Raw genomic sequence first — 72,089 nt, 5'->3', positions numbered from 1 at the left:
GTGTAGCCCATAAATCATTAGAAGACTTACCCATATGCGATGGTACAGACGACACCGAAAATGAATCCAAAGAAGAAGTAGACGGCAGTAGCTATATCAAACATGAAGTGTTCTATTTGAAGAAAAGATCAAAAATATGTCAGATATTTAGAGCTACTAATGTATACATTATATTTTGCTCCTCATTTACTTAACCAGACCTAGGACCATTCCTATGAGTAAGGGGACACATGCACAATAGCTGTCGGCCCATGGTTCAGCTGATCTGTTCAGCCGGCAGATATTTCTCCTGACTCCTCCATACACAGGAGCGCTACCTCTGCTGATCGCACCTGTGTTCTCTGTAAGTAAGCCACTGGTAGATTCCTTTGGTAGAGGCTTTTTCAACACTTAGAAATTGTACATTGAACAGTCAGCAGAGCTGCTCATATCGGCAAATTTGACTGTCGTTAGTCTCATGTATATGGGGCCTGAAGTGTAGGACTGAACATTTCAGGAACATAGTAAATCCCAACAAGTTGGAGAAATTCCCCAATTATTATTATTATTATTATTATTATTTATTGTTATAGCACCATTTATTCCATGGCGCTTTACATGTGAGGAGGGGTAGACATAAAAACAAGTACAATAATCTTAAACAATACAAGTCATAACTGGTACAGGAGGAATGAGGACCCTGCCCGCGAAGGCTCACAATCTACAAGGCATGGGTGAGAATACAGTAGGTTACCATACATTTGTAATTATTTCCCACAAAAGTATTGATGAAGTCACACATATGAAGATCAGACACATATGTAACTTATATTCCGCTTACAGGGGATCTCCATTCAAGCTTACAATTTGTTTGAGCCTGGAATAGTGAACACATGATGGGAGAAGGCTCCTGGAATTACAAGTAACACATGAAGAATCCTCCATGAAATGTATCATGTGATTATTAACACTAACCCCATATTGGATGAATATCTGGTAAAGCACTTACCTGCAGGGGTCAAAGCCCTGGAATCATGGCGGCGGATGTTGATAGGAGCGCCTTGTACAGATGTAAGTAGCACAGTCACGATTAGAAGAAATCGAAACAGCATTTTAGCCAGGAGGAAAATCGCTTATTGTGTGATACACAGTGAGCCTCTCCAGACAAAGCCTCTTTCTGCAGGGCCATTCCATATAACCACACAGTCCGTGATGTCACAATGCTGAGCTCAGTGTGACATCATGAGGAGCGGAACATGAGTGATGTCACAATGGGTCAGATAGCGAACCACTAGAGATGAAGCAGCTTCAACCATTTTTATGTGTTTCTTACAATTCCTAGTTTTGTCTGTAGATCACTGATCAGAATACAACATTACACAGGATTCAGGCTGGAATATGACCATCCTAAGGGTTAAGTAGTAAATGCAATAAGCAGGGAGTAACTGGAGAACTGAAGGATCAGAGGATTTTCTGATCAGTGCTGATTACACAGATAGTGTGGCCTTTATATCTGTAGGTCCCATGGTGCTGACATCCCCTTTAAGTCCATTGCCATATTTCAGCAGTCGCATTCTGTTTCACATATAAGTTCACTGGAGTAATCCAGATAAATCCTGCAGTATCCAGATGTCTTGATATAATTACTTCACACAGCCATTGGTCTACTCACCCCAGGGGCAGACACTAATAGCTTGGGGCCCCTGTGCAAGAAATATGTCTGGTACCCCCTCCCTGCCCGGTACACTGCTTATGAGGAGGGCAATCTGGCAATGGGAACCAAGGCAGATTGCCCTCATTATTTTCAACCTGCAAGCAGGGGTGTACATAGGAATCACAGGGCCCCGTAGCAAAAGTTCTATTTGGCCCCCACATCTCAAAAAAATATATATATTTATATTTTTTCACTGAGATGGAGATATATATACTGTATGTGTGTGTAATTCATTTATATATATCCGTTTGCATTCAGTTCTGTTGGTCCCAGCGCAGTCATACATGCAGTCAGGTGATAACTACCGTGTTTCCCCGAAAGTAAGACAGTGTCTTACATTATTTTACCACTCAAAAGTCCCACTATGTCTTACTTTTGGGGTATATCTTACATTGGAAAAAAAAACGCTGCGTTTTTTTTCCCAACGTACAGTTTACTACCGTGCTAGTGTTGAGCGATACCGTCCGATACTTGAAAGTATCGGTATCGGATAGTATCGGCCAATACCCGAAAAATATCGGATATCGCCGATACCGATACCAATACAAGTCAATGGGACACAAGTATCGAAAGGTATCCCTGGATGGTTCCCAGGATCTGAAGGAGAGGAAACTCTCCTTCAGGCCCTGCGATCCATATTTAAGTGTAAAATAAAGAATTAAAATAAAAAATATCGCTATACTTACCCTCTGACGCGCCCTGGTACTAACCGGGAACCTTCCTTCCTTCGAATCAGCGCTTCCAGGACCTGTGGTGACGTCGCGGTGACGTCGCGGCTTGTGATTGGTCGCGCGACCGCCCATGTGACCGCTCGCGCGACCAATCAGAAGCCGCGACGTCACCGCAGGTCCTGGAAGTGCTGATTCGAAGGAAGGAAGGTTCCCGGTTAGTACCAGGGCGCGTCAGAGGGTAAGTATAGCGATATTTTTTATTTTAATTCTTTATTTTACACTTAAATAAGGATCGCAGAGCCTGAAGGAGAGTTTCCTCTCCTTCAGACCCTGGGAACCATCGAGTTTCGGCCGACCCCGACACTACTCAGCACTACGGTATTTACTACGTCTTACTTTCGGGGTACGTCTTACATTAGCCGACCCCGCTAAAACCCCCACTACGTCTTACTTTCGGGGGTGTCTTACTATCGGGGAAACACGGTAGTGATAGCTGTCAGTGAATAGAACAATGCAGACATGGCTGACACTGTAGTCGGCACATGACAGCAAGTGTGCAGAGCGCCACCTCGTGGTCATGTGATAACTGCTGGAACGGGTAGAGCCCAACCATGTATATATTATATTACATTATATGTCTGGTATCTGTATCATCTGGTATATGCTTTATTGATTGTCTATGGAACCGATGGAATTGGCCAAGCGCAGCGCTCAGCAGCTCTATAGGTAATGGATAGAGCAGAGACCGAGCATGCACAACTCTGCTCCATCCAGGACGAGACTGCAAGGTCCTGTTTTCAGAATCTCTGGGGGGGTGGCCCAGTGGTCGAATCCCCAGTGATCAACAAGTTAACCACAATCCGATGGCTCACACATACATCGTACGTTTAGCGTACATACATACACACTTACACCGTACATACATATACCGTACATACATACACCTTACATACATATACCGTACATACACATACAGATACACATACATATACCATACATACATTCACATAAACCGTACATACAAACATATACCGTACGTACATACACACTTACACCGTACATACCTATACCGTACATACATATACCGTACATACACACACAGATACACAAACATATACCGTACATACATTTACATCAACCATACATACACACATATACCGTACATACACATATACCATACATGAACCATACAACCACATAGATGTGCATACATACTGTATACCGTACATACATACACACAGTTACAAAAACGGTACATATATACTCACATATACCCTAATTACACACACTGTTATATACACATATTATATATTCTTGTCCATTCTTCTTGGCTAAAAGCTTGAGCTCAGTGAGGTTTGATGGAGATCGTTTGTGAACAGCAGTTTTCAGCTCTTTCCACAGATTCTCGATTGGATTGAGGTCTGGACTTTGACTTGGTCCTGTATTTGGCTCTATCCATCTTCCATTCCTTTTTTACCATCTTCCTTGTCCCTGCTGAAGAAAAGCAGGCCCAAACCGTGATGCTGCCACCATCATGTTTGACAGTGGGGATGGTGTGTTCAGGGTGATGAGCTGTGTTGCCATTACGCCAAACATATCATTTGGCACTGTTGCCAAAAAGTTCGATTTTGGTTTCATCTGACCAGAGCACCTTCTTCCCCATGTTTGGTGTGTCTCCCAGGTGGCTTGTTGCAAACTTTAAACAACACTTTTTATCAATATCTTTGAGAAATGGCTTTCTACATTCCACTCTTCCACAAAAGCCAGATTTTTGCAGTGTACGACTGATAATTGTCCTATGGACAGACTGTCCCACCTCAGCTGTAGATCTCTGCAATTTCATCCATAGTGATCATGGGCCTCTTGGCTGCATCTCTGATCAGTCTTCTCCTTTTTTGAGATGAAAGTTTAGAGGGACGGCCGGGTCTTGGTAGATTTGCAGTGGTATGATACTCCTTCCATTTCAGTATGATCACTTGCACAGTGCTCCTTGGGATGTTTAAAGTTTTGGAAATCATTTTGTATCCAAATCCGGCTTTAAGCATCTCCACAACAGTATCACGGACCTGCCTTTTGTGTTCCTTGGTCTTCATGATGCTTTATGTGCTTCAAACAGAACCCTGAGACTATCACAGAGCAGCTGCATTTATAAGGAGACTTGATTACACACAGGTGGATTATATTTATCATCATTAGGCATTTAGGACAACATTGGATCATTCAGAGATCCACAATGAACTTCTGGAGTGAGTTTGCTGCACTGAAAGTAAAGGGGCCGAATAATAATGAACTCCCCACTTGTTATGATCAGGTGACCATGGAGCAGCATGAAAACTTTCACTGGAGTAGGTGGTAACTTTACTGACCGCAAACCCTGATCTTAACACCGCAACTAGAAGTAGCCGTGGGGTGTGCCTAACAAAACCTAGACACCTCGACACAGCCGGAGGACTAAATACCCCTATAGATGGAAATAGGAATATCTACCTTGCCTCAGAACAGAACCCCAAAGGATAGGCAGCCCCCCACAAATATTGACTGTGAGTAGTAGAGGAAAAGACACACGCAGGCAGGAAACAGGATTTAGCAAATAAGGCACACACTAGCTAAATAGGAAAGGATAGTACAGGATACTAAGCGGTCAGTATTAAAAATCCTTCCAAAAATATCCACAGCAGAAAATACAAAAACTCCACCATCTAACTAAAGATGTGGAGCGTATATCTGCAACTCCAGAGAATCCAACAAGACTGAGAAAACACTGACACAGTCTAAGCTGGACAAGAGAAAAACAAATGAATAGCACAGAAGATAAGCACACATGTGTGCCACAGAAAAAGAAACAGACACTTATGTTTGCTGAATTGGCAGCTAAGCAGGAGAAGCCAGAAAGTGATCCAACACTTCACAAGAAACATTGACAACTGGCAAGGACTAATGAATCCTGCACACCTAAATATCCCAGTCAGAACTGCAATCAGCAGATACACCTGGCCAGGACTGCGACTCAGAGACAACTGCATTCCCACCTACAACCACTGGAGGGAACCCAAGAGCAGAATTCACAACACCACTTTTCAGTTTTTGAATTTCCACAAAAATTTAAAGTAACCAATAAATTTCATTCAACTTCACAATTGTGTTCCACTTACATTTACATTTGGTATCTTTATGCTTGAAGCATGATATGTGGGAACAGGTTGAAAAGTTCAAGGGCGCCAAGTAATTTCACTAGGCAGTGTGTCTTTTGCATGGTTTTGAGCAACAATGGAGTAATTACAGAATATGTCCCAGAGAGTATCGACGTCTGTGGAGTGTATTACTCAGGTGACAGGCAGTGCTACACAGCTCAGGTAAAGGCCTTAATGTGGCAATGACCATGTTCCAATATATGTAAGGCTGCGGCCTGAATAGGTCTGTGCAGCGCAGTAATGCAGTCTTTTAGACGTGCTTAAAATGTACAGACACTGGTCAATATCCCACCACCATTTTTTGTAAGGATCCAAATTTATAAAATGTAAGGAAAGTGACAGTTTAATAAGAGACAGAAGTCTCATTTAGGATCCTGGAAAAGTCAGCAATGGTCTGTTCCGCACCAGACTATGTAAATCGCTAACAACGCAGATCTCGGCATTAGGCCAGCGTCACACTACAGTAGAATACGGACAAGTGCTTTGCGAGAAAACATAGCTTCCAGACCAGTGTTAATCTATGGTGCAGCTCACATCACCGTATTTGTTCCCGTATTCGATGTGTGTGTAAAATTGCAGCATGCAGTGATTGTACGCGTATATTGTCCGAGACTCACCAATGCAAGCCTATGTGTGCGAGAAATGCTCGGACACCAGAAGGACCATTTGTCTAGCTTGCGAAAAATACACACACATTTTCCTCATTTCAGTCCATTGCGCCATTAAATTCAATGGGCAAAAGCAGTGAGAAAATCGCATCATGGCATTGCAATCGCATTACACATGGATTACCATATGGAGAACCCTCGTGCGACTCTTGGCAGTGAGACTTAGAGCGATTTTTCATACGTTAAGTGTGACCCCAGCCTCAGACACTGGCTGCCTTGATACCGGAAGCTCCACTGATTACTTCCGCTCGGGGAACATAAGAATGCGCGCACGCCCCGAGCAATACCAGAGCAGACGTGGATATTACATTTCGTCACCTGGGACCCCAAATCTGACAGGTAAAGCACTTAGTCTGTTTTCTTACAAAACGCCAACTACTGTATATTGCTGAATCATAACCATTTTTAATCTTTGAGTCTATTCTTCCCTGCCTCCAACCACTATGTCTCCATCATGTAATGTTATGCCCATTGTGTTTTCTTATATTCATCTACCTACATGCCACAGTGGTACATATACTCTTAAACAAGAACCTCTAACTTTTATTGGAACTGGCGCAGTTCCTCAGCACTTCCTATTTAAAATGTGTTCTGCCTCCAGACGCATGTGATGCTATATACCGTATATACTCGAGTATAAGCCGAGATTTTCAGCCCAAATTTTTGGGCTGAAAGTGCCCCTCTTGGCTTATACTCGAGTCACGGTAGCGGTGGGGTCGGCGGTTGAGGGGGAGAGGGCGCTGAGGCATACTTACCTAGTCCCAGCGATCCTGGCGCTCCCCGCCTGTTCCACGGTCTTCTGTGCTGCAGCTTCTTCCCCTCTTCAGCGGTCACGTGGGACCGCTCATTAGAGAAATGAATAGGCGGCTCCACCTCCCATAGGGGTGGAGCCGCCTATTCATTTCTCTAATCAGCGGTAACGGTGACCGCTGATAGAGAAAGAAGCTGCGGCACCGAAGACAGCTGTCCGGGAGAAGGAGCCGGACGCCAGGACCAGGTAAGTATCGCATAGTCTCCTGTCCACGTTCCAGCCGCCGGGCGCCGCTCCATCTTCCCAGCGCCGCTCCATGTTCCCGGCGTCTTTGCGCTCTGACTGTTCAGGTCAGAGGGCGCGATGACGCATATAGTGTGTGCGGCGCCCTCTGCCTGATCAGTCAGAGCGGAGACGCCGGGACGAGACGGCGGAACGAGACGCCGGGAGCTGCAAGCAAGAGAGGTGAGTATGTGTTTTTTTTACTGCAGCAGCAGCAGCAGCGACAATGGCACAGCTTTCTATGGGGCAATATGAACGGTGCAAGAGCACTATATGGGGCAGAGCTTTCTATGGGGCAATATGAACGGTGCAGAGCACTATATGGGGCAGAGTTTTCTATGGGGCAATATGAACGGTGCAGAGCACTATATGGGGCAGAGTTTTCTATGGGGCAATATGAACGGTGCAAGAGCACTATATGGGGCACAGCTATAGGGCAATAATGAACGGTGCAGAGCACTAAATGGGGCACAGCTATAGGGCAATAATGAACGGTGCAGAGCACTATATGGGGCACAGCTATAGGGCAATAATGAACGGTGCAGAGCACTATATGGGGCACAGCTATAGGGCAATAATGAACGGTGCAGAGCACTATATGGCACAGCTATAGGGCAATAATGAACGGCGCAGAGCACTATATGGGGCAGAGCTATAGGGCAATAATGAACGGCGCAGAGCACTATATGGCACAGCTGGGGAAATAATGATCTATTTTTATTATTGAAATTCACCGGTAGCTGCTGCATTTCCACCCTAGGCTTATACTCGAGTCAATAAGTTTTCCCAGTTTTTTGTGGCAAAATTAGGGGGTCGGCTTATACTCGGGTCGGCTTATACTCGAGTATATACGGTAGCTCCATCTTATTTTTCATCTCATTTTGTATGCCTATGAGTTAAAATAGTGAATTGTCATGTGACATCATTGATCTTTGTTTTTTTACCCATCTTTTTACTTCTTTACTTTATGGGTATGTGCACACGTTGCTGATTTCCTGCAGATCCGCAGCATTTTTTGAGCTGCAGAAACGCTGCAGATCCGCAAGTTATTTACAGTACAATGAAAATCAATGGTAAAAAAAAAAATGCTGTGCTAATGGTGCAGAAAATTCTGTGCGAAAACGCTGCGGATTAAAAGAAGGAGCATGTAACTTCTTTTTTGCGGATCTGCAGCGTTTTTGGACCCATTCTGGAGCGCCCCCAGACACAGGGCCACGGGATACTCGGTACCGGTCCTCTCTATCTCGGTTCTAGGGTTGTCACAGTGGCTGTACCCGGTCCGTGACCCTGCTAAGGGGCGTCCAATGAAAGGGTGATGAAAGTTGGATAAGGTTTCGTGACGCCACCTGTGGTATTCAGTCAGGGTGACCGACGCTGCTTGGGGCCCACTGGGGTGGTGTTATGGCAGCTAGATGGTATACCTTCCCACAGGTGAAGTATATCCCCAGGGCTTCCCAGTAGTGTAGGTGGTGATGATGTGAGGTGCAGTTAATAACGTAGACACAGGGTTGCAGTCTCTTTACCTTTTCCTGAAGACTTCAGGATCCTCAATCCAGAGCAATGCTAACAGGGCTGGCTGAGTCCGGCCGGTCTGAAGGCACATCCAGAGTTCCCTTTGCAGCTGGAAAACAGTGCCTACCACTAGCGCCTGTGTGTTGTAGTTCTTCCCTGCTGAGCATTTGGGATAGTCCTCACAACTTTCGTGTTCGTTCTTTCTCTCTCTCTCCCCGTCCCCCAAGTTTATCTGGATAGGACACACCCGTTTGACGGGAAGGCTAGGAGCAATTCTGGGACCCTAGAGACGCCCCTCTCCACGCTTGCCCCCTATGTCTTCTTAGGTGATGTATGGTAGACAGCCAACCTATAATCAACTGTCCTGCCGTTATTTGAAGTAATGCTTGGAGTCAGTTACTTCCTCGGTGTTCCCGCCACTGGCTACGCACCTCAGTACGATGTTGCCGTTCTCGGGGCACGACTCCTACTGGCTCTCCTTTGTGCTTTGATCTCGTTTCTCACTTCTCCACAATATCCTTCTCTTCGTGTTCTTTCTTAGGATGCCGCTGCAAGGTAGTGCAGGCGCGGCTCCGTCACTTTCTACTCTTTCTGCTAGGTACCTGCCAGGAACCCACCCCTGACAGGTCCTCCCTGGAGCTCTCCCAGGTTGCGTTCTGTTCTAACTTCCTATCCGACCCCCAGTTTTACCAGTGTGAGGAGTGGCCTAATACATAGTGCCTTTTGCTCCCCCTAGTGGCCGGAGTGTGAAGTGAAATGTGTGACTGTGATACCTGGTCAGGTGAACTCCTTTAGTGCAATCAGACATAATATCACTCCTCTTAGTGGCAGAGCGACATTACTGCAACGACCAGGACTCTGGGGCGCTGCAATTCCACTCTAGAAATCCGCAGGGGTAGAAAACGCAGCAAATCCGCAAAAAAATCCACAGCAAATCCGCAACAAAAAGGCACAAAATCCGCACAAAAACACAACAAATCTGCACCTGCGTTTTCTGCCAAGAGATGCAGAATCCGCCCCAGAAATTCCTAAGCCTAATCTGCAACGTGTGCACATAGCCTATTACTTTAGACAAATATTGTTATATTTTTGCAGATATATCTTGAAAAAGGCAATATAATGCTGAAACGTCGATGAATTATACAGTACATGTCTATATTCACTTGGGTCTATTATTTGACATTTTGGATTTTCATTTTGCATTAAGAAAACTTCAATTTTGAGTGCCAGAGTTTGCCATATGATTGACTATTTTATACTCTAGCGCACCAACTCTCTACAGTGAGCACCCCAGTATTCATTCCTTACTAGAACATTTTTCAGGAGACTGAGATGAGGGGAGGGAAAGCCAGAGAGCGCTACCTAAGCGCAATAAATGACAAATAGAAAACAATTGTGATTCATATACAGTATATGTATATACAGCTCTGGCAAAAATTAAGAGACCACTGCAAAATGTTCAGTTTGTCTGATTTTTCTCCTTATAGGTATATTTTTGAGTAAAATGTAAATTGTTCTTTTCTATATACATAATTGCCTAAGGGGTACTTCCGTCTGTTTCTAACTTCCGTCTGTCTGTTGCGGACATCACAGGCACAGTTCGGTCGTGAATTGGCCCCTTCCTACTCAAATCCCAAGAATTCATTTCGGCAATGACCGGAGGTCTTGTCGCGGTCTCGCGAGATGATGACGTAGCGGTCTCGCGAGACCGCTACATCATCACGTGTTATTGCCGCAATGCATTCTTGGGACCGGGGGCTGACGGAAGGTGAGTATATAACTATTTTTTATTTTAAGACTTTTTTAAAAGGGATATGGTGCCCACATTGCTATACACTATGTGGGCTGTGTTATATACTGTGTGGGCTGTGTTATATACTGCGTGGCCTGTCATTACTATGTGGGCTGTGTTATATACTACGTGTCTGCGCTATATACTACGTGAGCTGTGGTATATATTACGTGGCTGTGTAATATACTGCGAGGCTGGGCAATATACTACTTGGCTGTGCTATATACTACGTGGCTATGCTATATACTACGTGGCTGTGTTATATACTATGTGGCCTGTGTTATATACTACGGGGGCTGTGTTATGCGCTATGTGGGCTGTGTTATATACTGTGTGGCCTGCGCTATATACTACGTGGGCTGTGCTATATACTATGTGGGCTGTGCTACATACTACTATACATATTCTAGAACAGGGGTCCCCAACTCCAGTCCTCAAGGCCCACCAACATGTCATGTTTTCAGGATTTCCTTAGTCTTGCCCAGGTAATAATTGCATCACCTGTGCAATGCAAAGGAAATCCTGAAAACATGACCTGTTGGTGGGCCTTGAGGACTGGAGTTGGGGACCCCTGTTCTAGAATACCCAATGTGTCAGAATCAGGCGACCATCTAGTATTCTATAAACTTCTGACAACATGTCTTTGAATTTCAAAGCAATAAATTTTGTATTTTTCTGACAAAGAAAAATGGTCGAAATAAAAAAAACTCAATGTCTTCAGACCTCAGATAATGCAAACAAAACAAGTTCATAATCATTTAGAAACAAAGATACTAATGTATTAACTCAGGAAGAGTCCAGAAATCAATATTTTGTGGAATAACCATGATTTTAATCACAGCTTTCATGCGTCTTGGTATGCTTTCCACCAGTCTTTCAAACTGCTTCTGGCGCAAAAATTTAAGCTGTTCTTTGTTTGATGGCTTGTGACTATCCTTCATCCGCTTCTTCAGAAAGAACATCAGCTGTAAGTTACTATATACAGTGCAGGAATTAAGTATTTGATCCCTTGCTGATTTAGTAAGTTTTCCCACTGACAAAGACATAAACAGTCTATAATTTTAAGGGTAGGTTAATTTTAACATTGAGAGACTATAAAAAGTGGTCCGGGGTTGGTAGTTCCAGCCGAGTCAACTAAGCCACAGTCAGTAGACATCCTGGTACCTTATACATAAATAGGCAGGACAAACACATCATACTTCATGATTGTGGTAAAATTTCTTCGATATGATTTCCGTTTACTTATGAAAAAAGCAGAAATATGGCAAAAATTTTGAAATTTTCAAACTTTGAATTTTTATGCCCTTAAAACAGAGAAATATGTCACACAAAATAGGTAATAAATAACATTTCCCACGTGTCTACTTTACATCAGCACAATTTTGGAAGCAATTTTTTTTTAGGAAGTTATAAGGGTTAAATATAACCAGAGATTTCTCATTTTTAAAACAAAATTTACAGAACCATTTTTCTTAGTGACGACCTCACATCTGAAGACACTTTGATGGGACTGTATAGCAGAAAATACCTAAAAGTGACACCATTCTGAAAAGTGCACCCCTCAAGCTGATCAAAACCATATTCAAGAGGTTTATTAACCCTTCAAGTGTTTCACAGGAGCAGAAGCAATGTTGAAAGAAAATATGAACATTTAACTTTTTATTCACATAAAATGATCTTCTAGAAACAATTTTTTTTATTTTCATAAGGGTAAAAGGAGAAAATGGACCCCAAAAGTTGCTGTACAGTTTCTTCTGAGTACGCAGATAGTGCATACATGGGGGAAAACCACTGTTTGGGCACACGGCAGTGCTCGGAAGGGAAGGAGCACCGTTTGACTTTTACAAACCAAAATTGGCTGCAATTGAGATCGGACGCCATGTCGTATTTGGAGAGCCCCTGATGTGCCTAAACAGCGGAAACCTCCCACAAGTGGCCACATTTAATGAAAATAGACCCCCCAAGGAACTTATCTAGATGTGTGGTGAGCATTTTGACCCCCCAAGTGTTTCACTAAACTTTATAACTCCCAGGCGTGAAAATATAAAATCATATTTTTTTCATAAACATGGACTGTCTCCAAGTGTGGCAGTGAGTAAAGAATCCCTGCCCGGTCATCCCGTTACCTCATACGCTGCACTCCTGCTTCCCACTGTCATCACCAGAGGTGTCCTGTCTTCCCACTCTGCCGTCATCCCCGGCAGCACCACCGCAGATGCCTGATGCGACATACAGATAGCCCCTAACGGGACTCCTGCACCTTTCTGGGATTATGCCCTCTTCTCACTTCCTCTACCATAAGTAAGGTTTGAAAAAGACCCAGATGGTCGAAACGTTACCTTACAACACTGCGGTGAATTATTCTATATACTTTGCTGGTGTTTTTCAAAATAAAAAAACACTTGTTTGGCAAAAACTCTGAAGATACTTTTTGAGTGCGACTGTTTATGCTTGAGACTATCCCCGGCAGCAAGAGCACCTGCTTTCTCACATGCCGATCACGCTCTGTCAGGCCTTCGTGGCATGCAGACGGAGGAGCCCCATGGCTACAGAGGCCCGATGGATCCAAGGAGTTATACAGGAGAAGAAGCGGTTGGAGAGCCGCATCGTCGAGGAGTTACAGCTGCGGATGGCCGGATAACTCGCGGAGTGGTCCAGTACCTTAACAGAAACAGTGGCTATGGCTTCTTCCAAAGCTGAAGACAAGGACGAAAGTCTATGTTAATGCCAGATCGCTTACATTCCGTGGTCCCTAACTGGAGGAGGACCAAGTAGCTTCGTCAAGGAACAGGGGCCCTAAGGGCCATACGTGTTGGCTGTAAGAATGACCTCTGATTGGGAGGCAATCTCACCGTAGGAAGCTCAGCGTGTTTAAGTGGATGGTTGCTACGGCCGCAGTTTCTGAAGACATGCAGGAGAGAGCATTGCCTAGACACAGTAAGTCAGCTACAAGTATGACAGTAAAGCTGGAAGCTCTGGGAGCTGTGGGACTCCAGGCACAGGGGATGAAGCGCCGAAGGAGCAGTGGGGACTCCTCCTCTAGCGGGTCCTCATCCCACACTTATACAGTGTTGAAGGGTCCGTATGCAGCCCATTATGGAAATCAAAGGCCATATGTGGACTGAAGTGGCCTACTTTGAGTTATGTTTGGTGCCGGTTGCTCCCAGACAAAATACCTGGACCTGTTCGGCGTCTGGTGTGCCTACGAACATAATACATGTACTGTGAAGCATATTAAATTTGTATTGCACTGTATGTATTATTGTGCTGTGTCTGCAATGTTACTATATGTGTTAGAGGCAGGGCCAGCACAGGTTAACTGGGTGGGCTGGACTTGCAGCCTCTTGGGAGCAGGAAGCTCCTTCTTTCAGCTCAGAGCAAGGGCACGTTTGCCCAGGGCAAAATTTCAGCTGCGGGCGGGAGCCTTGCCAGACCTCAGGAGGGGAAAGGGTGCTGACTCGGACCTTTGGAATTGAAATGGGCACCAGGATTATGAAAGTGCCTCGTCGAAGGGACTTAAAGTGTCCAGATTCCGGCATATGGACTACCTCCTCATTCGGCCGCCGTTACATTTTTCTTCCCTTTTCTACTTATTACTGCTTGCACCTGGGACAGGTGGTTATTCCAGTCAGCACTAAAGATGACTATGTCATCTAAATATGATGATGTGTATTTCCGATGAGGCTCGAAAACGATGTCCATCAGCCTCTGGAATATGGTCAGAGCCCCATGTAATCCAAAAGGCATAGTGATAGAGACCCTCTGGCATTATAAAGCGGTCTTTTCTTTTGCAGATTCTGTCAATGGGACCTGTCTGTAACCTTTGGTGAGATCAAGCATGGTGAAGTACTGGGCCTCCTCCAGTCTCTCAATTAGCTCGTTGTCCCCCGAGGCATTGGATAGAGGTCAAATTTTGACACCTCATTTAATTTTCTGAAGTCATTACAGAATCGTAATGACCTGTCTGGCTTTCGAATTAGCACAATGAGGCTAGCCCACTCACTCTGGGACTCCGCGATTACTCCCAACTGAAGTATTTGCTTCACTTCAGCCTCGATGGCTTGTCTCCAGGCTTTTGGCACTTGATATGGTTTCATTCGGGCTTGGTGAAAATGTAATGCAGGATCACCGAGGTCTGCCCCGGCAGCTCTGAGAATACATCAGTATTCTATTGGACCAGAATCTGAGCATCCCATCACTGCTGTTTGGTGAGAGTGTCATTTATTTTAACCTGACCACCGGCCGCATCCTTTGCTGGTGCCAGAGGGTTCCCTTTGGTACAACTGGAGTCGCCTCCATGACCAAACATTCTCGGTCCTTCCAGGCATTTAGCAGGTTTATATGGTATATGTTTTTGTGCACTTTATATATTTTTTCAGGGTGCAGCTGGGCCCAAATGGTTCTGTAAATTGTGGCCTCTGTTCACACAGGATGCATTATAGTTAGCACTGGACAGCCCGCCATAGGGCGTCATTAATAGGCTGAGAACCAGATGCTCTGCATTCCTTGTGTGAACTTTGCCACATACAGATTATATTTTTTTTGCACTGGTGTGCCACACAGCCAATCCCTGATTGAAGGCTGGCTGTCTCATTTGGTATTATTGCACCTGTGCAGTTGCCATTTTACTTGGGTCCGTTGCACCCTGTTAGTGCATTTGTATTGAGGCCTAGTTAGACAGGTAAGCATCTCTGCCTGTTTTTGTTTTTTCTTTGTTTTTCTTATATGGTACAGTTGCTCAGGTTTCATCTTTCTGGGTTGGTACACTCTATAATTTACTCTTTACTATTTATCTCATATGGCCCTTGCCACTTCGCCATGAGTTTACTCGCCGTCGTACTGGATCTGAATGTGCTTGCTGCTGGGGCCACCTCTCACATACCATGATCTACAGCATCAACAGGTTATTTGCCTGCTGCTGTTGCTGATTATATAGCTCCTGCTGCCGTTGCTGATGTTCATGCTACTGCCGCTGATACTGCAGCTGCTGCTCCTGTTGCTGCTGCTGATGCTGCTCCTGTTGCCACTGCTGAGTGAGGGCCAACTGCTTCAAAAGCTCCTCCATCTTGTCAGCAGACTTGAGCTGCAGCATTGCAGGCCTAATAACTGACATGCAGCATGCTTTGCGGTATGCCTCAGTTCATACTGCCCGCATACTCCAACCACATGTAGTGCAGCAGGGTTGGTACAGTGTGACAAATAGGCAGGGACCAAAGGAAAGTTCACAGCAAACGTGTTTAATATCCAAACTCACACAATAAAAGGCACACAGTATGCTCCGGATCGCAGTTGGGGCATCTCAACAGAATAAATGCCCATGCTGGGTTGTCTTAAATCTGCCTTGGGCAAATAGCTTGCCCAAAATAAAACCTTTATTTTGCTCTGCAATTACAGCTATATCTGCGACTGCAATGTACTCCAGCGGTCCTAATATGCTTCTACGTGCATCCTGGGGGACACATAGTGACACTCGCATATAACACCCGTCACTGCCTCACAGTAACTACATTTTTAGTTTTGTGATAATTATTAATTAATCATTTTTTTATGTCAGAGAGCGACATTTACAACACTTACCACAAATACTAAATCCCCAGGCTATAAGAGATTCAGGCGTCCATCTCTACCTCTATGTTGATGACTATCTCTGCTGCAAACAGTGCACGTCTCCTGAGCTGCCCAGCACACTACTGTAGGTGGAACTGAGCACCATCTTATTGCAGCCCAGCACTATGAGCTGAGCTTCCTCCTGTCACCGGTGCTTGAAGTGCTCAGCAATGAGCGGCGACAGGAGGTCCGGACATCAGAGCTGTGGCAGTGAGAACAAGTAAGACAACCTGACATTGTACTACTAATGCCAGGCTACCATCCTCTTCTCACTACTGGAAGAAGTCACATCTGCAACCTGACTCTGAGTAATCATGAGGCAGTGAGCTGCCAGCCGCAGCCCTGACTTTCTCTTCATTACTTCTTCCTCTGAAGGCTTGGACAGTGAAGTTGGTGCTGACTGGGGAAGGGCTTGTGTAACTTATCAAACTCACATTAGCTCCGGGAACGAAAGTGCCAACACTGATGGATTAACACTGGCACCGAAGGTGATTGTAAGTGGCATATAACAGGGGCAAACATTAGGATTAAGAAGGGACTGTCCTAGCAGTGAACAACCCTTTAATAATCACTATGGTGGTATTATCAATACTGTATATGCTGGTAATATTTGGGTATATTATTATTGTGGTATTACTATTATTATATCTTATATAGCAGTATTATTGAAAATATTGATCGTTTAGTACATCTTGATTTCCTCCAGACAGGGTAATATTAGTAATAGATATTCCCCATCAGGACTTTGGTGGTGAGGACAGCGTGGGTTTGTGTGCTTTCAAATGCCAAGGCTGACTTTCAGTCCCATTCTGTCCCTACCTGGATGTTGAAACTCTGCATAAAATGTTTCTGTCTTGTAAAAATGGTACAGAGACCAAGATAAATAATTGTAAGCTATAATTTGTGTCGAGTTATCTCCAGACATAAGTTGAAATATACCTGCCATTTATATTACCAGCTCTTAAGTAAAAAACTTACAGGATCTACAAAATTAGCTAAAAATAGCATACAAACTTTTACAAGTAGACACAAAAGAGAATAGTAAAACCAAAAACACTCAGTTTGAAAAAATGTTGCAGTAATCCGCAAGTGCTAGTAAAAGATGTAAAAAACAGGGTATTTGGTTGATACGTTTTTTGCAAAAAATGTATACTAAGCTGCTCTACCAATCTTCACGGTATACCCTTATCAGAGCAGTCCTAACTAATGTATGCAATCCCTATCTGATGTATTTAAAAACCTGATCATCTGTATATAACCTGTGTGAACAGGGTTCAGAGAGGAAAAATCCATGTGTGCATACAGGGTAGAACAGCTTTTGTGCAGATAGCCCAAGAGGAGTGGTGGAACTCCCCAGTCTTGTAGACACAAGAGAACAATTATGGAAACAGGAACACATGGGCTACTTGCACAGTGAACAAGTCTGTATGATCATGTTCACACACCACCAAGAAACCTGAAGACACAAAAGAGAATAGTAAAACCAAAAACACTCAGTTTGAAAAAATGTTGCAGTAATCCGCAAGTGCTAGTAAAAGATGTAAAAAAAAGGGTATTTGGTTGATACGTTTTTTGCAAAAAATGTATACTAAGCTGCTCTACCAATCTTCACGGTATACCCTTATCAGAGCAGTCCTAACTAATGTATGCAATCTCTATCTGATGTATTTAAAAACCTGATCATCTGTATATAACCTGTGTGAACAGGGTTCAGAGAGGAAAAATCCATGTGTGCATACAGGGTAGAACAGCTTTTGTGCAGATAGCCCAAGAGGAGTGGTGGAACTCCCCAGTCTTGTAGACACAAGAGAACAATTATGGAAACAGGAACACATGGGCTACTTGCACAGTGAACAAGTCTGTATGATCATGTTCACACACCACCAAGAAACCTGAAGACACAAGAGAGAATAGTAAAACCAAAAACACTCAGTTTGAAAAAATGATGCAGTAATCCGCAAGTGCTAGTAAAAGATGTAAAAAACAGGGTATTTGGTTGATACGTTTTTTGCAAAAAATGTATACTAAGCTGCTCTACCAATCTTCACGGTATACCCTTATCAGAGCAGTCCTAACTAATGTATGCAATCCCTATCTGATGTATTTAAAAACCTGATCATCTGTATATAACCTGTGTGAACAGGGTTCAGAGAGGAAAAATCCATGTGTGCATACAGGGTAGAACAGCTTTTGTGCAGATAGCCCAAGAGGAGTGGTGGAACTCCCCAGTCTTGTAGACACAAGAGAACAATTATGGAAACAGGAACACATGGGCTACTTGCACAGTGAACAAGTCTGTATGATCATGTTCACACACCACCAAGAAACCTGAAGACACAAAAGAGAATAGTAAAACCAAAAACACTCAGTTTGAAAAAATGTTGCAGTAATCCGCAAGTGCTAGTAAAAGATGTAAAAAACAGGGTATTTGGTTGATACGTTTTTTGCAAAAAATGTATACTAAGCTGCTCTACCAATCTTCACGGTATACCCTTATCAGAGCAGTCCTAACTAATGTATGCAATCCCTATCTGATGTATTTAAAAACCTGATCATCTGTATATAACCTGTGTGAACAGGGTTCAGAGAGGAAAAATCCATGTGTGCATACAGGGTAGAACAGCTTTTGTGCAGATAGCCCAAGAGGAGTGGTGGAACTCCCCAGTCTTGTAGACACAAGAGAACAATTATGGAAACAGGAACACATGGGCTACTTGCACAGTGAACAAGTCTGTATGATCATGTTCACACACCACCAAGAAACCTGAAGACACAAAAGAGAATAGTAAAACCAAAAACACTCAGTTTGAAAAAATGTTGCAGTAATCCGCAAGTGCTAGTAAAAGATGTAAAAAACAGGGCATTTGGTTGATACGTTTTTTGCAAAAAATGTATACTAAGCTGCTCTACCATGTTTTTTACATCTTTTACTAGCACTTGCGGATTACTGCAACATTTTTTCAAACTGAGTGTTTTTGGTTTTACTATTCTCTTTTGTGTCTTCAGGTTTCTTGGTGGTGTGTGAACATGATCATACAGACTTGTTCACTGTGCAAGTAGCCCATGTGTTCCTGTTTCCAAAACTTTTACAAGTACAGAATTTTTTTTTTCACTGAATTGGAAATTCCAGATCAACCAGGCCATTGCCAATGCTGCAAGCTGTACCGTGAAGGTGCACATTGCCACTGACATGCATTCTCAGAGTCAATAACTAGACTTTGGGTGACGCATGTCGTAAAGTTCTAATGTCATCGTGTGCGTAATGATGGTAAGATGTACGGTTACCTTAAAAGTCCTGTTTAAGCTGGAAGTCCCAGTCCCCTTGTAAAACAGGTCAATGAAGATGTGCATGCTTAAAGACGAACATGAAATGTGTAGCAACTTTGTTTGATTGTGAGAAAATCCAATTATAAGCTGCCATGTGTTAAATGACTGCATAAAATATTCCCTCGTCACAGATTTGTATATACTCTGCTGTATTGTAAAGATCCATATAAGCTCAGATACACTGCTATATATCATTCACTGACTTCTTTATTTACTTCATTCAAGGTGGGTAATGTAGAAGTTCAAATGGAAGACAGGAGAATAGATTTAAAGAGTACCCCAATAAAAATGATGATGAAGGGCTCTTGACTCATGAAGAGTCAACCTTCAGCACTAGGAGAGGAAAAAACCCCAGTGGAGGAAACCTCTAGGGAACCATGGCTGAAGGACTGCCCTTCCCTTAGGCAGTAGATGTTAACTGATGAGAACAGTGACCAAGCCTGGAATCTGTCTCATGGTGCAGCAGATAACTCAATCAATTTATGAATCTATCTAGCTGCATAATGACCATCAAATGTTTTATGCATTGATGAGAACAGAGACTGAGCCCAGAATCTGTCTTGTGCACAGCAGGTATCTCACTTTATCTGTGAGTGAGTCTTGCTGCGCAATGTCCAGTTAATGTATCCAGTGGTGGAGAACAGATACCGAGTAAGGAATCTGCCTCATTATGCAATTGGACACTCACTTATTTTGTGAGTGTGTCTAGCAGCAGAAAGTCTAGTAATGTCTTATTCAATGGTGGAGAACAGAGACCAAGCCTGCAATCTGCCTCGATGTGCAGTAGGAAACTCACATATTCTGTGAGTGCGTCTCGCTGTGAAAAGTCCAGTAATGGCATATTCATTGGTTGAGAACAGAGACCGAGCCCGGAATCTGCCTCGTTGTGCAGAAGGAAACTCACTTGTTCAGTGAGTGCGTCTAGCTGCGGAAAGTCCAGTAATGTCACATCCGGTGGTTGAGAACAGAGACCGAGCCCGGAATCTGTCTCGTTGTGCAGTAGGAAACTCACATATTCTGTGAGTGCGTCTAGCTGCGGAAAGTCCAGTAATGTCGTATTCATTGGTTGAGAACAGAGACCGAGCCCGGAATCTGCCTCGTTGTGCAGAAGGAAACTCACTTGTTCAGTGAGTGCGTCTAGCTGCGGAAAGTCCAGTAATGTCACATCCAGTGGTTGAGAACAGAGACCGAGCCCGGAATCTGCCTCGTTGTGCAGAAGGAAACTCACTTGTTCAGTGAGTGCATCTAGCTGCGGAAAGTCCAGTAATGTCACATCCGGTGGTTGAGAACAGAGACCGAGCCCGGAATCTGCCTCTTGTTTTTTGTAAAGTCTTTATCTCCAGATGGATCCCATGTTCACTGTGGGTTCACAGCGAGACCCGTCTGCCTCATCTGCAGTAAAAATGTCACAAAATTAGCAAAACAGTAAAGATTAATATATGTATATGGAGACAGATTATAATGAGTGGGGCAACAGAAGATGTTTACATGTCATCCATTGTCTCTAGATTATAATACAGAACTATGTAATATATAGTGGGCATCATTTAATGTCTATGTTCAGGTATGTTCTACATCCTATCAGTGCTGTGATAGGAATTGTACCCTGCCTATTATTTTTTGATCTTCTATAATGAGATTACAGCTATCCCTCTTCATGGTACAAATACAGCACTCCACCCTGTTTCCTATAACCCCATGAAAAAGCTGTGATGGTGAAACAACTGTCAGGGTTAAGTGCATTAGAACAAGCACTTACTTATGGCATCTGGAAGTACATTTGATATTGAGCACCTTTTATCCTGCCATCAACTATTTTGATTTATACATTTGCACTATAAGCCAGTATTGCTATACATCAAATGTGATCATGACAAAATATTCATCTATTTGTTTTTGCCATGTCCACCTACTCTTGTTTGTGCTTTCAATGTGTTAGTCATGTGCTCAGCCAACATTGCTATGTATTGTGATTTATTAAAAATGAAATTTATATTGTTCTTTCTCATATTAGTGATTCGAGAATGACAACACCCATTCTCCAGTAGTCCAGCAAGTCTTATCTCACAGACTGATGATATAGTTTGCATAAGGAAAAGTAGTGCTATCAACGTTTTAGTTGTTAGTGGCCAATTTCCAATTATTTAGGATATTACCTGTTAATACTAATACATAACATAATCATAAAACATATTTTAAAGTCCTAAGACCTTACATTTGGTTTTTGCTGCCATAGGCCAGAAGTTCCTAAAAGACAAACTTCACAAGGATTTTATATTTGCCTAGGACTTTGAACAGGCCAAGATGTTTATCAAAATTTTGAGGAGGTGAAGCAGTAGACGGGGGAGGATTCAGAGGAGGCGGTGGAATAAGTTCTCTGTCCTTTTGTTTTGTATAAATGATAGTGGTTATTGATTAGTTATTCATTAATGCACATTAATTCTACTCCACTGTCAGGCTGAGTTTGAGGCCCATGAAATACTAAGAAATTGTTCTAACTGCAAATCAATAATATATTGTTTAAAATGGCCGATGTTTAATTTATGCAAGGTATGGAAGTTAGAACAAGTTATATTTATAGAAGTGATCATCTTCTCATCAGTATGAAGAAAAAGGGAACTTACTCTCAGAGGCGACGATCACATTCTATTCTGGCATATGGATTCATAATGGGGTCCAGACGTAGAGATGTTTCTGTTTTTGATTACATCTCTGTTTTCGGCAATGGGTCCATGAGGAGCATCGTCATTTAATATATTTATTTTATCCACATGTTCTCCTGTAAGGTGTAACATTGAAATTAACATCAAGATAAAAGCTTCCAAATTTGTTAGAGAATATTAACAATCTACAGGTTTTATAACCGCTAAATTATAATGTATGAAAGTAGAAGGATCAAACAACCAGCTATCTACTTTTAGAGATTATTTTATTAGGCTGTTTCTTTTCTATTAAACATACTTGTATGTTATAAAAGACTAGAACTTACTGTCAGAGGAGATGATCAAATCATCATCTGGATCTATATTGATGACTACATAACCAGAGCCAGGAGTAGAGATATTGGGGTGTTTGAGGACATCTCTCTTTTTGTCCATCGGTCCATAAGGAACACCATCATTTACAGCAGTGATTTCATTCTCTTGTTCTTCTGTAACATAGAACATTGACATTAGCATTAATAAAAAAAAGCTTCTATATGTTTGTTACAAATAGTTAAATTATACTTGTATTATGATCTCTAAATGGTACAATTATGAAAATAGGTGGACCAAACCCTCAGAGTAACATTTATGTATATGGTTATTCACTGACATGCTCATTTTAGAGATTTTTTTTATTAGGTAGTATTTTTCCTGATAAATACATGTTATAGTACATGTTATAAAAGCCTGAGAACTTACTATCAGAGGAGATGATCATATCTTCATATGGATTGATAGTAGTTATGACATAATGGGGGCCAGGCGTAGAGATGTTGGAGTTTTTGAGGACATCTCTCTCTTCAGCCATGGGTCCATGAGGAGTAGCCTCACTTACAATCATTGTTTCATCCTCATGTTCTCCTGTAACACAGAACATTGAAATCAGCGTTTCAAAAGGGAAATATTATGTTTCTTTTAGATTATTTCCTCTATTAGGTACTTTTTTTTCCTGTTAAATCCATGTTCTAGTACATTTTATAAAATCTTGAGAACTTACTGTCAGAGGAGATGATCATATCTTCATATGGATCGATAGTAGTTATGATATAATGGGGGCCAGGCCTAGAGATAGTGGTGTTTTTGAGGACAACTTTCTCTTCAGCCATGGGTCCATGAGGAGCATCCTGATTTACAATCATTATTTCATCCTCATGTTCTCCTGTAACACAGAACATTGAAATCAGCGTTTCAAAAAGGAAATATTCTGTTTTTTTTAGATTGTTTCCTCCATTAGGTACTTTTTTTTCTGTTAAATACATGTAATAGTACATGTTATAAAAGCCTGAGAACTTACTGTCAGAGGAGATGATCTTTTCTTCATATGGGTCTATAGTAGTTATGACATAATGGGGGCCAGGCCTAGAGATGTTGGAGTTTTTGAGGACATCTCTCTCTTCAACCATGGGTCCATGAGGAGCATCCTGATTTACAATCATTGTTTCATCCTCATGTTCTCCTGTAACACAGAACATTGAAATCAGCATTTCAAAAGGAAAATATTCTATATCTTCTAGATTGTTTCCTCTATGTCTACAGTAAAATCATTGTCATTAAGAGATTTTTCTTATATTATAAGGTTGCTTTTTCTTTTAAACAGATTTCATATATTGAAAGAAAGTAAACAAAATGTGATTAGAGTATTCAGCTTTACAATGTGAACTGCGTCCATGTAATATAAAAACCTCCAAGAAGTAGTTGTATGTATATACAGTAGATATTAATGTCAAATGGGTTAGGCTGTACGTACCGGTAGGATTAGCCCTATTCTCTATGCCTGCGTCCATGGAATCTTGTCCTGTAACATTTCTCCAGAATTTATTCTTTTTCAGATATCTTTAAAATGATAAAACAGAAGTCATGTTGCAAATTGTAAAGAAAACTATTTCTGTGTTCTGCAGAATGTTATAAAGGCATTTATTTTTCTTCATCTATTTTATCTATCCCTATAAGCAGTCATTTTTGCTATCTATGACAATCAGAAATGTTTTCATATTGTACAGAAAAGTCCATTGTGCTCGGACAGATCAGACCCAGTTTATGAACGACTAAACATCTCCACTAGATTATACCCTATGCTGAATCGTGTGATAACCTGAAGATGGGATATTTCTTATACAGACTCCCGTGTAGCCCATAAATCATTAGAAGACTTACCCATATGTGATGGTACAGATGACACCGAAGAAGAATCCAAAGAAGAAGTAGACGGCAGGAGCTATATCCAACATGAATTGTTCTATTGGAAGAAAAGATCAAGAATATGTCAGATATTTAGAGCTACTAATGTATACATTATATTTTGCACCTCATTTACTTAACCAGACCTAGGACCATTCCTATGAGTAAGGGGACACATGCACAATAGCTGTCGGCCCATGGTTCAGTTGATCTGTTCAGCCGGCAGATATTTCTCCTGACTCCTCCATACACAGAAGCGCTAATTCTGCTGATCGCACCTGTAAGTAAGCCACTGGTAGATTCCTTTGGCAGAGGCTTTTTAACACTTAGAAATTGTACATTGGACTGTCAGCAGAGCTGCTGATATCGGCAAATTTGACTGTCGTTAGTCTCATGTATATGGGGTGTAGGACTGAACATTTCAGGAACATAGTAAATCCCAACAAGTTGGAGAAATTCACCAATTACCATAAATTTGTAATTATTTCCCACAAAAGTATTGATGAAGTCACACATATGAAGATCAGACACATATGTAACTTATATTCCGCTTACAGGGGATCTCCATTCAAGCTTACAATTTGTTTGAGCCTGGAACAGTGAACACATGATGGGAGAAGGCTCCTGGAATTACAAGTAACACATGAAGAATCCTCCATGAAATGTATCATGTGATTATTAACACTAACCCCATATTGGATGAATATCTGGTAAAGTACTTACCTGCAGGGGTCAGAGCCCTGGAATCATGGCGGCGGATGTTGATAGGAGCGCCTTGTACAGATGTAAGTAGCACAGTCACGATTAGAAGAAATCGAAACAGCATTTTAGCCAGGAGGAAAATCGCTTATTGTGTGATACACAGTGAGCCTCTCCAGACAAAGCCTCTTTCTGCAGGGTCATTCCATATAACCACACAGTCCGTGATGTCACAATGATGATCTCAGTGTGACATCATGAGGAGCGGAACATGAGTGATGTCACAATGGGTCAGATAGCGAGCCACTAAAGATGAAGCAGCTTCAACCATTTTTATGTGTTTCTTACAATTCCTAGTTTTGTCTGTAGATCACTGATCAGAATACAACATTACACAGGATTCAGGCTGGAATATGACCATCCTCAGGGTTAAGTAGTAAATGCAATAGGCAGGGAGTAACTGGAGAACTGAAGGATCAGAGGATTTTCTGATCAGTGCTGATTACACAGATAGTGTGGCCTTTATATCTGTAGGTCCCATGGTGCTGACGTCCCCTTTAAGTCCATTGCCATATTTCAGCAGTCGCATTCTGTTTCACATATAAGTTCACTGGAGTAATCTAGATAAATCCTGCAGTATCCAGATGTCTTGATATAATTACTTCACACAGCCATTGGTCTACTCACCCCAGGGGCAGACACTAATAGCTTGGGGCCCCTGTGCAAGAAATATGTCTGGTACCCCCTCCCTGCCCGGTACGCTGCTTATGAGGAGGGCAATCTGGCAATGGGAACCAAGGCAGATTGCCCTCATTATTTTCAACCTGCAAGCAGGGGTGTACATAGGAATCACAGGGCCCCGTAGCAAAAGTTCTATTTGGCCCCCACACCTCTAAAAATATATATATATTTATATTTTTTCACTGAGATGGAGATATATATACTGTATGTGTGTGTAATACATTTATATATATCCGTTTGCATTCAGTTCTGTTGGTCCCAGCGCAGTCATACCTGCAGTCAGGTGATAACTAGTGATAGCTGTCAGTGAATAGAACAATGCAGACATGGCTGACACTGTAGTCGGCACATGACAGCAAGTGTGCAGAGCGCCACCTCGTGGTCATGTGATAACTGCTGGAACGGGCAGAGCCCAACCATGTATATATTATATTACATTATATGTCTGGTATCTGTATCATCTGGTATATGCTTTATTGATTGTCTATGGAACCGATGGAATTAGCCAAGCGCAGCGCTCAGCAGCTCTATAGGTAATGGATAGAGCAGAGACCGAGCATGCACAACTCTGCTCCATCCAGGACGAGACTGCAAGGTCCTGTTTTCAGAATCTCTGGGGGGGTGGCCCAGTGGTCGAATCCCCAGTGATCAACAAGTTAACCACAATCCGATGTCTCACACATACATCGTATGTATACCGTACATACATACACACTTACACCGTACATACATATACCGTACATACATACACCTTACATACATATACCGTACATACACACACAGATACACAAACATATACCGTACATACATTCACATAAACCGTACATACAAACATATACCGTACGTACATACACACTTACACTGTACATACCTATACCGTACATACATATACCTTACATACATATACCGTACATACACACACAGATACACAAACATATACCGTACATACATTTACATAAACCATACATACACACACATATACCGTACATACACACACACATATACCATACATGAACCATACAACCACATAGATGTGCATACATACTGTATACCGTACATACATACACACAGTTACAAAAACGGTACATATATACTCACATATACCCTAATTACACACACTGTTATATACACATATTATATATTCTTGTCCATTCTTCTTGGCTAAAAGCTTGAGCTCAGTGAGGTTTGATGGAGATCGTTTGTGAACAGCAGTTTTCAGCTCTTTCCACAGATTCACGATTGGATTGAGGTCTGGACTTTGACTTGGTCCTGTATTTGGCTCTATCCATCTTCCATTCCTTTTTTACCATCTTCCCTGTCCCTGCTGAAGAAAAGCAGGCCCAAACTGTGATGCTGCCACCATCATGTTTGACAGTGGGGATGGTGTGTTCAGGGTGATGAGCTGTGTTGCCGTTACGCCAAACATATCATTTGGCACTGTTGCCAAAAAGTTCGATTTTGGTTTCATCTGACCAGAGCACCTTCTTCCCCATGTTTGGTGTGTCTCCCAGGTAGCTTGTTGCAAACTTTAAACAACACTTTTTATCGATATCTTTGAGAAATGGCTTTCTACTTTCCACTCTTCCACAAAAGCCAGATTTTTGCAGTGTACGACTGATAATTGTCCTATGGACAGACTGTCCCATCTCAGCTGTAGATCTCTGCAATTTCATCCATAGTGATCATGGGCCTCTTGGCTGCATCTCTAATCAGTCTTCTCCTTTTTTGAGATGAAAGTTTAGAGGGACGGCCGGGTCTTGGTAGATTTGCAGTGGTATGATACTCCTTCCATTTCAGTATGATCACTTGCACAGTGCTCCTTGGGATGTTTAAAGTTTTGGAAATCATTTTGTATCCAAATCTGGCTTTAACCCCTTCGCGCCATGCGCCGTACTAGTACTGCGCTGCCGGCACTGCATTAGTGCCAGCAGCAGTACTAGTACGGCGCATCGATCACCGCGGTCTCGCGCTGAGCGCCGCGGTGATCGGGTGCAGGTGTCAGCTGTATATGACAGCTGACACCCCGCAGCAATGCCCACGATCGGCGCTATCGCCGATCGCGGGCATTTAACCCCTCTGATGCCGCTGTCAGTAGTGACAGCGGCATAGAGGGGGATCGCGCAGGGACGGGGGCTCCCTGCGCTCTCCCACCGGAGCAACACAATGAGATCGCGTTGCTCCGGTGACCCGGAAGGAGTCCCCAGATCCAAGATGGCCGCCGGACTCCTTCCGGGTCATGAAGTGACCTGGCTAGCCGGCGCCTGCTGAGAGCAGGCGCTGGAAGCCAGCTAAGCTGCCTGTCAGATCGTTGATCTGACTGTGTGCTATGCACAGTGTCAGATCAACGATCTGATCTAATACAGAGATGTCCCACCCTGGGACAATGTTAGAAAGTAAAAAAAAAATAGAATTTGTAAAAAAAAATAAAAAAAAATCCCCAAATAAAAAAAAAAAAACATTTCCCAATAAATCCATTTATTTATGTAAAAAAAAAAAAAACAATAAATGTACACATATTTGGTATCGCCGCGTCCGTAACGACCCGCTCTATAAAACTATCCCACTAGTTAACCCCTTCAGTGAACACCGCAAAAAAAAAAAAAAAAAACAAGGCAAAAAACAACGCTTTATTATCATACAGGCGAACAAAAAGTGGAATAACACGCGATCAAAACAACGGATATAAATAACCATGGTACCGCTGAAAACGTCATCTTGTCCCGCAAAAAAAAGCCGCCATACAGCATCATCAGCAGAAAAATAAAAAAGTTATAGCTCTCAGAATAATGCGATGCAAAAAACAATTATTTTTTTATATAAAATAGTTTTTATTGTGTAAAAGCGCCAAAACATAAAAAAATTACATAAATGAGGTATCGCTGTAATCGTACTGACCCGAAGAATAAAACTGCTTTATCCATTTTACCACACGTGGAACGGTATAAACGCCCCCCCTAAAAGAAATTCAGGAATTGCTGGTTTATGTTCATTCCGCCTCCCAAAAATCGGAATAAAAAGCGATCAAAAAATGTCATCTGCCTGAAAATGTTACCAATAAAAACGTCAACTCATCCCGCAAAAAACAAGATCTCACATGACTCTGTGGGCCAAAATATGGATAAATTATAGCTCTCAAAATGTGGTGATGCAAAAACTATTTTTTGCAATAAAAAGCGTCTTTTAGTGTGTGACGACTGCCAATCATAAAAATCCGCCAAAAAAACGCTATAAAAGTAAATCAAACCCCCCTTCATCACCCCCTTAGTTAGGGAAAAATAATAAAATGTAAAAAAATGTATTTATTTCCATTTTCCCATTAGTGCTAGGGTTAGTGCTAGGGTTAGTGCTAGGGTTAGGGCTAGGGTTAGGGTTAGGGCTAGGGTTAGGGCTAGGGTTAGGGCTAGGGTTAGGGCTAGGGTTAGGGCTAGGTCTAGGGTTAGGGTTAGGGTTGGGGTTAGGGTTTCAGTTATAATTGGGGGTTTCCACTGTTTAGGCACATCAGGGGCTCTCCAAACGCGACATGGCGTCCGATCTCAATTCCAGCCAATTCTGCTTTGAAAAAGTAAAACAGGGCTCCTTCCCTTCCGAGTTCTCCTGTGTGCCCAAACAGTGGTTCCCCCCAACATATGGGGTATCAGCGTTCTCAGGACAAGTTGGACAACAACTTTTGGGGTCCAATTTGTCCTGTTACCCTTGGGAAAATAAAAACATAGGGGATAAAATATCATTTTCGTGGAAAAAAAAAATATTTTTTATTTTCACGGCTCTGCGTTATAAACTGTAGTGAAACACTTGTTGGTTCGAAGCTCTCACAACACATCTAGATAAGTTCCTTTGGGGGTCTAGTTTCCAATATGGGGTCACTTGTGGGGGGTTTCTACTGTTTAGGTACATCAGGGGCTCTGCAAATGCAACATGACGCCTGCAGACCAATCCATCTAAGTCTGCATTTCAAATGGCGCTCCTTCCCTTTCGAGCTCTGCCGTGCACCCAAACAGTGGTTCCCCCCAACATATGGGGTATCAGCGTTCTCAGGACAAGTTGGACAACAACTTTTGGGGTCCAATTTGTCCTGTTACCCTTGGGAAAATAAAAACATAGGGGATAAAATATCATTTTCGTGGAAAAAAAAATATTTTTTATTTTCACGGCTCTGCGTTATAAACTGTAGTGAAGCACTTGTTGGTTCAAAGCTCTCACAACACATCTAGATAAGTTCCTTGGGGGGTCTAGTTTCCAATATGGGGTTACTTGTGGTGGGTTTCTACTGTTTAGGTACATCAGGGGCTCTGCAAATGCAACATGACACCTGCAGTCCATTCCATCTAAGTCTGCATTTCAAACGGTGCTCCTTCCCTTCCGAGCTCTGCCATGCACTCAAACGGTGGTTCCCCCCCACATGTGGGGTATCATCATACTCAGGACAAATTGGACAATAACATTTGTGGTCCAATTTCTCCTGTTACCCTTGGGAAAAAAAAATTGCGGGCTAAAACATCATTTTGTGGAAAGAAAAAATGATTTTTTAATTTTCACAATGCTACATTCTAAACTTTAGTGAAACAATTGGGGGTTAAAAGTGCTCACCACACATCTAGATAAGTTCATTAGGGGGTCTTCTTTCCAAAATGGGGTCACTTGTGGGGGGTTTCCACTGTTAAGGCACGTCAGGGGCTCTCCAAATGCGACATGGCGTCCGATCTCAATTCCAGCCAATTTTGCATTGAAAAGTCAAATGGCACTCCTTCCCTTCCGAGCTCTGCCATGCGCTCAAACAGTGGTTTATCCCCATATATGAAGTATCGACGTACTCAGGACAAATTGCACAACAACTTTTGGGGTACAATTTATCCTTTTACCCTTGGGAAAATAAAAAATTTGGGGCAAAAAGATCATTTTTTGTGAAAATTAATAAAAAATTTTTTTTTACGGCTCTACATTATAAACTTCTGTGAAGCACTTGGAGGTTCAAAGTGCTCACCACACATCTAGATTAGTTCCTTAGGGGGTCTACTTTCCAAAATGGTGTCACCTGTGGGGGTTTCCACTGTTTAGGCACATCAGGGGCTCTCCAATCGTGACATGGGCTCCGATCTCAATTCCAGCAAATCTTGCATTGAAAAGTCAAATAGCGCTCCTTCCCTTCCGAGCTCTGCCATGTGCCCAAACAGTGGTTTACCCCCACATATGGGGTATCGGCGTACTCAGGACAAATTGTACAACGACTTTTGTGGTCCAATTTCTCCTGTTACCCTTGGTAAAATGAAACAAATTGGACCTGAAGTAAAAATTTTGTGAAAAAAAAGTTAAATGTTCAATTTTTTTAAACATTCAAAAAATTCCTGTGAAGCACCTGAAGGGTTAATAAACTTTTTGAATGTGGTTTTGAGTACCTTGAGGGGTGCAGTTTTTAGAATGGTGTCACTTTTGGGCATTTTCTGTCATATAGACCCCTCAAAGTCACTTCAAGTGTGAGGTGGTCCGTAAAAAAATGGTTTTGCAAATTTTGTTGCAAAAATGAGAAATCGCTGGTCAACTTTTAACCCTTATAACGTCCTAACAAAAAAAAATTATGTTTCCAAAATTGTGCTCATGTAAAGCAGACATGTGGGAAATGTTGTTTATTAACTATATTATGTGATATAACTCTCTAATTTAAGGGCATAAAAACTAAGAGTTTGAAAATTGCTAAATTTTCATAATTTCCGACAAATTTTTGTTTTTTTCACAAATAAATGCAAGTCATATCGAAGAAGTTTTACCACTATTATGAAGTACAATATGTCACGAGAAAACAATGTCAGAATCACCAGGATCCGTTGAAGCGTTTCAGAGTTATAACCTCATAAAGTGACAGTGGTCAGAATTGTAAAAATTGGCCCTGTCACTTAGGTGAAAACAGGCTTTGGGGTGAAGGGGTTAAGCATCTCCACAACAGTATCATGGACCTGCCTTTTGTGTTCCTTGGTCTTCATGATGCTTTCTGTGCTTCAAACAGAACCCTGAGACTATCACAGAGCAGCTGCATTTATACGGAGACTTGATTACACACAGGTGGATTATATTTATCATCATTAGGCATTTAGGACAACATTGGATCATTCAGAGATCCACAAAGAACTTCTGGAGTGAGTTTGCTGCACTGAAAGTAAAGGGGCCGAATAATAGTGAACTCCCCACTTGTTATGATCAGGTGACCTTGGAGCAGCATGAAAACTTTCACTGGAGTAGGTGGTAATGTCGGGGTCATCACGACAATACCCTTCATCCACCAGTCATTCCAAATCAGATTAAGAGCATTGGTACCGGAGTGAAGGATGAGTCAGACAAAATGCTGGTTCAAACTCATTGCATGCTCGTACTTCCACACGTAGTGGGAACGTCACAGCAATTGAACTTTATTTCGTGATACACAACATTATATGACCTATTGGGGGAAGGTGTGCAGAAGGCGGGGATAGGCAGGGTTTAAGCAATGTATCTAGTATTCAGTCCTTCTGGTTGGTCTGACGTCATATGATGGATCCTCCTTCCTCCACGTCACTTTCTCCAGAAACGATACTTTAGCTTCAGAAACGAAAGTAGATTCTTGGCAAGAACAAAAACTAAGGCAAAGGTGAATACTGGCAGCCATCTTAAATACAATTACATATGCATTAGCAAACATGAAGGAAAAACTTATTGTTTCACAGCATAAGAATATATAAAAGTACAAAAGAGTATAAAGATATATATTTTCACCTTGACAATCCCCCCTAAACACTAAGTTTTTCCCTAAAAAGAAAGATCCTTCGAGACTGTCCATGTGACTGGGAAAGGGGAGGTGGATTTCTTCATCCAGACACCTCAGAAGCTCTCCCCTTGTGAGAGGCCTCCAGGCAGCTGAACCCTTCACTAGCTTCACATGGAGTTCTCCTGCTGTCCCTAAACTAAATCTCTTAGCATCATCTGAGAATAAAGGGGTTTTGTCTATCTTCTTGAGGGGGACATACTTGGGGATCTCCCCTGGATCAGTGCTATCGTACTCTGATGGGTCTACTTCTTGGTTGAGGAAGGTGCCAGTCAGAGTTGCCTTAGTGATAACCTTTTTATACAGGGGAATAACACAACAGAGGATTATCGATCCAACTACAAGAAGGGCAATCAGTACCAGACAAGCTTGTTGAAGGAATCCTTTGAGCCCACCCAACCAACCGGAAAAGAAAGATGTGTCTACTCCAGCATTAGATTTTAATTCTGCTGCTAACCCATTTAACTTTTTAAGGGCTATCATGGTCTTTCCATTTACCCCAGAGTTCTGAGGGATATAGGTACAACATTCCTCTCCCACCATCCCACAGACTCCTCCTTTTTCAGCTAAGATCATATCAAGGGCTAGTCAGTTTTGGAGGGTCATTCTAGTGTTAGGGCCAAACTCCTCAACTATACCTTGGAAAGCATCACAGATAAAATTGACAAACCTTTGTTCACTGTAATATATGTAATTGATCCAATCAACATTTTTATTAATCTGCACCTGTGGGATTATAGAAGCAAAGCCAGCATAGATCTGGTTCTGGGCTTTAAACTGGTCAGGCACCCCCCTTGGCACTCCAATGCCATCGACATATACCAATAGATTTTCTTCATAACTCATGTGGAGCTTGATCAAGACTTCTCCTCTTTCTGGTATATTCATCAGGTGTCTCCGGATCCCAAGGTAAAATCTTAAACTGCACAGCTAGTTTAACAAGGGTGCATTGACCTATCCAGGCATTAGGCAACCTAGAACGGAGCTTACCATCTGCACATAACCAATAAATGTCGTACATATACTGTGTATGATTAGCTAGCAAATCAGTATCTAGGGAACTGTTCTCTTTGCAGAAACCTGTCTCGAAGACCCCTACTGGTGTACCTGTAATATCGTGGGAATTATAGCAGGTATAATTATCAGCTAATACGGTTATCCCTCCTGGGACCTTTAGTTTAGGTGCTTCATGAATTAGTGGGACATAATCTGAGCAATCAGTGGGCTTTAAACCCTTCAACAGATTCATAACACAGGCAGTAGTATTAAGTATATCCAATATATCCCAAATTTGATCATCTGGATAATCTGTGGCCCTAACCAATTTATCCCACATGTATATAACTGACAATTTTATTGGCTATACCCATCTGTACTACTAATCTTTTATGATATTGTACAAACTTATTATTCAAGAATATTGGGGAATTTAGACTGTCCCATACGGTTACCAATATTATTATATGGAAATACGAAAAACTAAAACATCATATCCCCTTATTTGCCACTAGTCTGTTTGACCAGCTTGCAGTGCGATACGTGGATCCACATCGGCCTTCCTTCCAGCTTTACTGACATAGGAGCAATGAGGAGAACCTGGTAGGGACCGTCATACAAGGGTTCTAGTCCGTGTTTTCTGACATAGCTTTTCACGACCATAAAACCACCAGGCTTCAAATTGTGACCAATATCGGTTTCTGCTGAATCTGGAAGGGAAGAAGAAACTAAAACATGGGTGTTAGCAACATTTTTACTAAGCTGAATAACATATTGAACAGCACGGTCAATTTCTTCTGACAACTACTGAGACTGAAAATTTGCAACTGAGAACCTAGCACCAAACAATATCTCATATGGGGACAGGCCATATTTTGCAATAGGGGTAGTGCGAATGTGTAAGAGCCCTGACCATGGAGCCGTAGTCTCCTGCATCATTTTGGTCAATTGTCCCTTCAGCGTGCCGTTCAGCCTCTTAACTTTCCCACTGGATTGTGGAGAGTATGGAGGGCTACAGTGGATCCAAGCATTGTCAGAACCTCCTGATACACATGAGAAGAAAAGTCCGGGCCTTGGTCACTTTCATCAACTTCTGGAACACCATATCTGCATATAACTTCCATCACCAGTTTCTTTGCTGTGGTCTTTGCAGTCACGTTGGTAACAGGGAATGCTTCTGGCCAATTGGAGAACATGTCGACAACCACCAGACAATATTCATTCCTTCCAGACTTACGCAACGTGATATGGTCCACCTGGAGCCTTTGGAAAAAATAATCGGGCTTAACAAGATGCTTCGGGGTTACACGTTGAAGTTGACCGGGATTGCAGGTCTGACAGATACCTCGATGTGTGGGCCCATGCGCCCACGTGGCAATAGCAGGGTACATCTGCTTAGGGAGACACACAACTTGGTCCTTTTTCCAGTGACCATTGTCCATACATGCTCCATCAGCTTTCCACTGCTTCACTTCTTCCTTTGGAGATATTCTCTGCATTGTCATTAAGCGGTCTCGCGGGGTCCAGCAGAAAACCTCAGTCTGTCATAGATCATCAGGTTCCTGTAGAGTCAGTGTTTCTTGTAACTGTTTACGCTGAGAGCGTGTGGTCACCATAGCTGGTATGGGCTGTTCAACGGGTAGGAGAGCAGCGGCTTTTGCTTGCATATCTGCAAAGGTGTTACCAACAGTCTGTGGCCTGTTCCTAGTACCGTGCTCCTTAACTTTGATAATGGCCACCTGAGTAGGTAATTTGATTGAGTCCATGAGGGCTTTAACAGCTTCAACATTCTTCACTGAGTCCCGGCGGTAGTAACAAACCCTCGATTGGTCCATAGGGCTCCGAAATCATGAGCAATACCAAATGCATACTGTGAGTCCGTATATATTAGCCCGCCTGTCTTTGGCCAGAACACATGCAGTAGACAGATCCTGAAGTTCTGCTTCCTGTGCTGACAGGGAGGGAGAGAATGCAGCTCCGTGCACTACAGTATCTTCCGTAGTATCAGCGTATCCGGTGTGAAATCTGCCAAAATCATCAGCATATCTTGAACAGTCTTTCAGGGCCTTGTAGAGAGGTTGCATTATGCGGGATGCGTCCGGTATCCACTGACAACAATAAATACATAGTCCAAGGAAACGTTGGAGTTCAGTCACATCCTTTGTAGCTGACGGCTATTTTTCTTTCTTCTGTGAGGTGTCTGGCACCCTGAAGGAGACAGTGACCCAAAAATATCACTTGACCAAGGCAGGACCGAAGTTTCGAGGCCGAAACCCGACAGTTCAGATCTGCCAGATACTTGCGAAAACTAACAGTGGCAACAATGGCTTCCTGCTCTGTCTGTGCACACAACAACAAAAAAAAAATTACCCACATACTGAAGCAGCGTGACATAAGGATATTCTAACTGCCAGGGTTAGAGACACTATCCCCCCCCCTTTTTTTTTTTTTTTTTTCTCAAACTGATCGGGAAAAGGCGTGTAAGATACACATCTCATTATACTCATCTGCATAGGGGTTATATAACGTAAGGACCATCTGACCATCATCTTGGCTCACCAACTCTCTAGGTCTGCTCAGGTGCACTTATACATCCATCATATTGTCTTTGTCTGTATAATGGGAAAGGTTTGTTCTCAGGGTCAGCCAATTATTTTAGCGTAGCTAGCTAGTCAGAGGGCTTCCAGGGATAATACTCCTGTATCTGTCTTACACTACCTGATGTGGTTGGTTCTCTGGTGGTGGGGGTGACTAGATGACCAGTTGGGGGTGACATGACATGCTGGTCTACAGCTCCTTCCCAAAAGGATTACTGTCAGCTTACTCCCAAAGTTAATGTCCCCACTACCCACTAACCACAATCCTGTGTCAGCTTCTTATATCACTACATGTGATCTTATCTGGACAGGATTCAGCGCAATTCACTTAGGTTGGGTTGCAGCACAGATTATACAAGCATTTCTCCAGTCTGGGTTTGTCTGACCGCAATGTTTACAAATCCATCTGTCTTGTCTTGGTCTGAGAATTAACATGGCGAGAGAGATTTCCAGACACAGGGTTAAAATGGATATTGGAGTATGAGACTGGATTTGTGTAGGGAGGGGGGCTGGAGCTGGAGTCTAGTGGGCCACTGATAAGGAGCTAGCTGTGTCCTTGAAGCTGCTGTTCCTGCTCCTTGAAGCTGCGGTGGGGGCTACAGGGCGCAGCTGCTGATTTAGAATGGGTTAAGTTCTTCTGGAAACTTTGTACTACTTTTAATACATCGTCCGGACACCATATTTCACTTTAAACTTACAATAATTCTTTCTAATTCAATACAACATTGTACTATTGCTTTAAACACAAATCTCTCAGCACGTACTGAACCAAGGACAGAATATACACAGCTCCACCATATTCTTCAGCGCAGCTGCATGGCCCCCCCTTTCTCTGGCCCGCAGCACAAAGAGAAGAAATCAGAAACAATTCGCGCAGGGGTTCACCCCTCCCATCAGCTATAAACACAGAGATAAGAATTTACAGCAATCCTCAACATAAAGAAGAAAGGCACAGCGCAGCTGTTTGACCCCTCCCATCGGGTGTCTCAGAAAACCACACAGAGTAACGAAATACAGCAGTTCTCAGACTCAATTAATTTCTACAAAACCTTCACACAATTCCTATGCCAGAACACCTCAGAAAAACCAATGATTGAGGTATTTTATAACCAAACACGGGCTCTGCATCCTCTGATTCTCCCTCTCCATCAACCTCTTTCCATTCCTCGTTCTTTAAACCTCGCGCAACTCGCAGATGAGCTTGCGCTTGTTCTAACAGTCCTTTATCTTTCAACATTCTTGACTGCCTTCTTGCCCTCCCGTGACTCTACTATTGTCTTGACTTCCACAGCATCCTCACTTAACTCGTGGGGCACGGACTTCTTCTGCTATAAGAGATGCAACATGACTCACAGAATACTACGCCCTTCTGCAGCAGGCCGCTGACAGCGACGACAACACTTGTGTCCTAGCACGGAGCCTCGCGCTCGACGTGTTATGAATAAAGAGCCTCGCGCTAAATATTTTTCCCTAACCTGAACACCAGTGATTACAGTCTGCCCTGTCACGATATTCTAAACGTTGGGAGGCTGTCTCCTAGTGAGACCCCTCCACTGTGTTTCTGGTGGTCCCACTCTTGGGACGTCTTAATTACCGATATGTGCAAGTGTGTGCAAGTGTTTCTGGTGGTCCCCCTCTTGGGACGTCTTAATTACCGATATGTGCAAGTGTGTGCAAGTGTTTCTGGTGGTCCCCCTCTTGGGACGTCTTAATTACCGATGTATGTGCGTGCAATATCACAGAGGCTACGTCTCCTATCCCTTCCTCTAAGCCGCCCCCAATCCACAAACTTCTCAATCTTTCACTCTATCACTACTAGGCAACAGTCACGGGTAGGGTGGTTGAATGGAGTACAATGACCGGTGGAGGAGGTGTGGTGTACACGAGGACGCGCAGAGTGCGACGTCTCTCAGTTGCTGGTTCGAAGCGTGGCACGGGATTGCGCTCGGTCTCACCACTCGACCGGTCACTCCCCAGACCCAAGGAGACCACGGACTAATCAATAATGGCTGAAACACTAGCAAGTGTGACACATACAGAATGTATGATCTCCACTTACCGTGTTTGGAGGGTGATCAGTCCTCGAGGTCAGCCACTACGGGTGTCGTCCACGGACGTCCAGGCATGGGTCCAGGGGGTCTCGGATCGCGGGCCACGCCCCACGTTGGTTGCGCCAAATTGTCGGGGTCGTCACGACAATACCCTTCATCCACCAGTCATTCCAAATCAGATTAAGAGCATTGGTACCGGAGTGAAGGATGAGTCAGACAAAATGCTGGTTCAAATTCATTGCATGCTTGCACTTCCACACGTAGTGGGAACGTCACAGCAACTGAACTTTATTTCGTGATACACAACATTATATGACCTATTGGGGGAAGGTGTGCAGAAGGCGGGGATAGGCAGGGTTTAAGCAATGTATCTAGTATTCAGTCCTTCTGGTTGGTCTGACGTCATATGATGGATCCTCCTTCCTCCACGTCACTTTAAGTTTCCATTTCTCCAGAAACGATACTTTAGCTTCAGAAACGAAAGTAGATTCTTGGCAAGAACAAAAACTAAGGCAAAGGTGAATACTGGCAGCCATCTTAAATACAATTACATATGCATTAGCAAACATGAAGGAAAAACTTATTGTTTCACAGCATAAGAATATATAAAAGTACAAAAGAGTATAAAGATATATATTTTCACCTTGACAGTAACTATACTGACCGCAAACCCTGATCTTAACACCGCAACTAGAAGTAGCCGTGGGTTGTGCCTAACAAAACCTAGACACCTCGACACAGCCGGAGGACTAAATACCCCTATAGATGGAAAAAGGAATTTCTACCTTGCCTCAGAGCAGAACCCCAAAGGATAGGCAGTCCCCCACAAATATTGACTGTGAGTAGTAGAGGAAAAGACACACACAGGCAGGAAACAGGATTTAGCAAATGAGGCACACACTAGCTAAATAGGAAAGGATAGGACAGGATACTGAGCGGTCAGTATTAAGAATCCTTCCAAAAATATCCACAGCAGAAAATACAAAAACTCTACCATCTAACTAACGATGTGGAGCGTATATCTGCAACTCCAGAGAATCCAACAAGACTGAGAAAACACTGACACAGTCTAAGCTGGACAAGAGAAAAACAAATGAATAGCACAGAAGATAAGCACACTGCATGTGTGCCACAGAAAAAGAAACAGACACTTATCTTTGCTGAATTGGCAGCTAAGCAGGAGAAGCCAGAAAGTGATCCAACACTTCACAAGAAACATTGACAACTGGCAAGGACTAATGAATCCTGCACACCTAAATATCCCAGTCAGAACTGCAATCAGCAGATACACCTGGCCAGGACTGCGACTCAGAGACAACTGCATTTCCACCTACAACCACTGGAGGGAACCCAAGAGCAGAATTCCCAACACCACTTTTCAGTTTTTGAATTTCCACAAAAATTTAAAGTAACCAATAAATTTCATTCAACTTCACAATTGTGTTCCACTTACATTTACATTTCGTATCTTTATGTTTGAAGCATGATATGTGGGAACAGGTTGAAAAGTTCAAGGGCGCCAAGTAATTTCACTAGGCAGTGTGTCTTTTGCATGGTTTTGAGCAACAATGGAGTAATTACAGAATATGTCCCAGAGAGTGTCGAGGTCTGTGGAGTGTATTACTCAGGTGACAGGCAGTGCTACACAGCTCAGGTAAAGGCCTTAATGTGGCAATGACCATGTTCCAATATATGTAAGGCTGCGGCCTGAATAGGTCTGTGCAGCGCAGTAATGCAGTCTCTTAGACGTGCTTAAAATGTACAGACACTGGTCAATACCCCACCACCATTTTTTGTAAGGATCCAAATTTAGAAAATGTAAGGAAAGTGACAGTTTAATAAGAAACAGAAGTCTCATTTAGGATCCTGGAAAAGTCAGCAATGGTCTGTCCCGCACCAGACAATGTAAATTGCTAACAACGCAGATCTCGGCATTAGGCCAGCGTCACACTACAGTAGAATACGGACAAGTGCTTTGCGAGAAAACATCGCATAGCTTCCAGACCAGTGTTAATCTATGGGGCAGCTCACATCACCGTATTTTTTCCCGTATTCGACGTGTGTGTAAAATTGCAGCATGCTGTGATTGTACGCGTATATTGTCCGAGACTCACCAATGCAAGCCTATGGGTGCGAGAAATGCTCTGGCACCAGATGGACCATTTGTCTAGCCTGCGACAAATACGCACACATTTTCCTCATTTCAGTCCATTGAGCCATGAAATTCAATGGGCAAAAGCAGTGAGAAAATCGCATCATAGCATTGCAATCGCATTACACATGGATTACCATATGGAGAACCCTCGTGCGACTCTTGGCAGTGAGACTTAGAGCGATTTTTCATATGTTAAGTTTGACCCCAGCCTCAGACACCGGCTGCCTTGATACCGGAAGCTCCACTGATTACTTCCGCTCGGGGAACATAAGAATGCGCGCACGCCCCGAGCAATACCAGAGCAGACGTGGATATTACATTTCGCCACCTGGGACCCCAAATCTGACAGGTAAAGCACTTAGTCTGTTTTCTTACAAAACGCCAACTACTGTATATTGCTAAATCATAACCATTTTTAATCTTTGAGTCTATTCTTCCCTGCCTCCAACCACTATGTCTCCATTATGTAATGTTATGCCCATTGTGTTTTCTTATATTCATCTACCTACATGCCACAGTGGTACATATACTCTTAAACAAGAACCTCTAACTTTTATTGGAACTGGCGCAGTTCCTCAGCACCTCCTATTTAAAATGTGTTCTGCCTCCAGACGCATGTGATGCTATATAGCTCCATCTTATTTTTCATCTCATTTTGTATGCCTATGAGTTAAAATAGTGAATTGTCATGTGACATCATTGATCTTTGTTTTTTTTACCCATCTTTTTACTTCTTTACTTTATGGGTATGTGCACACGTTGCGGATTTCCTGCGGATCCGCAGCGTTTTTGCGCTGCTGAAACGCTGCAGATCCGCAAGTTATTTACAGTACAATGAAAATCAATGGTAAAAAAAAATGCTGTGCTAATGGTGCGGAAAATTCTGTACGGAAACACTGCGGATTAAAAGAAGGCGCATGTCACTTCTTTTTTGCAGATCTGCAGCGTTTTTGTACCCATTCCACTATAGAAATCCGCAGGGGTAGAAAAGGCAGAAAATCCGCAAAAAATCCGCAGCAAATCCGCAACTCAAACGCACAAAATCCGCACAAAAACACGACAAATCTGCACCTGCGTTTTCTGCCAAGAGATGCAGAATCTGCACCAGAAATAAGCCTAATCTGCAACGTGTGCACATAGCCTATTACTTTAGACTAATATTGTTATATTTTTGCAGATATATCTTGAAAAAGGCAATATAATGCTGAAACGTCGATGAATTATACATGTTTATATTCACTTGGGTCTGTTATTTGACATTTTGGATTTTCATTTTGCATTAATAAAACTTCAATTTTGAGTACCAGAGTTTGCCATATGATTGATTGACTATTTTTTACTCTAGAGCACCAACTCTCTACAGTGAGCACCCCATTATTCATTCCATACTAGAATATTTTTCAGGAGACTGAGATGAGGGGAGAGTAAGCCAGAGAGCGATACCTAAGCGTAATAAATGACAAATAGAAAACAATTGTGATAGATATACAGTATATATACTGTATATACTCGAGTATAAGCCGACCCGAGTATAAGCCGACCCCCCTAATTTTGCCACACAAAACTGGGAAAATGAGTCAAGCACAAGCCTAGGGTGGAAAATGCAGCAGCTACCGGTAAATTTCAAAAGTAAAAATAGATACCAATAAAAGTAAAATTAATTTAGACATCAGTAGGTTAAGTGTTTTTGAATATCCATATTGAATCAGGAGCCCCATATAATGCTCCATAAAGTTTGATGGGCCCCATTAGATGCTCCATATTAAAATATGCCCCATATAATTCTGCATAAAGGGTAATAAGGGCCCCATAAGATGCTCCATAGAGATATTTGCCCTATATAGTGCTGCACAAAAATGTTATGGCCCCATAAGACGCTCCATACAGACACTTGCCCCATATAATGCTGCACAAAAATATTATGGCCCCATAAGATGCTCCGTACAGTCACTTGCCCCATATAGTGCTGCACAAGCATTATGGCCCCATAAGATGCTCTGTACAGTCACTTGCCCCACATAGTGCTGCACAAGTGTTATGGCCCCATAAGATGCTCTGTACAGTCACTTGCCCCACATAGTGCTGCACAAGCATTATGGCCCCATAAGATGCTCTGTACAGCCACTTGCCCCATATAGTGCTGCACAAGTGTTATGGCCCCATAGGATGCTCTGTACAGTCACTTGCCCCATATAGTGCTGCACAAGTGTTATGGCCCCATAAGATGCTCCGTACAGTCACTTGCCCCATATAGTGCTGCACAAGTGTTATGGCCCCATAAGATGCTCCGTACAGTCACTTGCCCCATATAGTGCTGCACAAGTGTTATGGCCCCATAAGATGCTCTGTACAGTCACTTGCCCCTTATAGTGCTGCACAAGTGTTATGGCCCCATAAGATGCTCCGTACAGTCACTTGCCCCATATAGTGCTGCACAAGTGTTATGGCCCCATAAGATGCTCTGTACAGTCACTTGCCCCTTATAGTGCTGCACAAGTGTTATGGCCCCATAAGATGCTCTGTACAGCCACTTGCCCCATATAGTGCTGCACAAGTGTTATGGCCCCATAGGATGCTCTGTACAGTCACTTGCCCCATATGCTTTTGCTGCGATAAAAAGAAAAAAAAATCACATACTCCCCGGCACTTTCACCTTACCTTCTCCTCGTGCGGCTCTGTCTTCAGCACTGACGTTCAGCAGAGGATGCGCACTGACTACGTCACCGCACCCTCTGACCTGAGCGTCACAGCCAGAGAACGATGAAGACAGAGCCGCACCGGAACGAGGAGCGGTAAATATCGCTCAGCGCTCCCCTCCCCATATACTCACCTACTGAAAGTCCCCCTCTCGGCTTATACTCGAGTCATACCCGGGGGTCGGCAGGTGAGGGGGGTGGGGCAGTCTAATTATACTTACCTACTCCTGGCGCCAGAGGCGTAGCTAGGGTTTCAGCTTAGGGGGGGCGAAAAATCTGAGTGGGCCCCTAACGAGGTACCCCTGACTACATCAGCAGTTGACCGCACTGTGACTGAAAATACATGTATATACAAACATGAACACTGATACTACTATATGAGAACCATATATTGGTAGATGCCAGTCCTACAGACCATATAAGAGATCACAGCACAGTTATAGATAATAACTTACAGATGACGTTCTTTCTGATGGAATCGTTCACTTTTCTCGTCTTTTCCATCTGGCCCAGACCGACATAACAACTTCTCCACCCAGGACTCGTCTGCAGAAATTATGATGACACATCAGACTTCTCACATTTCCAGCCCCGTCCCCATCTATCCCCAACCTGCACAAACTCCTCATTCTGCTGATACCCCAATACTGAGCCGCTGCTGTCGTATGGGTCCTACAGCACCTGCTGTGTGGTACAATAATGGTGCCGCTCCACATAGTAATAATGACTCTTTTGTGCTCTCTAGATAATAAAATTCACCCCTAGAAAATATTAATGCCCTGTGCTAGTGCCCTCCACATTTTGTCCCTAAAAAGTAATAATACCACACATGAAATTTTGATGGTCTCAGTACTCTGAGGGCCCATATAACAATAATATTTAAGTTCCCACTTAACATTTAATAATGTCCCCTAAGTAGCCTCCGTGTACAGCTTGACTATACACAGTATGGTTGGCCCATAGCTTTCCTATGCACAGTATAATGCCCCCACAGCTCCCCTATACACAATATTTTGAACCCACAGCCCCCCTATAGACAGTATGATGTCCCCACTGCTCCCCTATACACAGTATGATGTCACCACTGCTCCCCTATACACAGTATGATCAGCCCACAGCTTCCCTATACACAGTATAATGCCCCCACAGCTTCCCTATACACAATAGGATGATACCACAGCTCCCCTATACACAATATGATGATCCCACAGCTCCCCTATACACAGTATGTCACCACTGCTCCCCTCTACACAGTATGATGAGCCCCACTGCTCCCCTCTACACAGTATGATCAGCCCACAGCTCCCCTATACACAGTACGATGAGCCCACAGCTCCCCTATACACAGTGTGTCACCACTGCTCCCCTATACACAGTATGATGAGCCCTACTGCTCCCCTTTACACAGTATGATCAGCCCACAGCTCCCCTATACACAGTACGATGAGCCCACAGCTCCCCTATACAAAGTTTTATGCCGACAGAGCTCCGCTATAGAAAGTATAATGCCCCCAGAGCTCACCTATATACAGTATAATGGGCCAACAGCTCACCTATGCACGGTATAATGCCTTCATAGCTCCCCTATACATAGTGTCATGGGCCCACAGCTCCTGTATATACAGTATGATGTCCCCCACAATTCCCCTGTACACAGTATAATGAGCTAACTGCTCCCTTATACACAGTATATTGCCCCCACGGCTCCCCTATACACGGTATGGTGTGCTCACAGCACTCTTATACACAGTATGATGGGCCCACAGCTCCCGTACATACAGTATGATGTCCATTAGAGTTCCCCTATACATAGAATGATGTCCCCATTGGTCCCCCAAAACACGTATAATAGTTAAGTGTTCTGACACTGTGTGTCTCCTGCACTGAGAGTCACACTGCCAGGAGGAAATTAGCTTTATTCCTCACTGCAGCCTCAGGGGTGGCGCTGGCACTGTTTCAGTCACTGCTCTGAGTATAGAGCAGCAGCTGTAACTACGCCTCTTAGGGTATGTGCACACATTGCGGATTCCCCACGGATTTACTGTGGATTTTGTTGGTTTTGTGCAGATTCCACCTGCGGTTTTACACCTCCAGATTCCTATTAAGGAACAGGTGTAAAACACTGCGGAATCCGCACAAAGAATTGACATGCTGCGGAGAATAAACCGCTGCGTTTCCACACGGTATTTTCCGCAGCATGTGCACTGCGGATTTTGTTTTCCATAGGTTTACATGGTGCTGTACACCGCATGGAAAACTGCTGCGAATCCACAGCCAAATCCACAATATGTGTACATACCCTTAACGTGCCATTCCAGCAGTCAAATAAAAAAAATTGCTGGAGTGATGCTTAATTGTGATGTAGCTTATGGCTTACCCAGCTGGTTAGTATAATAAGCCCCTACCTCCCCATCCCAGAGAACAACTATTACATGTGATGGAGTGCATATAATCTGGTAACCATCTAATAATCAGCCCCCCAATGCCTGTCGCCCGCTCTCCCACCTCAGCCCTCACAATACTCTTATCTTCTCACATTCACGCCCCAGTGCCCTGTCCGCCTCCCCCACCTAAGCCCCCACAACACCCCATCCTCTCACATTTACCCCCCAGTTACTATGAACTGCCTATCACTTTAAAGGGAACCTGTCACCCCGTTTTTTCAGTACGAGATAAAAATACTGTTAAATAGGGCCTGAGCTGTGCGTTACTATAGTGTATTTTGCGTACCCTGATTCCCCACCTATGCTGCCGAAATAACTTACCAAAGTGGCCGTTTTCGCCTGTCAATCAGGCTGGTCAGGTCAGATGGGCGTGGCGACATCGCTGTTTCTTCCCCCAGTTCGCATCTCGGCTTCAGGAAAATGGCCGCCGCGATCTCTATCTGCGCACGCGCGGCATCCCGCAGCCATTTTCCTGAAGCCCCGGGCAGCAGAGGACTCCATATGCGCACGCGCGGCCTCAGGAAGATGGCCGCCCCCACAGATCACCAGGGAAATAGCGCAGATCGCGCGTTTTTTCTTCTCCTGCCCAGTGGATACAGAAGATGGGCATGCGCAAACCACTACGCCACCAACGGAAAGATATGCAAGATCTGGGGGAAGAAACAGCGATGTCGCCACACCCATATGACCTGACCAGCCTGATTGACAGGCGAAAACGGAGACTTTGGTAAGTTATTTCGGCAGCATAGGTGGGGAATCAGGGTACACAAAATACACTATAGTAACGCACAGCTCATGCCCTATTTAACAGTATTTTTATCTTGTACTGAAAAAACGGGGTGACAGGTTCCCTTTAATGCATTTTATCCCCACTTACCAATGACGCTTGCAGCAGGACCAGGAAGTATCTGAGGGACTGAAATGTAGTTGGGCACTAGGACCCAGCGTGCCTGCCCTGAGCCAGTCCCAGCGTGCACACGGAGGGAAGAAACCTGCAGCCTGGGAGGAGGTCCTGAGGTTGGTCAGCACAATACAGTGCAGGAGAGAGATTTACCTCTGGCCACTGTGCTGCCAGCGTGCAGAATCTCGTCAGGCAGGAGAGCAGGCATTTTGCTGCTCTTCCCTCCTGTGCTGTATTGTGCCTCATCAAGGAAGTGGCAGTGCCGGCTCCCAGTGGGCCCCTTCATGTGAGAGGGCCCGGGGCGATGGCCCCCTCTGCCCCCCCAGTAGCTACGCTACTGCCTGGCGCGGTCCCTGCACGTCCCTGCTTCTTCCAGCACTGCATCTTCTTCCTGTATTGAGCGGTCACAGTTACCGCTCATTACAGTGATGAATATGCGGCTCCACCTCTATGGGAGGTGGAGCCGCATATTCATTATTGTAATGAGCGGTACCATGTGACCGCTCAGTACAGGAAGAATCTGCAGCGCTGGAAGAAGCAGAGACGTGCAGGGACAAAAGTTGTTGTGGGGAAACCCACTGTTTGGGCACATGGCAGTGCTCGGAAGGGAAGGAGCACCGTTTGACTTTTACAAACCAAAATTGGCTGGAATTGAGATTGGACGCCATGTCGTATTTGAAGAGCCCCTGATGTGCCTAAACAGTGGAAACCCCGCAAAAGTGGCCACATTTTGTAAACTAGACCCCCCCAAGGAACTTATCTAGATGTGTGGTGAGCATTTTGACCCCCAAGTGTTTCACTAAACTTTATAACTCCCAGGTGTGAAAATATAAAATCATATTTTTTCCATAAACATGGACTGTATCCAAGTGCGGTGGTGAGTAAAGAATCCCCGCCCAGTCATCCCGTTACCGCATACCCTGCCCTCCTGCTTCCCACTGTCATCACCAGAGGTGTCCTGTCTTCCCACTCTGCCGTCATCCCCGGCAGCAAGAGCACCTGCGTTCTCACATGCCGGTCCCGCTCTGTCAGGACTTCGTGGCATGCATGCGGAGGAGCCCCATGGCTACAGAGGCCCGATGGATCCAAGGAGTCATACGGGAGAAGAAGCGGTGGGAGAGCCGCATCATCGAGGAGTTACAGCTGCGGAAGGCCGGATGACTCGCGGAGTGGTCCAGTACCTTAACAGAAACAGTGGCTGTGGCTTCTTCCAAAGCTGAAGAGCAGGACGAAAGTCGGTGTTAACGCCAGGTCGCTTACATTCCATGGTCCCCAACTGGAGGAGGACCAAGTAGCTTCGTCAAGGAACAGGGGCCCTAAGGGCCATACGTGTTGGCTGTAAGAATGGCCTCTGATTGGGAGGTAATGTCGCCGTAGGAAGCTCAACGTGTTTAATCGGATGGTTGCTACGGCCGAAGTTTCTGAAGACATGCAGGAGAGAGCAGTGCCTAGACACAGTAAGGCAGCCACAAGTATGACAGCAAAGCTGGAAGCTCTGGGATCTGTGGGACTCCAGCCGCAGGGGATGAAGAGCCAAAGGAGCAATGGGGACTCCTACTCTAGCGGGTCCTCATCCCACACTTATACAGTGTTGAAGGGTCCATTTGCAGCCCATTATAGAAATCAAAGGCCATGTGTGGACTGAAGTGGCCTACTTTGAGTTATGTTTGGTGCTGGTTGCACCAGACAAAATACCAGGGCCTGTTCTGCATCTGGTGTGCCTATGAACATAATACGTGTACTGTGAAGCATATTAAATTTGTATTGCATTGTATGTATTATTGTGCTGTGTCTGCAATATTACTATATGTGTTAGAGGCAGGGCCAGCACAGGCTAACTGGGTGGGCTGGACTTGCAGCCTCTTGGGAGCAGGAAGCTCCTTCTTCCAGCTCCGAGCAAGGGCACGTTTGCCCAGGGCAAAATTTCAGCTGCGGGCGGGAGCCTTGCCAGACCTCAGGAGGGGAAAGGGTGCTGACTCGGACCTTTTGCATTGAAACGGGCACCAGGACTATGAAAGTGCCCCGTCGAAGGGACTTAAAGTGTCCAGATTCCGGCATATGGACTACCTCCTCATTCGGCCGCCGTTACATTTTTCTTCCATTTTCTACTTATTACTGCTTGCACTTGGGACAGGTGGTTATTCCAGTCAGCACTAAAGATGACTATGTCGTCTAAATATGATGATGCATATGTATTTCCGATGAGGCTCGAACACTATGTCCATCAGCCTTTGGAATGTGGTCGGAGTCCCATGTAATCCAAAAGACATAGTGATAGAGACCCTCTGGCATTATAAAGCGGTCTTTTCTTTTGCAGATTCTGTCAATGGGACCTGTCTGTAACCTTTGGTGAGATCAAGCATGGTTAAGTACTGGGCCTCCTCCAGTCTCTCAATTAGCTCGTCATCCCCGGAGGCATTGGATAGAGGTCGAATTTTGACACCTCATTTAATTTTCTGAAGTCATTACAGAATCGTAATGACCTGTCTGGCTTTCGAATTAGCACAATGAGGCTAGCCCACTCACTCTGGGACTCCTCAATTACTCCCAACTGAAGTATTTGCTTCACTTCAGCCTTGATGGCTTGCCTCCAGGCTTTTGGCACTTGATAAGGTTTCATTCGGGCTTGGTGAAAATGTCATGCAGGATCATCGCAGCTCTGAGAATGCATCAGTATTCTATTGGACCAGAATCCGAGCATCCCATCACTGCTGTTTGGTGAGAGTGTCATTTATTTTATCCTGACCACCGGCCGCATCCTTTGCTGGTGCCAGAGGGTTCCTTTGGTACAACTGGAGTCGCCTCCATGACCAAACATTCTCGGTCCTTCCAGGCATTTAACAGGTTTATATGGTATATGTTTTTGTGCACTTTACATATTTTTTCAGGGTGCAGTTGGGCACAAATGGTTCTGTAAATTGTGGCCTCTGTTCACACTGGATGCATTATAGTTAGCCCTGGACAGCCCGCCATAGGGCGTCATTAATAGGCTGAGAACCAGATGCTCTGCATTCCTTGTGTGAACTTTGCCACATACAGATTGTGTTTTTTTTGCACTGGTATGCCACACAGCCAATCCCTGATTGAAGGCTGGCTGTCTCATTTGGTATTATTGCACCTGTGCAGTTGCCATTTTACTTGGGTCCGGTGCACCCTGTTAGTGCATTTGTATTGAGGCCTAGTTAGACAGGTAAGCATCTCTGCCTGTTTTTGTTTTTTCTTTGTTTTTCTTATATGGTACAGTTGCTCAGGTTTCATCTTTCCGGGTTGGTACACTCTATAATTTACTTCTCCCACCTTCCCCCATATCTCATATGGCCCTTGCCACGTGGCCATGAGTTTATTCGCCGTCGTACTGGATTTGAATGTGCTTGCTGCTGGGGCCACCTCTCACATAGCCATGATCTACAGCATCAACAGGTTATTTGCCTGCTGCTGTTGCTGATTATATAGCTCCTGCTGCCGTTGCTGATGTTCATGCTACTGCCGCTGATACGGCAGCAGCTGCTGGTGCTGCTCCTGTTGCTGCTGCTGATGCTGCTCCTGTTGCCGCTGCTGAGTGAGGGCCAACTGCTTCAAAAGCTCCTGCATCTTGTCAGCAGACTTGAGCTGCAGCATTGCAGGCCTAATAACTGACATGCAGCATGCTTTGCGGTATGCCTCAGTTCATACTGCCCGCATACTCCAACCACATGTAGTGCAGCAGGGTTGGTACAGTGTGACAAATAGGCAGGGACCAAAGGAAAGTTCACAGCAAACGTGTTTAATGTCCAAACAACTCACACAATGAAAGGCATACAGTATGCTCCGGATCGCTTTCGGGGCATCCCAACAGAATAAATTTCCATGCCGGGTTTTCTTAAATCTGCCTTGAGAAAATAGCTTGCCCAAGACTAAACCTTTATTTTGCTCTGCAATTACAGCTATATCTGTGACTGCAATGCACTCCAGTGGTCCTAATATGCTTCTACGTGCATCCTGGGGGACACATAGTGACACTCGCATGTAACACCCGTCACTGCCTCACAGTAACTACATTTTTAGTTTTGTGATAATTATTAATTAATCATTTTTTTTGTGTCAGAGAGCGACATTTACAACACTTACCACAAATACTAAATCCCTAGGCTATAAGAGACTCAGGCGTTCATCGCTACCTCTATGTTGATGACTATCACAGCTGCAAATAGTGCACGTCTCCTGAGCTGCCCAGCACACTACTGTAGGTGGAACTGAGCACCATCTTATTGCAGCCCAGCACTATGAGCTGAGGTTCAATTTCCTCCTGTCACCGGTGCTTGAACTGCTCAGCAATGAGCGGTGACAGGAGGTCCGGATGTCAGAGCTGTGGCAGTGAGAACAAGTAAGACAACCTGACATTGTACTACTAATGCCATGCTTCCATCCTCTTCTCACAACTGGAAGAAGTCACATCTGCAACCTGACTCTGAGTAATCATGAGGCAGTGAGCTGCCAGCCGCAGCCCTGACTTTCTCTTCATTACTTCTTCCTCTGAAGGCTTGGACAGTGAAGTTGGTGCAGACTGGGGAAGGGCTTGTGTAACTTATCAAACTCACATGAGCTTCGGGAACGAAAGTGCCAACACTGATGGATTAACACTGGCACCGAAGGCGAGTGTAAGTGGCATATAACAGGGGCAAACATTTGGATTAAGAAGGGACTGTCCTAGTATTGGAAAACCCCTTTAATGATCTGTATGGTGGTATTATCAATACTGTAGAAGTTGTTAATATTTTGGTATATTATTATTGTGGTATTACTATTATTATATCTTATATAGCAGTATTATTGAAACTATTGATCATTTAGTAAATCTTGATTTCCTCCAGACAGGGTAATATTAGTAATAGATATCCCCCATCAGGACTTTGGTGGTGAGGACAGCGTGGGTTTGTGTGCTTTCAAATGCCAAGGCTGAATTTCGGTCCCATTCTGTCGCTACCTGGATGTTGAAACTCTGCATAAAATGTTTGTCTTGTAAAAATGGTAGAGAGACCAAGATAAATAATTGTAAGCTATAATTCGTGTCGAGTTATCTCCAGACGTAAGCTGAAATATACCTGCCATTTATATTACCAGCTCTTAAGTAAAAAACTTACAGGATCTACAAAACTAGCTAAAAATAGCATACAAACTTTTACAAGTACAGAATTTTTTTTTTCACTGAATTGGAAATTCCAGATCAACTGGGCCATTGCCAATGCTGCAAGCTGTACCGTGATGGTGCACATTGCCACTGGCATGCATTCTCAGAGTCAATAACTAGACCTTGGGTGACGCACGTCGTAAAGTTCTAATGTCATCGTGTGCATCATGATGGTAAGATGTACGGTTACCTTAAAAGTCCTGTTTAAGCTGGAAGTCCCAGTCCCCTTGTAAAACAGGCCAATGAAGATGTGCATGATTAAAGACGAACATGAAATGTGTAGCAACTACGTTTGATTGTGAGAAAATCCGATTATAAGCTGCCATGTGTTAAATGACTGCATAAAATATTCCCTCGTCATAGATTTGTATATACTCTGCTGTATTGTAAAGATCCATATAAGCTCAGATATACTGCTACATATCATTCACTGACTTCTTTATTTACTTCATTCAGGATGGGTAATGTAGAAGTTCCAATGGAAGACAGGAGAATAGATTTAAAGAGTACCCCAATAAAAATGATGACGAGGGGCTCTTGACTCATGAAGAGTCAACCTTCAGCACTAGGAGAGGAAAAAACCCCAGTGGAGGAAACCTCTAGGGAACCATGGCTGAAGGACTGCCCTTCCCTTAGGTTGTAGATGTTAATTGATGAGAACAGTGACCAAGCCTGGAATCTGTCTCATGGTGCAGCAGATAACTCAATCGATTTATGAATCTATCTAGCTGCATAATGAACATCAAATGTTTTATGCATTGATGAGAACAGAGACTGAGCCCAGAATCTGTCTTGTGTACAGCAGGTATCTCACTTTATCCGTGAGTGTGTCTTGCTGCGCAATGTCCAGTTAATGTATCCAGTGGTGGAGAACAGATACCGAGTAAGGAATCTGCCTTGTTATGCAATTGGAAACTCACTTATTTTGTGAGTCTGTCTAGCTGCAGAAAGTCCAGTAATGTCTTATTCAATGGTGGAGAACAGAGACCAAGCCTGTAATCTGCCTCGATGTGCAGTAGGAAACTCACATATTCTGTGAGTGCGTCTAGCTGTGAAAAGTCCAGTAATGGCATATTCATTGGTTGAGAACAGAGACCGAGCCCGGAATCTGCCTCGTTGTGCAGAAGGAAACTCACTTGTTCAGTGAGTGCGTCTAGCTGCGGAAAGTCCAGTAATGTCACATCCGGTGGTTGAGAACAGAGACCGAGCCCGGAATCTGCCTCGTTGTGCAGTAGGAAACTCACATATTCTGTGACTGCGTCTAGCTGCGAAAAGTCCAATAAAGTCGTATTCATTGGTTGAGAACAGAGACCGAGCCCGGAATCTGCCTCGTTGTGCAGAAGGAAACTCACTTGTTCAGTGAGTGCGTCTAGCTGCGGAAAATCCAGTAATGTCACATCCGGTGGTTGAGAACAGAGACCGAGCCCGGAATCTGCCTCGTTGTGCAGTAGGAAACTCACATGTTCTGTGAGTGCGTCTAGCTGCGAAAAGTCCAGTAATGTCGTATTCATTGGTTGAGAACAGAGACCGAGCCCGGAATCTGCCTCGTTGTGCAGAAGGAAACTCACTTGTTCAGTGAGTGCGTCTAGCTGCGGAAAGTCCATTAATGTCATATCCGGTGGTTGAGAACAGAGACCGAGCCCGGAATCTGCCTCGTTGTGCAGAAGGAAACTCACTTGTTCAGTGAGTGCGTCTAGCTGCAGAAAGTCCAGTAATGTCATATTTATAGTTGGAGAACAGAGACCGAGCCCGGAATCTGCCTCGTTGTGCAGTAAGAAACGCACATATTCTGTGAGTGCGTCTAGCTGCGAAAAGTCCAGTAATGTCGTATTCATTGGTTGAGAACAGAGACCGAGCCCGGAATCTGCCTCGTTGTGCAGAAGGAAACTCACTTGTTCAGTGAGTGCGTCTAGCTGCGGAAAGTCCAGTAATGTCACATACGGTGGTTGAGAACAGAGACCGAGCCCGGAATCTGCCTCATTGTGCAGTAGGAAACTCACATATTCTGTGAGTGCGTCTAGCTGCGAAAAGTCCAGTAATGTCGTATTCATTGATTGAGAACAGAGACCGAGCCCGGAATCTGCCTCGTTGTGCAGAAGGAAACTCACTTGTTCAGTGAGTGCGTCTAGCTGCGGAAAGTCCATTAATGTCATATCCGGTGGTTGAGAACAGAGACCGAGCCCGGAATCTGCCTCGTTGTGCAGAAGGAAACTCACTTGTTCAGTGAGTGCGTCTAGCTGCAGAAAGTCCAGTAATGTCATATTTATAGTTGGAGAACAGAGACCGAGCCCGGAATCTGCCTCGTTGTGCAGTAGGAAACGCACATATTCTGTGAGTGCGTCTAGCTGCGAAAAGTCCAGTAATGTCGTATTCATTGGTTGAGAACAGAGACCGAGCCCGGAATCTGCCTCTTGTTTTTTGTAAAGTCTTTATCTCCAGCTGGATCCCATGTTCACTGTGGGTTCACAGCGAGACCCGTCTGCCTCATCTGCAATAAAAATGTCACAAAATTAGGAAAACAGTAAAGATTAATATATGTATATGGAGACAGATTATAATGAGTGGGGCAACAGAAGATGTTTACATGTCATCCATTGTCTCTAGATTATAATACAGAACTATGTAATATATAGTGGGCATCATTTAATGTCTATGTTCAGGTATGTTCTACATCCTATCAGTGCTGTGATAGGAATTGTACCCTGCCTATTATTTTTTGATCTTCTATAATGAGATTACAGCTATCCCTCTTCATGGTACAAATACAGCACTCCACCCTGTTTCCTATAACCCCATGAAAAAGCTGTGATGGTGAAACAACTGTCAGGGTTAAGTGCATTAGAACAAGCACTTACTTATGGCATCTGGAAGTACATTTGATATTGAGCACCTTTTATCCTGCCATCAACTATTTTGATTTATACATTTGCACTATAAGCCAGTATTGCTGTATATCAAATGTGATCATGACAAAATATTCATCTATTTGTTTTTGCCATGTCCACCTACTCTTGTTTGTGCTTTCAATGTGTTAGTCATGTGCTCAGCCAACATTGCTATGTATTGTGATTTATTAAAAATGAAATTTATATTGTTCTTTCTCATATTAGTGATTCGAGAATGACAACACCCATTCTCCAGTAGTCCAGCAAGTCTTATCTCACAGACTGATGATATAGTTTGCATAAAGAAAAGTAATGCTATCAACGTTTTAGTTGTTAGTGGCCAATTTCCAATTATTTAGGATATTACCTGTTAATACTAATACATAACATAATCATAAAACATATTTTAAAGCCCTAAGACCTTACATTTGGTTTTTGCTGCCATAGGCCAGAAGTTCCTAAAAGACAAACTTCACAAGGATTTTATATTTGCCTAGGACTTTGAACAGGCCAAGATGTTTATCAAAATTTTGAGGAGGTGAAGCAGTAGACGGAGAAGGATTCAGAGGAGGCGGTGGAATAAGTTCTCTGTCCTTTTGTTTTGTATAAATGATAGTGGTTATTGATTAGTTATTCATTATTGCACATTAATTCTACTCCACTGTCAGGCTGAGTTTGAGGCCCATGAAATACTAAGAAATTGTTCTAACTGCAAATCAATAATATATTGTTTAAAATGGCCGATGTTTAATTTATGCAAGTTATGGAAGTTAGAACAAGTTATATTTATGGAAGTGATCATCTTCTCATCAGTATGAAGAAAAAGGGAACTTACTCTCAGAGGCGACGATCACATTCTATTCTGGCATATGGATTCATAATGGGGTCCAGACGTAGAGATGTTTCTGTTTTTGATTACATCTCTGTTTTCGGCAATGGGTCCATGAGGAGCATCGTCATTTAATATATTTATTTTATCCACATGTTCTCCTGTAAGGTGTAACATTGAAATTAACATCAAGATAAAAGCTTCCAAATTTGTTAGAGAATATTAACAATCTACAGGTTTTATAACCGCTAAATTATAATGTATGAAAGTAGAAGGATCAAACAACCAGCTATCTACTTTTAGAGATTATTTTATTAGGCTGTTTCTTTTCTATTAAACATACTTGTATGTTATAAAAGACTAGAACTTACTGTCAGAGGAGATGATCAAATCATCATCTGGATCTATATTGATGACTACATAACCAGAGCCAGGAGTAGAGATATTGGGGTGTTTGAGGACATCTCTCTTTTTGTCCATCGGTCCATAAGGAACACCATCATTTACAGCAGTGATTTCATTCTCTTGTTCTTCTGTAACATAGAACATTGACATTAACATTAATAATAAAAAGCTTCTATATGTTTGTTACAAATAGTTAAATTATACATGTATTATGATCTCTAAATGGTACAATTATGAAAATAGGTGGACCAAACCCTCAGAGTAACATTTATGTATATGGTTATTCACTGACATGCTCATTTTAGAGATTTTTTTTATTAGGTAGTATTTTTCCTGATAAATACATGTTATAGTACATGTTATAAAAGCCTGAGAACTTACTATCAGAGGAGATGATCATATCTTCATATGGATTGATAGTAGTTATGACATAATGGGGGCCAGGCGTAGAGATGTTGGAGTTTTTGAGGACATCTCTCTCTTCAGCCATGGGTCCATGAGGAGCAGCCTCATTTACAATCATTGTTTCATCCTCATGTTCTCCTGTAACACAGAACATTGAAATCAGCGTTTCAAAAGGGAAATATTATGTTTCTTTTAGATTATTTCCTCTATTAGGTACTTTTTTTTCCTGTTAAATCCATGTTCTAGTACATTTTATAAAAGCTTGAGAACTTACTGTCAGAGGAGATGATCATATCTTCATATGGATCGATAGTAGTTATGATATAATGGGGGCCAGGCCTAGAGATAGTGGTGTTTTTGAGGACAACTTTCTCTTCAGCCATGGGTCCATGAGGAGCATCCTGATTTACAATCATTATTTCATCCTCATGTTCTCCTGTAACACAGAACATTGAAATCAGCATTTCAAAAGGAAAATATTCTATATCTTCTAGATTGTTTCCTCTGTCTACAGTAAAATCATTGTCATTAAGAGATTTTTCTTATGTTATAAGGTTGCTTTTTCTTTTAAACAGATATCATATATTGAAATTAAGTAAACAAAATGTGATTAGAGTATTCAGCTTTACAATGTGAACTGCGTCCATGTGATATAAAAACCTCCAAGAAGTAGTTGTATGTATATACAGTAGATATTAATGTCAAATGGGTTAGGCTGTACGTACCGGTAGGATTAGCCCTATTCTCTATGCCTGCGTCCATGGAATCTTGTCCTGTAACATTTCTCCAGAATTTATTCTTTTTCAGATATCTTTAAAATGATAAAACAGAAGTCATGTTGCAAATTGTAAAGAAAACTATTTCTGTGTTCTGCAGAATGTTATAAAGGCATTTATTTTTCTTCATCTATTTTATCTATCCCTATAAGCAGTCATTTTTGCTATCTATGACAATCAGAAATGTTTTCATATTGTACAGAAAAGTCCATTGTGCTCGGACAGATCAGACCCAGTTTATGAACGACTAAACATCTCCACTAGATTATACCCTATACTGAATCGTGTGATAACCTGAAGATGGGATATTTCTTATACAGACTCCCGTGTAGCCCATAAATCATTAGAAGACTTACCCATATGTGATGGTACAGACGACACCGAAGAAGAATCCAAAGAAGAAGTAGACGGCAGGAGCTATATCCAACATGAATTGTTCTATTGGAAGAAAAGATCAAGAATATGTCAGATATTTAGAGCTACTAATGTATACATTATATTTTGCACCTCATTTACTTAACCAGACCTAGGACCATTCCTATGAGTAAGGGGACACATGCACAATAGCTGTCGGCCCATGGTTCAGCTGATCTGTTCAGCCGGCAGATATTTCTCCTGACTCCTCCATACACAGAAGCGCTAATTCTGCTGATCGCACCTGTAAGTAAGCCACTGGTAGATTCCTTTGGCAGAGGCTTTTTAACACTTAGAAATTGTACATTGGACTGTCAGCAGAGCTGCTGATATCGGCAAATTTGACTGTCGTTAGTCTCATGTATATGGGGTGTAGGACTGAACATTTCAGGAACATAGTAAATCCCAACAAGTTGGAGAAATTCACCAATTACCATAAATTTGTAATTATTTCCCACAAAAGTATTGATGAAGTCACACATATGAAGATCAGACACATATGTAACTTATATTCCGCTTACAGGGGATCTCCATTCAAGCTTACAATTTGTTTGAGCCTGGAATAGTGAACACATGATGGGAGAAGGCTCCTGGAATTACAAGTAACACATGAAGAATCCTCCATGAAATGTATCATGTGATTATTAACACTAACCCCATATTGGATGAATATCTGGTAAAGTACTTACCTGCAGGGGTCAGAGCCCTGGAATCATGGCGGCGGATGTTGATAGGAGCGCCTTGTACAGATGTAAGTAGCACAGTCACGATTAGAAGAAATCGAAACAGCATTTTAGCCAGGAGGAAAATCGCTTATTGTGTGATACACAGTGAGCCTCTCCAGACAAAGCCTCTTTCTGCAGGGTCATTCCATATAACCACACAGTCCGTGATGTCACAATGCTGAGCTCAGTGTGACATCATGAGGAGCGGAACATGAGTGATGTCACAATGGGTCAGATAGCGAACCACTAGAGATGAAGCAGCTTCAACCATTTTTATGTGTTTCTTACAATTCCTAGTTTTGTCTGTAGATCACTGATCAGAATACAACATTACACAGGATTCAGGCTGGAATATGACCATCCTCAGGGTTAAGTAGTAAATGCAATAGGCAGGGAGTAACTGGAGAACTGAAGGATCAGAGGATTTTCTGATCAGTGCTGATTACACAGATAGTGTGGCCTTTATATCTGTAGGTCCCATGGTGCTGACGTCCCCTTTAAGTCCATTGCCATATTTCAGCAGTCGCATTCTGTTTCACATATAAGTTCACTGGAGTAATCTAGATAAATCCTGCAGTATCCAGATGTCTTGATATAATTACTTCACACAGCCATTGGTCTACTCGCCCCAGGGGCAGACACTAATAGCTTGGGGCCCCTGTGCAAGAAATATGTCTGGTACCCCCTCCCTGCCCGGTACGCTGCTTATGAGGAGGGCAATCTGGCAATGGGAACCAAGGCAGATTGCCCTCATTATTTTCAACCTGCAAGCAGGGGTGTACATAGGAATCACAGGGCCCCGTAGCAAAAGTTCTATTTGGCCCCCACACCTCTAAAAAATATATATATTTATATTTTTTCACTGAGATGGAGATATATATACTGTATGTGTGTGTAATACATTTATATATATCCGTTTGCATTCAGTTCTGTTGGTCCCAGCGCAGTCATACCTGCAGTCAGGTGATAACTAGTGATAGCTGTCAGTGAATAGAACAATGCAGACATGGCTGACACTGTAGTCGGCACATGACAGCAAGTGTGCAGAGCGCCACCTCGTGGTCATGTGATAACTGCTGGAACGGGCAGAGCCCAACCATGTATATATTATATTACATTATATGTCTGGTATCTGTATCATCTGGTATATGCTTTATTGATTGTCTATGGAACCGATGGAATTAGCCAAGCGCAGCGCTCAGCAGCTCTATAGGTAATGGATAGAGCAGAGACCGAGCATGCACAACTCTGCTCCATCCAGGACGAGACTGCAAGGTCCTGTTTTCAGAATCTCTGGGGGGGTGGCCCAGTGGTCGAATCCCCAGTGATCAACAAGTTAACCACAATCCGATGTCTCACACATACATCGTATGTATACCGTACATACATACACACTTACACCGTACATACATATACCGTACATACATACACCTTACATACATATACCGTACATAGACACACAGATACACAAACATATACCGTACATACATTCACATAAACCGTACATACAAACATATACCGTACGTACATACACACTTACACTGTACATACCTATACCGTACATACATATACCTTACATACATATACCGTACATACACACACAGATACACAAACATATACCGTACATACATTTACATAAACCATACATACACACACATATACCGTACGTACACACACACATATACCATACATGAACCATACAACCACATAGATGTGCATACATACTGTATACCGTACATACATACACACAGTTACAAAAACGGTACATATATACTCACATATACCCTAATTACACACACTGTTATATACACATATTATATATTCTTGTCCATTCTTCTTGGCTAAAAGCTTGAGCTCAGTGAGGTTTGATGGAGATCGTTTGTGAACAGCAGTTTTCAGCTCTTTCCACAGATTCACGATTGGATTGAGGTCTGGACTTTGACTTGGTCCTGTATTTGGCTCTATCCATCTTCCATTCCTTTTTTACCATCTTCCCTGTCCCTGCTGAAGAAAAGCAGGCCCAAACTGTGATGCTGCCACCATCATGTTTGACAGTGGGGATGGTGTGTTCAGGGTGATGAGCTGTGTTGCCGTTACGCCAAACATATCATTTGGCACTGTTGCCAAAAAGTTCGATTTTGGTTTCATCTGACCAGAGCACCTTCTTCCCCATGTTTGGTGTGTCTCCCAGGTAGCTTGTTGCAAACTTTAAACAACACTTTTTATCGATATCTTTGAGAAATGGCTTTCTACTTTCCACTCTTCCACAAAAGCCAGATTTTTGCAGTGTACGACTGATAATTGTCCTATGGACAGACTGTCCCATCTCAGCTGTAGATCTCTGCAATTTCATCCATAGTGATCATGGGCCTCTTGGCTGCATCTCTAATCAGTCTTCTCCTTTTTTGAGATGAAAGTTTGGAGGGACGGCCGGGTCTTGGTAGATTTGCAGTGGTATGATACTCCTTCCATTTCAGTATGATCACTTGCACAGTGCTCCTTGGGATGTTTAAAGTTTTGGAAATCATTTTGTATCCAAATCTGGCTTTAACCCCTTCGCGCCATGCGCCGTACTAGTACTGCGCTGCCGGCACTGCATTACTGCCAGCAGCAGTACTAGTACGGCGCATCGATCACCGCGGTCTCGCGCTGAGCGCCGCGGTGATCGGGTGCGGGTGTCAGCTGTATATGACAGCTGACACCCCGCAGCAATGCCCACGATCGGCGCTATCACCGATCGCGGGCATTTAACCCCTCTGATGCCGCTGTCAGTAGTGACAGCGGCATAGAGGGGGATCGCGCAGGGACGGGGGCTCCCTGCGCTCTCCCACCGGAGCAACGCAATGAGATCGCGTTGCTCCGGTGACCCGGAAGGAGTCCCCAGATCCAAGATGGCCGCCGGACTCCTTCCGGGTCATGAAGTGACCTGGCTAGCCGGCGCCTGCTGAGAGCAGGCGCTGGAAGCCAGCTAAGCTGCCTGTCAGATCGTTGATCTGACTGTGTGCTATGCACAGTGTCAGATCAACGATCTGATCTAATACAGAGATGTCCCACCCTGGGACAATGTTAGAAAGTAAAAAAAAAAAAAAATAGAATTTGTAAAAAAAAATAAAAAAAAATCCCCAAATAAAAAAAAAAAAACATTTCCCAATAAATCCATTTATTTATGTAAAAAAAAAAAAAACAATAAATGTACACATATTTGGTATCGCCGCGTCCGTAACGACCCGCTCTATAAAACTATCCCACTAGTTAACCCCTTCAGTGAACACCGCAAAAAAAAAAAAAAAAAACAAGGCAAAAAACAACGCTTTATTATCATACAGGCGAACAAAAAGTGGAATAACACGCGATCAAAACAACGGATATAAATAACCATGGTACCGCTGAAAACGTCATCTTGTCCCGCAAAAAAAAGCCGCCATACAGCATCATCAGCAGAAAAATAAAAAAGTTATAGCTCTCAGAATAATGCGATGCAAAAAACAATTATTTTTTTATATAAAATAGTTTTTATTGTGTAAAAGCGCCAAAACATAAAAAAAATTACATAAATGAGGTATCGCTGTAATCGTACTGACCCGAAGAATAAAACTGCTTTATCCATTTTACCACACGTGGAACGGTATAAACGCCCCCCCTAAAAGAAATTCAGGAATTGCTGGTTTATGTTCATTCCGCCTCCCAAAAATCGGAATAAAAAGCGATCAAAAATTGTCATCTGCCTGAAAATGTTACCAATAAAAACGTCAACTCATCCCGCAAAAAACAAGATCTCACATGACTCTGTGGGCCAAAATATGGATAAATTATAGCTCTCAAAATGTGGTGATGCAAAAACTATTTTTTGCAATAAAAAGCGTCTTTTAGTGTGTGACGACTGCCAATCATAAAAATCCGCCAAAAAAACGCTATAAAAGTAAATCAAACCCCCCTTCATCACCCCCTTAGTTAGGGAAAAATAATAAAATGTAAAAAAATGTATTTATTTCCATTTTCCCATTAGTGCTAGGGTTAGTTCTAGGGTTAGTGCTAGGGTTAGGGCTAGGGTTAGGGTTAGGGCTAGGGTTAGGGCTAGGGTTAGGGCTAGGGTTAGGGCTAGGGTTAGGGCTAGGGTTAGGGTTAGGGTTAGGGTTGGGGTTAGGGTTTCAGTTATAATTGGGGGTTTCCACTGTTTAGGCACATCAGGGGCTCTCCAAACGCGACATGGCGTCCGATCTCAATTCCAGCCAATTCTGCTTTGAAAAAGTAAAACAGGGCTCCTTCCCTTCCGAGTTCTCCTGTGTGCCCAAACAGTGGTTCCCCCCAACATATGGGGTATCAGCGTTCTCAGGACAAGTTGGACAACAACTTTTGGGGTCCAATTTGTCCTGTTACCCTTGGGAAAATAAAAACATAGGGGATAAAATATCATTTTCGTGGAAAAAAAAAAATTTTTTTATTTTCACGGCTCTGCGTTATAAACTGTAGTGAAACACTTGTTGGTTCGAAGCTCTCACAACACATCTAGATAAGTTCCTTTGGGGGTCTAGTTTCCAATATGGGGTCACTTGTGGGGGGTTTCTACTGTTTAGGTACATCAGGGGCTCTGCAAATGCAACATGACGCCTGCAGACCAATCCATCTAAGTCTGCATTTCAAATGGCGCTCCTTCCCTTTCGAGCTCTGCCGTGCACCCAAACAGTGGTTCCCCCCAACATATGGGGTATCAGCGTTCTCAGGACAAGTTGGACAACAACTTTTGGGGTCCAATTTGTCCTGTTACCCTTGGGAAAATAAAAACATAGGGGATAAAATATCATTTTCGTGGAAAAAAAAATATTTTTTATTTTCACGGCTCTGCGTTATAAACTGTAGTGAAGCACTTGTTGGTTCAAAGCTCTCACAACACATCTAGATAAGTTCCTTGGGGGGTCTAGTTTCCAATATGGGGTTACTTGTGGTGGGTTTCTACTGTTTAGGTACATCAGGGGCTCTGCAAATGCAACATGACACCTGCAGTCCATTCCATCTAAGTCTGCATTTCAAACGGTGCTCCTTCCCTTCCGAGCTCTGCCATGCACTCAAACGGTGGTTCCCCCCCACATGTGGGGTATCATCATACTCAGGACAAATTGGACAATAACATTTGTGGTCCAATTTCTCCTGTTACCCTTGGGAAAAAAAAATTGCGGGCTAAAACATCATTTTGTGGAAAGAAAAAATGATTTTTTAATTTTCACAATGCTACATTCTAAACTTTAGTGAAACAATTGGGGGTTAAAAGTGCTCACCACACATCTAGATAAGTTCATTAGGGGGTCTTCTTTCCAAAATGGGGTCACTTGTGGGGGGTTTCCACTGTTAAGGCACGTCAGGGGCTCTCCAAATGCGACATGGCGTCCGATCTCAATTCCAGCCAATTTTGCATTGAAAAGTCAAATGGCACTCCTTCCCTTCCGAGCTCTGCCATGCGCTCAAACAGTGGTTTATCCCCATATATGAAGTATCGACGTACTCAGGACAAATTGCACAACAACTTTTGGGGTACAATTTATCCTTTTACCCTTGGGAAAATAAAAAATTTGGGGCAAAAAGATCATTTTTTGTGAAAATTAATAAAAAATTTTTTTTTACGGCTCTACATTATAAACTTCTGTGAAGCACTTGGAGGTTCAAAGTGCTCACCACACATCTAGATTAGTTCCTTAGGGGGTCTACTTTCCAAAATGGTGTCACCTGTGGGGGTTTCCACTGTTTAGGCACATCAGGGGCTCTCCAATCGTGACATGGGCTCCGATCTCAATTCCAGCAAATCTTGCATTGAAAAGTCAAATAGCGCTCCTTCCCTTCCGAGCTCTGCCATGTGCCCAAACAGTGGTTTACCCCCACATATGGGGTATCGGCGTACTCAGGACAAATTGTACAACGACTTTTGTGGTCCAATTTCTCCTGTTACCCTTGGTAAAATGAAACAAATTGGACCTGAAGTAAAAATTTTGTGAAAAAAAAGTTAAATGTTCAATTTTTTTAAACATTCAAAAAATTCCTGTGAAGCACCTGAAGGGTTAATAAACTTTTTGAATGTGGTTTTGAGTACCTTGAGGGGTGCAGTTTTTAGAATGGTGTCACTTTTGGGCATTTTCTGTCATATAGACCCCTCAAAGTCACTTCAAGTGTGAGGTGGTCCGTAAAAAAATGGTTTTGCAAATTTTGTTGCAAAAATGAGAAATCGCTGGTCAACTTTTAACCCTTATAACGTCCTAACAAAAAAAAATTATGTTTCCAAAATTGTGCTGATGTAAATCAGACATGTGGGAAATGTTGTTTATTAACTATATTATGTGATATAACTCTCTAATTTAAGGACATAAAAACTAAGAGTTTGAAAATTGCTAAATTTTCATAATTTCCGACAAATTTTTGTTTTTTTCACAAATAAATGCAAGTCATATCGAAGAAGTTTTACCACTATCATGAAGTACAATATGTCACGAGAAAACAATGTCAGAATCACCAGGATCCGTTGAAGCGTTTCAGAGTTATAACCTCATAAAGTGACAGTGGTCAGAATTGTAAAAATTGGCCCTGTCACTTAGGTGAAAACAGGCTTTGGGGTGAAGGGGTTAAGCATCTCCACAACAGTATCACGGACCTGCCTTTTGTGTTCCTTGGTCTTCATGATGCTTTCTGTGCTTCAAACAGAACCCTGAGACTATCACAGAGCAGCTGCATTTATACGGAGACTTGATTACACACAGGTGGATTATATTTATCATCATTAGGCATTTAGGACAACATTGGATCATTCAGAGATCCACAAAGAACTTCTGGAGTGAGTTTGCTGCACTGAAAGTAAAGGGGCCGAATAATAGTGAACTCCCCACTTGTTATGATCAGGTGACCTTGGAGCAGCATGAAAACTTTCACTGGAGTAGGTGGTAATGTCGGGGTCATCACGACAATACCCTTCATCCACCAGTCATTCCAAATCAGATTAAGAGCATTGGTACCGGAGTGAAGGATGAGTCAGACAAAATGCTGGTTCAAACTCATTGCATGCTCGTACTTCCACACGTAGTGGGAACGTCACAGCAATTGAACTTTATTTCGTGATACACAACATTATATGACCTATTGGGGGAAGGTGTGCAGAAGGCGGGGATAGGCAGGGTTTAAGCAATGTATCTAGTATTCAGTCCTTCTGGTTGGTCTGACGTCATATGATGGATCCTCCTTCCTCCACGTCACTTTCTCCAGAAACGATACTTTAGCTTCAGAAACGAAAGTAGATTCTTGGCAAGAACAAAAACTAAGGCAAAGGTGAATACTGGCAGCCATCTTAAATACAATTACATATGCATTAGCAAACATGAAGGAAAAACTTATTGTTTCACAGCATAAGAATATATAAAAGTACAAAAGAGTATAAAGATATATATTTTCACCTTGACAATCCCCCCTAAACACTAAGTTTTTCCCTAAAAAGAAAGATCCTTCGAGACTGTCCATGTGACTGGGAAAGGGGAGGTGGATTTCTTCATCCAGACACCTCAGAAGCTCTCCCCTTGTGAGAGGCCTCCAGGCAGCTGAACCCTTCACTAGCTTCACATGGAGTTCTCCTGCTGTCCCTAAACTAAATCTCTTAGCATCATCTGAGAATAAAGGGGTTTTGTCTATCTTCTTGAGGGGGACATACTTGGGGATCTCCCCTGGATCAGTGCTATCGTACTCTGATGGGTCTACTTCTTGGTTGAGGAAGGTGCCAGTCAGAGTTGCCTTAGTGATAACCTTTTTATACAGGGGAATAACACAACAGAGGATTATCGATCCAACTACAAGAAGGGCAATCAGTACCAGACAAGCTTGTTGAAGGAATCCTTTGAGCCCACCCAACCAACCGGAAAAGAAAGATGTGTCTACTCCAGCATTAGATTTTAATTCTGCTGCTAACCCATTTAACTTTTTAAGGGCTATCATGGTCTTTCCATTTACCCCAGAGTTCTGAGGGATATAGGTACAACATTCCTCTCCCACCATCCCACAGACTCCTCCTTTTTCAGCTAAGATCATATCAAGGGCTAGTCAGTTTTGGAGGGTCATTCTAGTGTTAGGGCCAAACTCCTCAACTATACCTTGGAAAGCATCACAGATAAAATTGACAAACCTTTGTTCACTGTAATATATGTAATTGATCCAATCAACATTTTTATTAATCTGCACCTGTGGGATTATAGAAGCAAAGCCAGCATAGATCTGGTTCTGGGCTTTAAACTGGTCAGGCACCCCCCTTGGCACTCCAATGCCATCGACATATACCAATAGATTTTCTTCATAACTCATGTGGAGCTTGATCAAGACTTCTCCTCTTTCTGGTATATTCATCAGGTGTCTCCGGATCCCAAGGTAAAATCTTAAACTGCACAGCTAGTTTAACAAGGGTGCATTGACCTATCCAGGCATTAGGCAACCTAGAACGGAGCTTACCATCTGCACATAACCAATAAATGTCGTACATATACTGTGTATGATTAGCTAGCAAATCAGTATCTAGGGAACTGTTCTCTTTGCAGAAACCTGTCTCGAAGACCCCTACTGGTGTACCTGTAATATCGTGGGAATTATAGCAGGTATAATTATCAGCTAATACGGTTATCCCTCCTGGGACCTTTAGTTTAGGTGCTTCATGAATTAGTGGGACATAATCTGAGCAATCAGTGGGCTTTAAACCCTTCAACAGATTCATAACACAGGCAGTAGTATTAAGTATATCCAATATATCCCAAATTTGATCATCTGGATAATCTGTGGCCCTAACCAATTTATCCCACATGTATATAACTGACAATTTTATTGGCTATACCCATCTGTACTACTAATCTTTTATGATATTGTACAAACTTATTATTCAAGAATATTGGGGAATTTAGACTGTCCCATACGGTTACCAATATTATTATATGGAAATACGAAAAACTAAAACATCATATCCCCTTATTTGCCACTAGTCTGTTTGACCAGCTTGCAGTGCGATACGTGGATCCACATCGGCCTTCCTTCCAGCTTTACTGACATAGGAGCAATGAGGAGAACCTGGTAGGGACCGTCATACAAGGGTTCTAGTCCGTGTTTTCTGACATAGCTCTTCACGACCATAAAACCACCAGGCTTCAAATTGTGACCAATATCGGTTTCTGCTGAATCTGGAAGGGAAGAAGAAACTAAAACATGGGTGTTAGCAACATTTTTACTAAGCTGAATAACATATTGAACAGCACGGTCAATTTCTTCTGACAACTACTGAGACTGAAAATTTGCAACTGAGAACCTAGCACCAAACAATATCTCATATGGGGACAGGCCATATTTTGCAATAGGGGTAGTGCGAATGTGTAAGAGCCCTGACCATGGAGCCGTAGTCTCCTGCATCATTTTGGTCAATTGTCCCTTCAGCGTGCCGTTCAGCCTCTTAACTTTCCCACTGGATTGTGGAGAGTATGGAGGGCTACAGTGGATCCAAGCATTGTCAGAACCTCCTGATACACATGAGAAGAAAAGTCCGGGCCTTGGTCACTTTCATCAACTTCTGGAACACCATATCTGCATATAACTTCCATCACCAGTTTCTTTGCTGTGGTCTTTGCAGTCACGTTGGTAACAGGGAATGCTTCTGGCCAATTGGAGAACATGTCGACAACCACCAGACAATATTCATACCTTCCAGACTTACGCAACGTGATATGGTCCACCTGGAGCCTTTGGAAAAAATAATCGGGCTTAACAAGATGCTTCGGGGTTACACGTTGAAGTTGACCGGGATTGCAGGTCTGACAGATACCTCGATGTGTGGGCCCATGCGCCCACGTGGCAATAGCAGGGTACATCTGCTTAGGGAGACACACAACTTGGTCCTTTTTCCAGTGACCATTGTCCATACATGCTCCATCAGCTTTCCACTGCTTCACTTCTTCCTTTGGAGACATTCTCTGCATTGTCATTAAGCGGTCTCGCGGGGTCCAGCAGAAAACCTCAGTCTGTCATAGATCATCAGGTTCCTGTAGAGTCAGTGTTTCTTGTAACTGTTTACGCTGAGAGCGTGTGGTCACCATAGCTGGTATGGGCTGTTCAACGGGTAGGAGAGCAGCGGCTTTTGCTTGCATATCTGCAAAGGTGTTACCAACAGTCTGTGGCCTGTTCCTAGTACCGTGCTCCTTAACTTTGATAATGGCCACCTGAGTAGGTAATTTGATTGAGTCCATGAGGGCTTTAACAGCTTCAACATTCTTCACTGAGTCCCGGCGGTAGTAACAAACCCTCGATTGGTCCATAGGGCTCCGAAATCATGAGCAATACCAAATGCATACTGTGAGTCCGTATATATTAGCCCGCCTGTCTTTGGCCAGAACACATGCAGTAGACAGATCCTGAAGTTCTGCTTCCTGTGCTGACAGGGAGGGAGAGAATGCAGCTCCGTGCACTACAGTATCTTCCGTAGTATCAGCGTATCCGGTGTGAAATCTGCCAAAATCATCAGCATATCTTGAACAGTCTTTCAGGGCCTTGTAGAGAGGTTGCATTATGCGGGATGCGTCCGGTATCCACTGACAACAATAAATACATAGTCCAAGGAAACGTTGGAGTTCAGTCACATCCTTTGTAGCTGACGGCTATTTTTCTTTCTTCTGTGAGGTGTCTGGCACCCTGAAGGAGACAGTGACCCAAAAATATCACTTGACCAAGGCAGAACCGAAGTTTCGAGGCCGAAACCCGACAGTTCAGATCTGCCAGATACTTGCGAAAACTAACAGTGGCAACAATGGCTTCCTGCTCTGTCTGTGCACACAACAACAACAAAAAAATTACCCACATACTGAAGCAGCGTGACATAAGGATATTCTAACTGCCAGGGTTAGAGACACTATCCCCCCCCCTTTTTTTTTTTTTTTTTCTCAAACCGATCGGGAAAGGGCGTGTAAGATACACATCTCATTATACTCATCTGCATAGGGGTTATATAACGTAAGGACCATCTGACCATCATCTTGGCTCACCAACTCTCTAGGTCTGCTCAGGTGCACTTATACATCCATCATATTGTCTTTGTCTGTATAATGGGAAAGGTTTGTTCTCAGGGTCAGCCAATTATTTTAGCGTAGCTAGCTAGTCAGAGGGCTTCCAGGGATAATACTCCTGTATCTGTCTTACACTACCTGATGTGGTTGGTTCTCTGGTGGTGGGGGTGACTAGATGACCAGTTGGGGGTGACATGACATGCTGGTCTACAGCTCCTTCCCAAAAGGATTACTGTCAGCTTACTCCCAAAGTTAATGTCCCCACTACCCACTAACCACAATCCTGTGTCAGCTTCTTATATCACTACATGTGATCTTATCTGGACAGGATTCAGCGCAATTCACTTAGGTTGGGTTGCAGCACAGATTATACAAGCATTTCTCCAGTCTGGGTTTGTCTGACCGCAATGTTTACAAATCCATCTGTCTTGTCTTGGTCTGAGAATTAACATGGCGAGAGAGATTTCCAGACACAGGGTTAAAATGGATATTGGAGTATGAGACTGGATTTGTGTAGGGAGGGGGGCTGGAGCTGGAGTCTAGTGGGCCACTGATAAGGAGCTAGCTGTGTCCTTGAAGCTGCTGTTCCTGCTCCTTGAAGCTGCGGTGGGGGCTACAGGGCGCAGCTGCTGATTTAGAATGGGTTAAGTTCTTCTGGAAACTTTGTACTACTTTTAATACATCGTCCGGACACCATATTTCACTTTAAACTTACAATAATTCTTTCTAATTCAATACAACATTGTACTATTGCTTTAAACACAAATCTCTCAGCACGTACTGAACCAAGGACAGAATATACACAGCTCCACCATATTCTTCAGCACAGCTGCATGGCCCCCCCTTTCTCTGGCCCGCAGCACAAAGAGAAGAAATCAGAAACAATTCGCGCAGGGGTTCACCCCTCCCATCAGCTATAAACACAGAGATAAGAATTTACAGCAATCCTCAACATAAAGAAGAAAGGCACAGCGCAGCTGTTTGACCCCTCCCATCGGGTGTCTCAGAAAACCACACAGAGTAACGAAATACAGCAGTTCTCAGACTCAATTAATTTCTACAAAACCTTCACACAATTCCTATGCCAGAACACCTCAGGAAAACCAATGATTGAGGTATTTTATAACCAAACACGGGCTCTGCATCCTCTGATTCTCCCTCTCCATCAACCTCTTTCCATTCCTCGTTCTTTAAACCTCGCGCAACTTGCAGATGAGCTTGCGCTTGTTCTAACAGTCCTTTATCTTTCAACATTCTTGACTGCCTTCTTGCCCTCCCGTGACTCTACTATTGTCTTGACTTCCACAGCATCCTCACTTAACTCGTGGGGCACGGACTTCTTCTGCTATAAGAGATGCAACATGACTCACAGAATACTACGCCCTTCTGCAGCAGGCCGCTGACAGCGACGACAACACTTGTGTCCTAGCACGGAGCCTCGCGCTCGACGTGTTATGAATAAAGAGCCTCGCGCTCAATATTTTTCCCTAACCTGAACACCAGTGATTACAGTCTGCCCTGTCACGATATTCTAAACGTTGGGAGGCTGTCTCCTAGTGAGACCCCTCCACTGTGTTTCTGGTGGTCCCACTCTTGGGACGTCTTAATTACCGATATGTGCAAGTGTGTGCAAGTGTTTCTGGTGGTCCCCCTCTTGGGACGTCTTAATTACCGATATGTGCAAGTGTGTGCAAGTGTTTCTGGTGGTCCCCCTCTTGGGACGTCTTAATTACCGATGTATGTGCGTGCAATATCACAGAGGCTACGTCTCCTATCCCTTCCTCTAAGCCGCCCCCAATCCACAAACTTCTCAATCTTTCACTCTATCACTACTAGGCAACAGTCACGGGTAGGGTGGTTGAATGGAGTACAATGACCGGTGGAGGAGGTGTGGTGTACACGAGGACGCGCAGAGTGCGACGTCTCTCAGTTGCTGGTTCGAAGCGTGGCACGGGATTGCGCTCGGTCTCACCACTCGACCGGTCACTCCCCAGACCCAAGGAGACCACGGACTAACCAATAATGGCTGAAACACTAGCAAGTGTGACACATACAGAATGTATGATCTCCACTTACCGTGTTTGGAGGGTGATCAGTCCTCGAGGTCAGCGACTACGGGTGTCGTCCACGGACGTCCAGGCATGGGTCCAGGGGGTCTCGGATCGCGGGCAACGCCCCACGTTGGTTGCGCCAAATTGTCGGGGTCGTCACGACAATACCCTTCATCCACCAGTCATTCCAAATCAGATTAAGAGCATTGGTACCGGAGTGAAGGATGAGTCAGACAAAATGCTGGTTCAAACTCATTGCATGCTTGTACTTCCACACGTAGTGGGAACGTCACAGCAACTGAACTTTATTTTGTGATACACAACATTATATGACCTATTGGGGGAAGGTGTGCAGAAGGCGGGGATAGGCAGGGTTTAAGCAATGTATCTAGTATTCAGTCCTTCTGGTTGGTCTGACGTCATATGATGGATCCTCCTTCCTCCACGTCACTTTAAGTTTCCATTTCTCCAGAAACGATACTTTAGCTTCAGAAACGAAAGTAGATTCTTGGCAAGAACAAAAACTAAGGCAAAGGTGAATACTGGCAGCCATCTTAAATACAATTACATATGCATTAGCAAACATGAAGGAAAAACTTATTGTTTCACAGCATAAGAATATATAAAAGTACAAAAGAGTATAAAGATATATATTTTCACCTTGACAGTAACTATACTGACCGCAAACCCTGATCTTAACACCGCAACTAGAAGTAGCCGTGGGTTGTGCCTAACAAAACCTAGACACCTCGACACAGCCGGAGGACTAAATACCCCTATAGATGGAAAAAGGAATTTCTACCTTGCCTCAGAGCAGAACCCCAAAGGATAGGCAGTCCCCCACAAATATTGACTGTGAGTAGTAGAGGAAAAGACACACACAGGCAGGAAACAGGATTTAGCAAATGAGGCACACACTAGCTAAATAGGAAAG

The sequence above is a fragment of the Ranitomeya imitator genome, chromosome 5, assembly GCF_032444005.1.
Source record: "Ranitomeya imitator isolate aRanImi1 chromosome 5, aRanImi1.pri, whole genome shotgun sequence".
NCBI lineage: Eukaryota > Metazoa > Chordata > Amphibia > Anura > Dendrobatidae > Ranitomeya > Ranitomeya imitator.
The sequence above is the reverse complement of the archived record's forward strand: the minus strand, read 5'-3'. Positions refer to the sequence as shown.